The sequence below is a fragment of the Eumetopias jubatus genome, unplaced genomic scaffold (genome assembly GCF_037043125.1).
Source record: "Eumetopias jubatus isolate StellerSeaLion01/CBP00866 unplaced genomic scaffold, mEumJub1_p1.0 scaffold_1, whole genome shotgun sequence".
NCBI lineage: Eukaryota > Metazoa > Chordata > Mammalia > Carnivora > Otariidae > Eumetopias > Eumetopias jubatus.
In genome coordinates, this window is record NW_028274807.1 from 50,254,454 (window position 1) to 50,326,542 (window position 72,089).

Here is a 72,089-nt window from a genome sequence, read left to right on the forward strand (position 1 = left end):
TTTGGTAACGTCTCCAGAACTCTTTGGTAGAATTAAACATTTTTAAATTAATATGTAATGTTTCATGTATAATTTTGAAAAAATCAGTCCAAGAAATTTAAATTTAAGTGTTAAAATTAGGGTACTCTCCATATTTAAGCTAAATCTTGAATCAATTTGACATTCAAGCCATTTCCAGTGGATTTGATAAGCCATCTCTCTCTCTCTCTCTCTCTCTCTATATATATATAATGTAAATTAATTATGACTATATATGTAAATTAATTATAACAGTCTCTCTATATATGTAAATTAATGATAACAATATCCATTCATAAATATCTGCAAATTGCTTGATATGAAAGTAAATATACTGACAATCAAAAAAAAGGTCATTTTTTTTGCCAAATAAATTGTACCATGGGTCTGACTTTTATGTAAAATAATATTTTGCACATGTCTACTTCTTCATTATGTAATTCAATGCCTGAATTATTTTTTTATTTTTTTCTCTTTAAATTTTTTATTGTTATGTTAATCACCATACATTACATCATTAATTTTTGATGTAGTGTTCCATGATTCATTGTTTGTGCATAACACCCAGTGCTCCACGCAGAACGTGCCCTCTTTAATACCCATCACCAGGCTGACCCAGCCCCCCACCCCCCTCAATGCCTGAATTATTTTTAGTCACATGAAAAACATGCAAGTACTTTTATCATCTCTGAAAACAGATGGGAAGAACTAATGTAAACTTGAATATCAATACATAAGTAGAGGTTAGATGATACAAGGAGATGACCAAACACCTTTGATATTAATAGAGGAATATTCATACAAAGATTTCTGGAAGCCATTACTGTTCTGAAAGGAACCATGAAACTGAAGGATGGAACTGTCCAATATAGAATCACAATTTAATTGTCCTTGAATGATGTTGCTTAGTACTTAATCTCTGACCCATAGTCTCCTCATTTATGAGATTAAATGAATCAGTAAATGTGAACAAGTTTCATAAAATGGATTATACTATGCAAATCTCAGAAGTATATTCAATAAAATTCACACTGCCAGCATACAAGAGAACATGCATGTTATGATCAAAAGGAGGAATAGGTCCCCCAAACAAAACTCTAAAAGACAATGTGCATATAGAAAAGCAATAAAGAGTTACCAAAAGGAGAAAAAACAACTACTAAATGATTACAATCTTAAAGATTTGTTTTAAAAAGCACTTGATTTTATTATTTTTTAAGAATATATTCTTATATACAAAATGAATGTTTCTTTGCTAATAGTTAATCTGAATTTAAAGGCAAACAAAAAGTTCACCAGATTATACTCTCTTTCTACTACCTTTTTATAGGTTTTGTACCTTGGTAGGCTACAAATTTCCATTGTCATCTATCAGTGAACTAGAGATATCAGAATAAAGTGATAGTTTTAAATCTAAACTCTTGACAGATTGACCAGACACCAAAACTTTCACATCTGGTTGGTGGGATAATATAGAGAGAACTGCTAGGGTAGTATCACAGAAATGGTATTTTGGCAATTTGGGAAAAGCTGCATAGTGAGTTTAAAACCTAATATATCTCTGAAACATTGTCACTTATTTGCCTACACGTTACTAATTGAATAGTATTTACTAAACATCCACTTTCTGAAAAATATTGTTAGACATTAGAAATAGAGGTAAATATGAACAAAGCCTCTGCCTGATAGAATTTCTAACCTAGTACTAAGCATAGAAAAATAGACCCATGATCATAATATTAGGTGATAAGTGCCATAAGAGATTTATCATATAGGGTCATTTACAATAAATAAATAAATAAATAGGATCTAAATAAATAAGATCTAAATAAATAAAGAGTACACTGTATTCATTATGCTTAAACTTTTCAGAACAGTCTTAACTATGTATATAAATAGTGTCCATAAGAGTATTTGATATTAAGATTATCTCTTGATTATCCTGCTACTTAGTTACCTGGTGAAGTCTGGTAAGTAATTGTACAGATATATATAATAATGTTAAAAATATTTGGGAAGAGTGAGGTAGGTTCAAGGAAAATAAACTAATGAGGTATAAAGATTAATTGTTCTCATTCCCATTTCTCTTCTACCCTACCACCCCATAACCAAGATGGATATTGGTGTGTATATGTGTGTGTTTGTGTTCGTACTACATAATATGTGGGTAAGTAAGGACTATTTCACCACCACTAAATTCATACATCTCTCTCAGCCCACTCTTTCCTCCTTGCTATTCTAAGTGATGATGGGCTCTGTCTGGTCATATCACTCCAGGATGTGTTTTGCAGCCACCTTTTCTCATATTTTATGGGATTTGCTTTTTGTGTATCTCCTCTGTCTCTTCAAAAAAGTGTGGGAAATTTTGTTTAGAGGGTCAAATAGTAAATATTTTAGGCTTTGTGGGCCATAGGACACGTTGCAATAGCTTGCTGCAGTTATTCAACTCTGTCAAGGTGGCATCAAAACAACCATAGACTATGTGTAAATGAAGTAGTTTAGCTGAATTACAATAAAATTTTATTTACAAAAACAGATGGTGGTCTGGATTTGGACCTTGGGTAGTAGTGGTCTGACTCTACCTTAAATGATACATTTCTCCTTCTATTGGGTTATTTTTAACTGCACTCAAATGTATTCTAATACTACCCATCATAAAGGCCAGTTTTTGATTAAAATGTCCACATAGCATTTGTCTAATATTTAAAATCTATAAATCAAGCTTAAAAAAAGGATAAGCCTGTTAAAGAAATAACTTCCCTCTAATTTTGACAAATCTACTTCATAAACACCTCGAAGGCCAAATCTGAATTTAGAATTTTTGGCCTTCTTAAAGTTTCACTTCTGATATGATCATAGAGAGGACAAATGTCATTTCCACCTTCTTTCAATTCTTACTCCTTCCCTTTCTCCCTGAAGGACATACTTTATCTACTTCTCCTACTTATGACTGTGAGGTTTGCTCTCAGGACGATCAAACTTGTAGATGAATCTCCTGAAGGTTCTGGTAGATCTGGGGCCATATAACTATAGAAATCCAGAGTCCCAGGTACCCAGATTGTGATTAAGGAAATATGACCTGATGCTTGGATGCCCACATCCTGTTGGCTACCTGGTCTCCTTACACTGTAGGGAAAGGTGAGGCCAGAGAAGAGCCAAGGTCAGGCCTGCTAAAGCACGGGGTAGAGAACAGAGACCTTCTTGCTAAGGTTTAGATACACATATAATTAGTTAAGATGAGGTCATACTGTAGAAGCATGAGCCCCTAATCCAATAAAACTGGTATCTTTAAAAAGAGGGGAAATTAGGCACAGACATGCACACAAGGAGAAAGCCATGCAAAGATGAAGGAAGAGTTTGGGGTGATGATTCTAAAGTACAAAGCATGCCAAAGATTGACAGAAAACTAACAGAAACTAGGTGAGAGTCATGGAACAAATTCTCTCTCATAGCCCTCAGAAGGAACTAACACTGCTGATATCTTGATCTTTGACTATTACCTTCCAGAACTGTGAAGTAATAATGTGTGTTATTTCAGCTACTCATTTTTTGGTACTTTGTCATGGTGGCCATATTTCCTTAAAGAGATTTCCTTGCCAAGTGTTTCTAAATGGTTAACTTCAATTTAGTTTTAATCATTGTACTCTACTGTTTTCCTTGGGAATGCCACAAATTGTAATTATGTCTTATATACGCATTTGTTAATATATGATCTATTACTGTACTGTATTTGTACAGGATACACAGTTACACATTGTAATTGCATTTGAGCAGGGTCTGTCTGTTTAATCACCACTGCCTTAACAGCACATAACACAATGATGGACATAGCACAAAACGTGTTCAATAAGTATTTTATGAAGAAAAGGAAGGGAGGGAGAAATGAACAAACAAAAGAGAATAGGAAAAATATAAAAAAAATCTAGTAATTCTTTTTGCCTTGGCAATATTTATATATCATCATCCATTACTCCTTAGCATTTAATATACTATCCTATACCCCTGAAAGCAACTGGAAATATCAGTGGGTGTTAATACTTCGTTAAGTGAAGTACTGCATAAAAACCTATCTCAGAGACCTAGATAGAATTGGATTAAATAATTTATCAAGTGGCCAGTTTGGGACCTTGAATATATCTACATTAACCAAATTGCCAAAATTTTACATAATTTTGAATTATATAAATATTAGTTAAGTCATTAGAACTACACTCATTCATTTATTCATTCATTAATTTGTTTATTTATTCAAAAATATTTTTGAGGGCTTGGAATTATTTTAGATCTTGAGATATTCCAGTGGGAAAATAAAACAAAGGACCCTGGAATTTACATTCTAAGCAGGCTGGGGTAAGGAGACAGGCAGTTAAAAAGGTAGACATAATGTATAGTAAATTATATAGTAATTTCAGTGTTGATAAGGCCTATGGAAAATAGAAAAAAAATGTAGAACAGGATAGAGAGGATAAACAGTGTTGCTTGGGTTACAATTTGAAATGATGTGGTTTAGCATAGCCATCTTTATAAGGAGCTAATACCTGACTTAGTTATCATTTTTTTCTGAGAGAAAAGCATTCCAGAAAGATAGAACAACCAAATGGAAGACCCTAAAGTGGGAATATTTAGGCATATTTAAAAAGAAGCAAGGGAGTCAGTGTGGTTGAACAGAATGAATGAGCAGAATACTAAGAGGTGTGTTCGGAGAGGTAATAGGATTGGTGGAGAGAAGGCTGGTCATACAGGGTCTTATAGCTTGCCAAGTACCTATATTTGACAACATAAAAAATATTTACTCAGAACACATTTGTGTTGGGGGAATCTTAAGGATAATTTAATCCAACTTTTCTACTTTATAAAGAAAATTGAGGTCAGAGATGTTAAGATACTCAAAGTGACATGTATAATTTTACCCATCACTGGAACCTATCTGATAGAACCATGCATCTTCCCCTATTCAGTCAGTGTGGTGCTTCTAGAACCATGGTTCTCAAATGTGGTGCACATCAGAATCACCCATGGGGCTTGTTAAAGTAGAATATTCAGCTCCACTCCCAGCATTTCTGATTCATTAAGTCTTCTTGATTTAGGTCTTGAGAATTTATATCTAACAAGTTCCCAGGTGATACTGATACTGATGGTCTGGAGACTATATGTTGCAAATCACTGTTCCAGACTCATGCTTTAGACATACTATGTCAGCAGTATAACAAGAATTATATATTTTGCTATCTTACCAAACTGCATTTAGTCATTTAGATCAATAATAATTTCATGGAAATGCTAAGAACTTCCTTGCATGCTTATTGTCAATATGATATATCTTCATTTTAGGATTGTTTTCCTAGAACTTGCAGCATCTCTTCATATTTTTCTACCTATATGGTCTCTTCACTATCCTTTCATTTTCCTAAATGCCTTCTCCAATTTCCTTTTAGAAGATTTTTTTAGGGGGGAGGGAATCAGACATTGGAACCAAAAATTAGGGAGAGAATGAAAAAGAATATATGATTTGTGGAATATGTGGTGTTGGGCCCCAGATGAGTTTCTTTTCTCCAGTCAGTTATTTTTTTTCTGTTTTATGATTTTAAATTCTCTTGAAAATACATCAGGATGGAAATGTCTAACATTTTTTTTCTTCTACAGTAGAGTACATAACACACCTTGCCCTCTAGATTGGAGAATATTCAACTGTATATGGATTTTTATACCATTATGTAAAACTGTAGGAACTGAATATTAATAGATAAGATAGAAAGAAAAAAAAACAGTCCTGAGAATTATAACAGTGTCAAGTTAGAAAACAATTTCAAACCAATCTGGTAAAGTTATTTTCTCAGGCTCTTAGCTGGTTTCCAATTTTTTTGGCCACACATGGAGTACTCTTCCTTATTCCACATTGAAATTTAGGAAGCCAGAGGAATAAAATAATCCTAATGAATTAATTTTAGGAATTGTCTAATGGATAGGCAATGAATTATTAAGTCTTATTATTTATACTTCCTATCCAGTTTTAGAATCTGTATCACTCTTTTCCTACACACCTCTGCTGTCTTTATTATCTCTTCCTTGGACATTTGCCATGTCTTCCCTATGACTTCCCTAAGTATTCCTTTCAGAAGTCCAACAATGTATATTGCTCTCAATTTATTTTTCAAAACTGAATATGCTGTCAATTTATTATTTAATTAAAATCCTTAAGCAGCTCCCTAAAACATATCAGATAAAGTCCAAAATCATCAGGCAATGTGCTTGAAATCTGTCTACTTCTGTTTCAGCCTTGCCTCTCTCTCTTTCAAACAAAAGTATTCAGTCTATCTGAACTAGTTCTGTATTCCTGAATATACCATACATTGTTTTAATATGTCAGGCCCTGTGTCCAGTAGTTACTCTTCCTCGGGTACCCTTCCTCTTTCTGTCTTCATGGTAAACTCTTATCCATTCTTAAGATGATACTGGCACATGTGGAAATGCTCCTTGTGCCACATTCTGTAGTTCAAAGCTAGTCACAATGTTGCCTAAGACTTCAGAGGGCTACAGAAATAGATCTCAAAACTCTGGATGTAAGAAGCATCCTGATTATGAAAGGAACTGTGATTCTGTATTCTAAAGAGAATACATTTTAATATTCTAAGTGGTCACTAACTTTAATACAATTTCTTTGACACAAATACATGAATAATGGGGGTGAGGTTGGCAGAGAAACCACTGATGTTCAAAAGGTCATTTCAAAAGAAAGGTTATATATCTTCTTCCATATTCAATCCGTTTTCATAACAAGTAAAATTCTGAATATAAATTGTCTCCTTTTAAACTATTCTATTTGTGGACTACTCAACGACTATTTTTGATGCAAAAAAAACATCTTTTGTATAAAACCTGCTTTTCACTTCAACTTCTTCAAGAATATATATTGTGATTTTATAGGTTGAATTGCTCCTGATGAACTGCATTAGGATACTGAATCCTGAGTGTAGAAGATATTTTAGCTTCTTAGGCAATATTCATTTCATAGAAAGAGAAAGAGGTGCTATTAATAAAATCGATTCATAACATTTTCTTCCTAATATTCAAAAAGTTCAATATCACCATAACCCCCATCTTTGAGATCTAGTCTGAAGATTTCCATTTTGTTTGTAATAATTGAGATGAGCTGTCTCAATCTTTTAATTTGGTATGTGAATTATTCATTTTAAAAAATGCACAGACGTTCTTTTCTCCAGATATTCATATCACTAGTACAAGAGCTTCCCATGAGAGTATGTTTTGATCCAAACTAAATCAAGTAAGCTAAATGCCAGAGTGTTTCTGTAGGCTGTATACCCAATTTGCTTAGATAGATTTTGATTCTACTCCCAAAATCAAAGTCATAAATAGTTCCTAATGGAAAAATTCAGGTGATTAAGTCTTGTCAAATATTTAGCCAATAGGATGCTGATGAACTGCATGCTTCTAAAGAGTTGTTTAAACCAAAGATTAAAATTTGATTTTGCTGTGATAAGTAGAAATCTTACAAAATTCAATATTGAGACTACATCATCAATTTGAGCAATATTTAGTAGAAGTGATTTTGCATATCATTTTGAAAATAGATTAGAACAGAAATACACAGTCTGTCTTTGCATTTGCTGCTACTCAGCATTTCCTAAGCACCCACTATGGGCTAAGAGATGTATCAAAATGTATAATAAAATGAGCATCCACAGTTTTAGCCATATATGAATGGAGAATTCAGTAAGGTATATAACATTTAAGACATATTATTTATGTTAGTTTTTAAATATAATACCATTGCACTGATTTAACATGAAAGGGTAATGTACAGTAAGAGAAAGAAGCTAAAAAATGTCTCTGGTGAACACCAACACATAAGAGACCATGAGAGAGATAGGACCAGACAAAGAAGACTAAGATGGAGAATAGCCAGAAAAAGAGAACAGAAATCAAGTAGAGATTGTGTCAGCAAAGGAAGGACAAGAGACAGCTTCAAAGTGGATGAAAAAGTCAACAATGGATCACACTAGGTCAAATGGAAAATTGGTTTGATATGGTTTCCATGGAATCTTTGCCTATGGCATATTGTTAACACATAGTGTGAGAAAATGAATAATGGTATGTGAGTAGGTTTGGACTGAGAAAACAGACTCTTCATTCAAGAGCTGTGAGGTAAGGTGGTAAGCTAAAGCCTAGTGTAGGGAAAGGTACACTTTAACGGCTTCGCTTGTTTTGTCTTTTGTCTTTTTTCTTTCAAAATGGAAGAAAATGAGCTTGTTTAAAATCTGAAGGAAAGATTCAGTGGTGAAGAATACTTGAAGAGAGTGAGAAACTGAAAAATCAAAGACCTTCAACTGTGCATTGAAGTGGAAACATTGATGGGGAAGCAAGAGGAATGATGCAAGGAAAGGCATAGATAAAGGAAATTTGTCTGTTGCTTCTGGCGTAAGTATAAATAGTACTACTTGGATGACATATATATATATATATATATATATATATATATATATATATAGAGAGAGAGAGAGAGAGAGAGAGAGAGACAGAGAGAGAGAGAGAGAGAGACAGCAAGAGAGGGAACACAAGCAGGAGGAGTGGGAGAGGGAGAAGCAGGCTTCCTGACAAGCAGGGAGCCCGATGCAGGGTTAGATCCCAGGACCATGGGATCATGACCTGAGCCGAAGGCAGATGCTTAATGACTGAGCCACCCATGCACCCCTATATATATTTTTTTTTTCATAAATTAAGAGCAGGAGGAGAATTGGAGGTATAGGAGCCATTGTCAAGAATGAAAGCTAAGAAAAAACAGATGAAATAGTAATAAAAGCTAAGCAAAGACTGGATACCATGAAATTTTACTGGTGATAATTTACATAGTTATGTGATTTTCTTTTTTGCCAGCCTGATAGTAATCACTCCATTAACTTTCATGCGTGGCTTTTTTTTTTTTTTTTTTTTTTTTTTTTACTATAGGTCTGTGAAGAGTAATACAACATGGACTCCTGTCTTCCAGCTGTCTTCCTATATTCATGTAGTGTCACCAACTGTGTCGTAGGTCCTAAATCCTCTAGGCTCTTTATGCTCTATCACCAAAAACTACCTAAGTCTTTGGGTAGTGAATGGCACTTCCTAAATTTTTCAGGAGCTTATTAACTAGTTATCTATTGATACTATCATCACCAAGGATGATTTTGACTGAAATTCTTCAGGCTTTTACTATAATCCACACCAGCAACATATATATATATAATTTATACTTATAGATGTGTGTATGTGAGATAGAAAAAGAGGTAGATGTTATCTATCAGTTTGAATATACTGATTTAATGTGATGAATAATTTAATGTAATTTAATTTAATTCAAACTTTAATACAGTGAAAAAAAGTTTTAATGATTAATATGTTTAATGTAATTTAATTTAGTTAAACTTTGATACAGTGAAAAAATTTTTTTCATTTTTTGGAGCAAGAATTAAGTGCATTTAGCTTCAGAAATTGATTACATGGTGGTTTTTTAGTGAGTAGGCAGAAATCAAATTAAAATATCAGGCCTCCTGATATACTAACAGTATTCATTCATGCTTGGAATTTTCGAGTAACTCAGTTTTCATTTCATTTCCAAAGATGACAAACCAATTTACTTGTCCACCTGAGTTTTATCCCTGGGTAAAATGTTTTATATATAACCCATCTCAGACTATACATGGTAACAATAAATAGTACCTAACAACTCAGTTTTAATTCTTGGAATAATTTTTTATTCTTTTCCATTTCCCTTGACTCTCATACATAATTTGTCACTGTATAAATTTAAGGCATACAACACAATGGCTCAATTTACATATACTGTGAAATGATTACAATATATTCAGCTAACATCCATCTTCTCATATAGATACAGTAAAAAGAAAAGAGAGGAAAAAAAAGAAAAAGAGAAAAAAAATCTTCCTGTGATGGGAACTCATAGGATTTACTTTCATAAAAACTTTCTCATATATTATAGAGCAATGCTAGTTATAGTCATCATGTTGTACATTCATACCTAGTACTTATTTATCTTATAAGAGAAGGTTTTCCCTTTTTTTTTTAAAGATTTTTTATTTATTTGACAGAGAGAGAAACAGTGAGAGAGGGACACAAGCAGGGGGAGTGGGAGAGGGAGAAGCAGGCTTCCCACTGAGCACAGAGCCTGATGCGGTGCTTGATCCCAGCACCCTGGGATCCTGACCTGAGCCGAAGGCAGATGCCCAATGACTGAGCCACCCAGGTGCCCCAAGGTTTTCCCTTTTGATCACCTTTCTCCAATTTTCCTCATCCTTCTCCATGTCTCGGGTAATCACAAATCTGACCTCTTTTTCTATGAGTTTGCCTGTGTCTTTTTAGATTTGACATATAAGCAAGATCATACAGTGTTGGTCTTCTTTATCTATTCATCCATTCAATGGACACTTGGGTTTTTCCCATGTCTTGGCTATTGTATATAATGATGCTATGAACATGGAGGTACAGGCATCTTTTTGAGTTACTGTTTTCATTTTCATCAGTTATAATCCTGGAAGTAGAACTGCTGGATCTTATAGTAGTTTATTTTTAAGGGTCCTCTATTTTTTGAGGATCCTCCATACTGTTCTCCATAGTGGGTGTACCAATTTACCATCCTATCAACAGTGCACAGGTTTTTCCTTTCTCCATGTCTATGCCAGCATTTGTTACCTCTTGTCTTCTTGATGATAGCCATTCTAACAGACATGATGTAGTATTTCATTGTGCTTTTAATTTGCATTTCCCTAATGACTAGTGATACCAAGCATCTTTTCATGTACTCCTTTCATTTTCATATATCTTCTTTGGAGAAATATCTATTCAGGTCCTTTGCCCATTCTTAAATTGGGTTATTTGTTTCTGCTATTGAGTTGTAGGAGTTCTTTTTAACTATTTCAGACAGTGCTGTCATTCTAATTTGAATATGAATAACCTCATACTTAAACTCCTATAAAAACTTCCTAAGTTATTTCCTTATATGCAGTTCATCTAACTACCCCCATTCTGTCTCTTATATGTAACCAGCAGATTAAATAGTCCAAAATGCTTGTTCAAACATAACATACTCCCATTTAGAAGCCTTCCTTGACTACCCCCAAGAAATCAGAATTTGAAATCTGAAAGTTACCTTAAAAATTAGACTGTCCGATAGGTAGATGGGGAAAATCAGGCCTACAGAGAGGAAATTACATTACTATTATATACCAAGAACTCTTTTAGGTAGTATCAGTAAGTATTTAGTAAAAGAGATGAAGGCCTTAACCTTTCAGAGCTTATGCAAAAGAAAGTGACAAACATTAAAACTATATAATTAGATAATATACCAACAAGTTTTGATTAGTGCTATGAAGAAAATTAAATCTGTGCCAAAAGAGAGGATATGATGTGTGTATTAGGGTGCAGGTTATTTTAGAAATTGTAATCAGGGATGACCTGTCAGGAGAGGTTTGCTTCATTTGAATGAACATGAATGGAGTAAGGGAGTGACCCTGCAAACATCTGTGGATATTTGGGGAAGGAGCTTTTCTGGTTCAAGAAAAAAAAGTACAAGATCCTGAAACAGGGGCAAATTTGCTTGTTTGAAAAATAGCCAAATGGTCAGTATGGCTAGAGTGGATGAAGCTTGGGGGTAAAGAGTTGGAGAGAAATAAATTATGTCAGAAAAAGTACTTGGGGGAGATGATACAGGTAAGCCACAGTGAGAAGTTACTTTTATTGGAATGCTACTGAAAGATTTTAAATGTGTGTGTGTGTGTGGGGGGGTGACATAATCAGACATTTTTTTTTAATAGTATGATAAACTATGGCAGGCAAGAATGGAAATCTAGATAAGAGGATATTGTGGTATTGGTTGTGCTGAGGAGTAGTTAGATTCAGTTACTATTTTACAGGTGGAACAGATTCACTATTAGAATGTATGTAGAATATGATAGAAAGAGACAAATCAAGAGGGAATCCAGTTTAGAGACAGAAAATTGGGTAAAGGACCATGAGGAAACTACAGAAGGAACAGGTCTGTGGGTATAATTTTATTTTATTTTGGACAGGGTTGAGTAAAACACCCATCAGCCAACTGAGCGGTGACTGGCTTATCCGAGTGGAATGAAATTTTGGAGCTCTCAGCATGTAAGATGTTATAGCAAAACTGCTGGTTGCCTATATGATAGCCATTTATAATTCTATCTTACTAATAGAATCCCATTATTACCAGGAGTAATAATAATAATAATAATAATTTCTAACCTTACTTTGCAGATTGGGGTTTTCTGTGAGATGTTCCCATAAGTTTGTTAAGTGAGGCTTCCAGGAAGACCCATCCAGGGGCCTAATTTAGCCAGGACACTTCTGTTTGGTGCTTTTCTTTCCCACATATCTTGTCCTCTTCTGAACACGAGGAGATCCAGCAGCCTAATTGTGACTGTGAGGATGGACAAACACACTGCTATTAGAGGCTGGGTCACAGGTAAGTGTGAAACTCCCATGTCTTCCCTAAACTGGCCCCTTTGGATTTTTGTGGTGAATTTTTGTTTGTAAGAAGTCAAATCTAATTTGAACCAGACACAATGAGTTAAAATCACATGGTTGCATGAGATCTCCAAGGGAGTAAATGCAAGTAAGAGTACAGAAAGCTGAGGATGAGCCTGAGGCAAACTAACATGAGCTGACTTAAAGGCAGGAACGTTCTAGCACTGGACACTGGAATGGAGCAGACAGGGAAGCACAAGGAAAATAAGTTTGAGAGTTGACCACTGGATTTAGAATTAGTGACATTGATCCCTGGGGACTCAGTGGAGTGGCAGAGAAACGGAACTGTTTGAAGATCAGAGGCACTTATTGCCCATTATACTACTCTCTATGCTATCTTTATCGCACTCTATAAATACCTTGTTTACAATTTCTGATCTTAGTCTTGTTTGGTTTTGTCTTTGTCACAGTCTCAAGAAATCTGTGTCAGAGAAGAGATATGACAGTTAAAAAAAACAGAAAAAAGATAAACAGGAAAAGGCAAAGTTGAAATCCTAGCGTATATACCAATATCGTTCTTCTTAAATTTCAAAATTAGAGAGTAGACATTTTCCATGACATTAAATGTTTTTTTTAAAGATTTTATTTATTTATTTGAGAGAGAATGGGAGATAGCACGAGAGGGAAGAGGGTCAGAGGGAGAAGCAGACTCCCTGCTGAGCAGGGAGCCCAATGTGGGACTCGATCCCAGGACTCCAGGATCATGACCTGAGCCAAAGGCAGTCGCTTAACCAACTGAGCCACCCAGGCGCCCCATGACATTAAATGTTTTACTAAAACATACTTTTAATAGGCACATGGATTTTTAAAATGTCATCATATGGATGCACCAGAGATTACAATCACCTTAAAATTAGAATATTTGCAAGAGAAGAAGTGAAGTGAAAGAATGAAGATGAAAGAGATTTGAAATATTGGCCATTCAACGTGTTATATAATTCTCTGTCTAGAATTCCACATGTCTTATAACACAGCTTACTGAGTTTAAGAAAGCTGTGAAACTATAGAGTTTTGCTAAAATTTCAAAAATTAGAGAATTTTCCCTAGGTTCACATGGATTTTTTCCCCCTAGTTTAGTGGAATCTCATATAATGTACATGCTCATAGAAAAGTCAAATTGCCTCTTGTTCTGACAAGGAATTTCAATACAGTAGTTTTAGAATTCTACTCCTCATCTATGATAGAATTATCAGAGAAGTCAGAAAATTCATCATTTAGAAAACAAAAATATCCAGAGAGTCCCATTCAGGTGAGAAAATAATGTTATGTAATCTGTTTGGGAATTATTTCCTATACACATAAGTCATCTCTGAAAATTAATCCTCATGGCTTTATCTTTCCTTAATCCTCTGTTCCATCATAAACCTCAACTCCTTCCTTATACCTTTTTCATTAACAAGTCAATGTTTACCACTCTGTTTTCTAAACTGTTGTCTTAGCACAAAGTGGCACAAATTTTGGTGTATATTTTATTCTTTTATACTTTATTATTTTTTACTCATTCTGTTTTTATTTTATTTCATTTTTTATTATGTCCAATTAGCCAAAATATTGGCTAATACTTTATCTTTAAATTTTTACACTTGTGTAAGTCATTGCTACCACACCAAATTTCTCTTGTTAAAGTACAACAAGCTCTCATCATTATTCATCGATATATGCAACTAATGAATTGTTGAACACTACATCAAAAACTAATGATGTACTATATGTTGGCTAAATGAACATAATAATAAAAAAAAGAAAATGGGATTTTATTCTTCATATAAGTGTTTTTATTTATTTTTTGTTTCTTTTTTAAGTGTTGATAGAAAAAAACTCAGGAAATAATAATTCATTGAGAATCTATAAATCACTCCTTCCAAGTTAAAAAAAAAAGAATTAGCAGGGTACCTGGGTTGCTCAGTTGGTTAAGTGTCCAATTCTTTATTTCAGCTCAGGTCATGATCTCAGGTTTGTGAGATGGAGCCTTAAGTAAGGATGGAGCCCAGCATGGAGACTGCTTAAGATTCTCCTTCTCCCTTTGCCACTCCCCCGACTCTAAAAGAAAATAATTAGAAATTTCTCAAGGATTTTGTTTTTCAAACCTTCAGTCACTATGAGAGAGAGGAACAGAGAAAGCAGAGACAGAGAAGAAAGAGAAAAAAAAATGATGGCAGGGGTTGACTCCATATTTTGCTAAATTTTTCCCATGGAGTCTCTGATCATCATCATTATATAATTTGTTTTTCCCAGCTACCACAACCCATACCTAAATATGCCAGTGTATAATTGGGAATGCTAAACATTAAATCTCTTTGTCACTTTTTGTTAATAGCTTAGTAGCCGATAATATTATTTTGAAGTACAAGAATATCTGGTCTCGATTTCTCTATCATCAATTATATTAGTAGAATAATGTTCATTACTGGTTCTTTTTGACAGTTTACACTATTTTTTTCTAAGTTCCATCTCCTCTCTATTAAGAAATCCTACTAACAAATATTGCTAAAATGTCTATACTACCCAAAGCAATCTACACATTTAATGCAATTACTTTCAAAATACAAAAAGCATTTTTCACAGAACTAGAACAAACAATCCTAAGATTTGTATGGAGCCACAAAAGACCACGGATAGCCAAAGCAACCTTGAAAAAGGAAAGCAAAGCTGGAGGCATCACAATTCTGGACTTCAAGTTACATTACGAAGATGTAGTGATCAAGATGGTATGGTACCGGCACAAAAATAGACACATAAATCAATAGAACAGAATAGAAAACCCAGAAATAAACCCACAATTATATGGTCAATTAATCTTTGACAAAGCAGAAAAGAATATCCAATGGAAAAAAAGATAGTCTCTTCAACAGATGGTGTTGGGAAAACTGGACAGCAGCATGCAAAAAAATGAAACTGGATCACTTTCTTACATAATACACAAGATGAACTCAAAATAGATTAAAGACCTAAATGTGAGACCTGAAAAAATAAAACTCCAAGGAGAGAACACAGGCAGTAACTTCTTTGACTTCAGCTGTAGCAACTTCTTTCTAGATATGTCTCCTGAGGCAAGGGAAGCAAAAGCAAAAATAAACTATTGGAACTATATCAAACTAAATAGCTTCTGCACAGTGAAGGGAACATTCAACAAACTAAAAGGCAACCTACAGAATGGAAGAAGGTATTTGCAAATGATATATCCAATAAAGGGTTAGTATCCAAAATGTATAAAGAACTTATAAAACTCAACACCCAAAAAACAATTAATCCAAATAAAAATGGGCAGCACACATGAACATTTTCCCAAAGAAGATGGCCAATAGAAACCTGAAAAGTTGCTCATCATCACTTATCATCAGAGAAATACAAATTAAAACAATGAGATATCACCTCACATCTGTCAGAATGGCTAAAATCAACAACACAAGATACAACAGGTATTGGTGAGGATGTGGAGAAAAAGGAACACTTGTGCACTGTTTGTAGGAAAGCAAACTGGGGCATCCACTGTGGAAAACAGTATGGAGGTTCCTCAAAAAGTTAAAAATAAAACTACCCTATGATCCAGCAATCACATTAATGGGTATTTACCCAAAATATACAAAAATGCTAATTCAAAGGCTTACATGCACCCCTTTGTTTATAGTAGCATTATTTACAATAGACAAGATATGGAAGCTGCCAGGTGTCCAGTGATTGAGGAGTGGATAAAGAAGATGTGTGTGTATATTTACACACACACACACACACACACACACACACAATGGAATGTTCAGGAGTGAAAATAGAATGAAATCTTGGGGTGCCTGGTTGGCTCAGTCGGTTAAGTATCCGAGTCTTGATTTCAGCTCAGGTCATGATCTCAGGGTTGTGAGATTGAGCCCCATGCTGGGCTCTGCAATGGGCATGGAGTCTGCTTAAGATTCTCTCTCTCCCTCTGCCTCTTCCCATTCATGTATGCTCGGGCTCTCTCTCCTCTCTCTCTGTCTCTAAGAAAAGAACAAAAAGAGAGAAAGAAAGAAGAAAGAAAAAAAAGAAAGAAAGAAAGAAAGCAAGCAGCATGGAAAAGAAGGAAGGAAGGAAGGAAGGAAGGAAGGAAAGAGAAAGAAAGAAGAAAGAAAGAAGAAAGAAAGAGAGAAAGAGAGAAAGAGAGAAAAAGAAAGAAAGAAAGAAAAGAAAGAAAGAAAGAAAGAAAGAAAGAAAGAAAGGAAGGAAGGAAGGAAGGAAGGAAGGAAGGAAGGAAGGAAGGAAGGAAGGAAGGAAGGAAGGAAGGAAGGAAGAAAGAAAGAAAAAGAAAAAGAAAAAGAAAAAGAAAGAAATCTTGCCATTTTCAATGACATGGAGAGAGTATAATACTAAGCGAAATAAATCAGTCAGAGAAATCATTCAGAGAAAGACAAATACCATGATTTGATTCATTTGTGTAATTTAAGAAACAAAACAGAAGCGCCTGAGTGGATCAGACAGTTAAGTGTCTGCCTTTGGTTCAGGTCATATTCCGGGGGTCCTGGGATAGAGCCCTACGTCCAGCTCCCTGCTCAGTGGGAACATGCTTCACCCTCTTTACCACTGACCCCCCATTCCTGCTTTCTCTAGCTATCTCTCTTTCTCAAATAAATAAAATTTTTAAAAAGCAACAAAACAATCAAAGGGAAAGAAAATAAGAGAGAGAGAGAGAGAGAAATCAAGAAACAGACTCTTAAATATAGAGAACAGAATGATGGTTACCAGAGGGAAGGCTGGTGGGGGGAAAGGGTTAAATAGGTGATAGGGATTAAGACGGCTCTTGTTTTAATGAGCACAGGGTGTGTATGGAAGTATTGAATTATTCTATTATACACTTGAAACTAACATAACACTGTATGTTAAGTAACTGGAATTAAAATAAAAATTCATGTACATACACCATTTTTTAACCCAATATATTGTTTCTTCTTAGTTGACAAATAAGCAACAATATGCTTAAGTGATATCAGAATTATGGTAGAGACTGCTGTGTGATTTTCAAAATAGCTGAGAATGACATTTAATAATAGTAATAGAAAAAGAAAGAGAATTAAAAAGAGAATAACCTACTAGGATCACAGCTTTATTTTGGGCAAATACTTCCCTTTTTAAATAAGGGAGCCTTATTTCCTATGTTTTGCTTAAGGTAACAGAAGCTAGTTAACATAGGGTTTTGGTAAAATGCTATGTATAACAGATCCATGTGATAAAATTTTGGGAAATTTCTATGTATTGATTAAGAGCAAGTTTTAGTAAACAATTTAGTGTCATGGGAATATATTATCCTTTCATGACAGGATAAAAGGGGATACAAATGGAATATTAATAGGGTTCCAGTTTGTAAATAAAATGTAGATTTAAAAACCTAGAAGGGAGGGGCACCTGGGTGGCTCAGTTGGTTAAGCATCTGATTTCAGCTTAGCCCCAAGTCAGGTTCCCTGCTCAGTGGGGAGTCTGCTTCTCTCTCTGCCCCTCCCCCCTGCTCATGCTCTCTTTCTCTCTCTCTCTCTCTCAAATAAATAAAATCTAAAAAACAAAACAAAACAAAATCTAGAAGGGAAAAAGAAATAAAAATCTAGGAGGGAAAAATGTTCACTTTTTTTCAAAATTTTTAAAGTTTGCACAATGTATAAGCACAATGTTTATATTTCAAAAAAAAATCTTATTAAAAAGACATGTACACTTAAATAAAAATAAAATAATTCAAAGGACTAAACACTTCTGGATCATTTGGTTTTGGAAATAGCAGTCCTTATTATCTCTGAATCTAATCATTTGTGTTTGATTTTTAAGTACAGAGCAGATTGTTGAATTATCAGATATCAAGGTCGGACTGCAGATGGTGTAACCCCTAGAGACATTTGTTCCCTCAGGCACCCCTGTGTCTGCTGCCGAGATAGTGTCAACCCATAGTTTTAGAGTCAATTTTGGAATAAATCCATATATCACTTTCAAATACTGTTGTCACATGTACACTTGGTCTCACTAATACGTACTCTAATTACAGTATGCTTCAGTGAACCATGAGACTGTTATACATGTGTGCACGTAGATGCATACACACACAGATGCGCATTGACTTACCATCAGCAATTAACAAATAAGGCCCCAATCTCAGGGCACCTCATGAAGTTGTGAAATGTTACTTGGGATGTACTGAAGCAAAGCTGCATTAGGCATTCCATGAAGCATGACTGATTCATCCACATAGAGACTAATCTTATTTTGATCCTATATTTTACTTTTCCCTGAGTGTCTGAAAATCAGAGAGTGTAAAAAATGCTCCTGAGAATTGAAATTCAATGTAGAAAATGGTACAATAAATAAAACCCCATGCAACCTATGGACAATTTTGATCATCCAGAGCACTCTTGCTAATGGTTCCAAGATTTAAGACCCAGATCATGAAAAGCATTTTCTAGAAAGGGCCCTTGGCTTTGATATTTCCTTTCCATCCCATGCTGACACAGTCCTAATTTACTGATGGTCAGGGATTCATGATATATAGTTCTACATCATGCATCAGTTTCTAATTGGCAGGGGGGAGGTTTCTAGGATAGAATGTCCTGTAAGCCTGAAGTTTTCTTTCTTTTTTTTTTCTCCCTTCTAGACAGGGAATCTAAGATATATATTTATTGAGAGCTTTATGAAACAAATTAACTTAATAAATATTTTGGAAATCTGTTTTCAAGATGAGTTTATTCTATCACTGTAAGAGATACAATAAAATAATGACTAGCTTTATAAGTCTGTTCATTTTACTTTAAATTTAGTAAGATTTCTATCCTTGGATGAAGTTCTAAAGTGTTTTCTTTATAAAGAACTTTTCCAGAAATAAAATACCTGTACTCAAAAGTTTGTCATGTTTAGCCTGCCAAGCATCTTGAAATAACACAGGCATTTACCTATAACAAGAATACCCAATCAGGGAATAAATAGCCTGTTGTTACTATATTGAACATTTCCCTTCAAAAAGTTTATATCTTTGTATGTACACTCTGGATATTAAGAATATTGACAAATAGATCAGATAGTGCCATCACATGGAAATAATCCATTTTGATTACAATGCTTCATCTACAAATGTAACAAAATGTAGGTATCAGAATATTCCCCTAAACTATGATTTATTGAGCATCTAATAGTCCATATACTGAGCAGGCACTTTATATATATACTATTTCTTCAAAGGGAAGTGGTTTTTTGGTGTTTACATTTTTGTTAGTATTTATTGAGTATTTAAGAGTTTTACAACCATTAATAATTTCACATTACAACAAAGTACTACTTTACATATAAGAAAAGTATGAATCAGAGAACTTAACTAGGTTTTCCAGGCACACAGTTAGTAAGTGATGGAGACATAAGTCAAGCCAAATTCCCTATGACTCTAATTCTTGTTTTTTTTTTTTTTTTTCCTGCAATGATGTCTTCCTTTTATAGATTTCCTTCTTCAATATTACTTAATAGATATCCTAGCAGAGTGTGTGGACATGTAAAAAGACCATTCTCCATTCAGGTCTACGTTGATACAACCTAGAAGAATAACTTATACACAGTAAGCCTTCAGTGGAAGTTAATTAAATATAAATTAGCATTACAAATCAGGAGCTTATTATGATTAGTCATCTCCAAACATCACTTAATAGACACCCATAGTTCATTTCATTGCAAAAGGTCATTTTGTTGGGTCTACACAGTCTCTGTCTTGAGGGCCTGTGCATGAGTCTTCAACCTGGGTAAATTCTAAAGTAATTTCACACAGGTCCATGAAAATACCTTGGACTTCAGGTTTTTCTTTGATAACACTAAGCCCATCTTTCCCCATGGCAAATATCTGCTGAAGATAAGCAGCTGACCTATTTCGGGGGAACACGTACCCTCCAGTTTACCACTGTCCCCACCACCTGCTGTGTTCTGCAGCCAGCTTGCTTCCAACTCTAGAATTTCAGTTACCTTTCTGGTCCTGTAGGTAAAGAGTTAGTGATTCCTGTTGCGTAATGGCATACAACCAGGTATTTCCTTAACTGACACAGTTCAGCAGGGATTTAAAAAACAGGCCCACATTCATGCCACGTCAATAGTATGCTGTGATATTTAATATTTATATCAAAGGGGCACAATTTCACTTTATACTTGACATTATCAAAGAACATTTAAAAATTAATATTAAAACTGATCTTTGTAATAGGATACTGTGTCCAGATTTCCAGAAGAGCTATGAGAAAAAAAAATGCCAGTAAAAGTCACTTAAAAATATTAAAGAAATTTTGACTCAGCTTCTACACATGGTTGTGATGAAACCACAGATGAAGGCTGCTATAGGGGAGGATTTTCTCCATGAGTATGGCACTTGTGATGGCAAAAGGACACCATGAATAGAATGGACACATATGGTCACTAAATGGCAGTAGCCTCTCTATCCCTCCCTAAGCACAGAGCGTACCAGAGGGTTTTGTAATATATTTTGATAGTGAAGGACTCTGCATACTGAGATTCCTGGTTAGCACCATTTCTTTGACTTGAAGATCCCCTTTTGTTATTTGAGTAAAGATAAATTGTCTTCTAGAACAGAAATTTAACATTGGCTAACCTTGTTTCAACTTTCACTTTAAGAGATGACTAAAAACACTGCTTTAGTTTTCAAATGAACTTTACTGTTTAAATATTCTAGACATAGAAGATTATTCAAATGTTAACTTAGATATATATAAAGTTTGAGTGACACATTTTAATAACCGAAATGTTCCAAAATCTCAAATCTTGAACAAAGATTAGAAGGATTAGTAAGGATGTTTTTTTCTCTCTGCACTGTCATCATCCAGATAAAGCACTGAGATATTGTGCATGTAAAAACCCAAGAAAGCTTAATATGAAAGAGAGGGATGTTTTATGTGGCTCTGTAAAGCAGCTATATAAGAAAGTAGTTATTTAGGCTTGTTAAACAACATGCCTTGCAGATGGTAAGTTCAGGTTTTATGTGAAGATATTCTCCAGTGTAGATCTACCTTCACTAGAGGTAGTGGGGTGTTTAATAAATTGGAATTGATAAAGGTAGTGATGATGATATGTGATGTAGGAATAAACTTTCTCTAAAAAAAAACTCACTAAAACAAAACTCTCATGTTTGCTACTCAAGTTTAATCAAGTTTAGTATTGTTCTTAGAACAGTCATGCTTTTAAGTATTGCACACTTTTTTCTTTCCTTTGGAACCACTCTTATGTGGTTGACAAGGCTATATTCATGCACTAGCCAAGATATTCTGCTTTGTAGACTTCATTTGCCTCATAAATAAATGGGAATAAACACACATTCCTGGACTAAGGCAGTGGGATAGATTCATAAAGCTGGCAAGATGCCTTAGAAGTGTAGGTTTATCCAAACTATGTTTTCAGTAATCAATGCATGTAGCCAATTTCAAGAATATGTTTTTATTATGAACCTAGTGATGGCTTCGCCACATATTTAAGATCACAGTATGAGTTGAGCTAAAAATTATAATTTGCTTTTTTCTCAGTAACCACCTTTATCTTTCTCTACTAGTTCCCAGCATAATAGTACCCAGCAAACACAATTATGCAGATATCAAATCTCAGATCTTCCTTACAATGTTTATTCATTCTTTTTGTAGCAATTAGAAACCTCTGGTAAGTGCAGTGGGCAAAAAAAGTTATGTGCAGAAAAAAAGCAATATTCATAACAGAGAACTAAAAGTAATAATAAATCAAACCACTTAAATTTTTAAATTCTAATTGAATAACTTGAGACCATAAGATAGGCTAGACTGAACTATTAGTCCTAAGCCTCCTACACTCCAGCATATTACATCTTTTTTTTTTAAGATTTATTTATTTTGGAGAAAGAGAGAGAGAGGGAAAGGGTGAATAGGAGGAGGGACAGAGGGCGAGGGAAAGGAGAAGCAGACTCCCACTGAGTGAGGTGCCTGACTTGGCGCCTGCCCTCAGAATCCTGAGATCAGGACCTGAGCCTAAACCAAGAGTCCAATGCTTAACCTACTGAGCCATCCAGGCACCCCAGCATATTACATCTTATATCAATTTGCTCTACTTTTAAAATACCTTTAATAGCCACCAAAAGGTATAAAGTTTGATTTGCCCCGTATAAACTGCATACTGTATAGAATGGTCAAAATAATTTGATTAAGGCAGATATTCTCGCAATAGAAAGGTTAAAATTTACAATCAGTCCACTTAACAAGGAGAAACTTAATTTTCAAACCCACATTCATTCTTATAAAACAGAGCAAGAAATGAGTATTTTACCTGAATAATCATTTTGCCAACCTAGTATTCACATGGGTTATCAATTTCATTTATCCAAATACACATTATAATAATGAAAGCATGATATTAAGTGCACAATATGTACCAGACATTTTACCACGTAATTTATGTATCAATCTATTCTATCTCCATCACGAATATGCTTTATTATGATAATTTGGAAGATGAGGAAACTGAAGCTCAAACAAATTTCACTAAATTTGCCAGTTATCCAGCTATAAAATTGTACAAGTGAAATTCAAAGCCAGTCATATCTGATTCCACAGTTTACACTCTCTACATAGATCTCAACAGAGAAAGAATAATCTATTGTGCAAAGGAAGTTATCTCCCAAAATAAAAATTTTAAAATAGTAAAAGAGGTAGAAAAGTGAGATATTGTGTAGGGCAATATATGTGTGCATGTATATGCATATGCATACTTTTATTAACACAAGCAATAGTAGAAGTATAATTTGAACTTTGTTATGCTTTCCAATTTTATCTTAATGGTTGCATTTTAACCATGTAATTATTATGCTGTAGCTAGAATGAATTCGTTTCTTCAATTATGGAAAATATCCTAATGTGATGGCATGTTTTTCCTAAGGTGAATTTGTCATTGATTCAACACTTTAGGTTTTAGAAATAAACGTTTATATTTCAAGAAACAATAAAAATATTGCTTATCTCAAAAGGCTACAAAGCAGTCACACATGATGATTGCTTTTTTTAATTTTATCAAACAATGTTTGTACCTTTTTTTTATTTTTCACAATAAATGTGAGGGACAAACTTAGTTTTATACGGAAAAGTCAACATATTAAAAGGAAAAATCCAACTTTTCTAGAAACCAAATCTCTTTTTTGGTAAGCTGAATATGGACATTAATATGCTCAATATTCACCATAATTCCATGCTCTGATCTTGCAGACCAGCAGCTACTGAATGTATAAGGATGTAGTCCTTGTAAGCCTGGACAATGCGGAGAAAGTAAAAGGGAGAGCTGCCTATTGTCCTGATGAACTGAGGGTGGAATTAGTGCCATTTTAGTGTTTGTATACCCAGTGTCTTGCACCTCCTAATAGGTATTCAGTTCATATTGATAGAATGAGTGAACACATATCGCTTCTCAGCCTTTTGGCTAAGATCAAATATAGAATGAGTGAACCCACAAATAAAAGAAACCACAGTTTTTTATTTCTCCATAGAGAAATGGAACTATAACATAGAGAAGGTTTCTTAGATTTAAAAACAACACACATTGTTAGCATTCTGCTTTGTGTTCTGAGGGAAAAATAATGAATAATGTATCATTCTTGCACTCAACATCTCACACAGGGAGTTATTATGACATAAATATTTGCAAACTTAAGTAGTCTTCCCAAAATGATCTATTTAGAAATTCTGAAAAGTAACTATAGAGATATTACTTGACAGTATGTATTTCTTGACTATGATGGAAACTTGCCTTGATATAAAAGCTCAGAAGTTTGAGTAATCAGTTCAGGATGGATTGGCCATGCAAAGCTTTTAAAGAATTAGTAATGGACTACTAGTTTTAAAGAATGGGTATAGTGAATCTAAAAAGAGAGAACACAGAATGTCATTCTGGTCAATGGAATGGTAACCACAAGTGCAATGTTAAAAAGAAAAAAAAGTACCAGTTCTGGTTTGGAGAGCCTCCAAATAGAGCACTAGTTGAAAGGAGAAAGATAAAAAGATAAGAATATAGGTTATGCAGCCATTAAAAAAATGAAATCTTGCCATTTGCAATGACGTGGATGGAACTAGAGGGTATTATGCTAAGCAAAATAAGTCAATCAGAGAAAGACAATTATCATATGATCTCACTGATATGTGGAATTTAAGAAACAAGGCAGAGGATCATAGGGGAAGAGAGGAAAAATGAAACAAGATGAAACCAGAGAGGGAAACAAACCTTATATAAGACACTCTTAATCTTAGAAAACAAACTGAGGGTTGCTGGAAAGGAGGGGTGTGAAGGGATGGGGTAACTGGGTGATGGGCGTTGGGGAGGGTATATGTTGTAATGAGCACTGGGTATTATGTAAGACTGATGAATCACAGACCTCTACCCCTGAAACAAATAATACATTATACATTAATTAATTGAATTAAATTTTTAAAAAATACAAAAAAAAAGAATATAGAACACTAGTTGAAAGGAGAAAGATAAGAATATAAACAAGTAGGTTGAACCTTATAACAAAAGATTATGAAAACAGGCATTTCTTATATTTTGTTTGGACTTGAAAGCAAGATATATTGAAATGCTATTATAGTGACCAGACTTTATACCCTAATTCATTGTATTGCTCTGTTCCTTCCTCCTTTCCATGCTGTTTTATATAATAGTCTATGCTCAATTTTCTTTCAAAAGTAGACCCCATAACAGAATATTAGCGTTTAGGAAGAATAAGAAGATTCCATTATGGAGCAGTGAGGTCCATAAGAAGTATACGACGTACGTGTGAAAAATGGCACTTGAAAAATATCATTCTATTATAAAATATTATATATAGAGATTATGTTAAACTGAAATTTGAAGAACAAAATGAACCTTTTAGAAATCAAATACCTATAAGTGTATCAGTTTTATATGCATTGCTTTAACTGTCAGTAATAAACCTGAAAGAAAAAAAATGGAAAATTGATGGTAGCATATCAAGAAGGGACTGAATGTCTAGGGTGTTTCATTTGTAAATAACTAGCTAATATAATTCAGTCACCTTGGGCAAATTTATTAATATTCCCAGCTATCTCAAAAGGAAATGTCATGTACACCAATTAGTTCTTATGTCCTTTCCCTTAAACAGCTGTAATAAAAAGAGACCATCAGAATTTTTTCTGATTGCTCCTTCTTTGTGAGCCTCATGTCTAAGACTCACTTTATATTTGAAGAAAGATTTAAAATATTTTCCAACATTTACATTCTTCTATGTCTATTAAAATGAGTCCCAGATAATTCTAGTAGCTTTGAATCTTTGTCATGGATCTTTCAAAAATTTCTAGCAAAAAGCTGATTGTCAGTTAAGGTAAAGAATTTTAGTCTTTGTGTTTATATTGCCATCATAAAAATATAGTACTTTAACTTTTTATATTTTTGTTTAAATGGCTCTCCCATCTCTTAGATAATCTATATGAGGTCAGAGACCATGTTGTCTTTTCACCTTTAAATCTCATAAAGCATACCTTCTCTCTGGTTGATTGAATTCAAATAAACAAATGTGAAAAATCAGAGATAGACTCAAGTTTCTGAGTGAGGAAGATTAATAAATAACCAAATGATTGTAGCAAGTGTCATAATAGAAGTTCCAATGCCCAACACAACATGATTTCTGGCACGCAGTCCCATCCCTAATTTGGAAGGAAGGAAGAAAATAGGTAAAGAAATAAAAGAGAAAAGGAGGAAGGGAGGGAGGGCATCCTTCCTTATCTTGACATTCACCCATCACAGAAATTTAAATTTACCAGTCATTCTTATATATGACATCCCCCCAGAAATATGGCATACCTATATAAACATTAAAGTTTGTACATTTGAGGAATTATGGAATTCCTAGCATGACTACCCCAAATCCACAATCTCCAAGTCAAGTAAACCTTTCTTAGTATCTATGTTATAAGTAATGTTTTCTCTTACTCCACAGATAGTAGCCTTTATTTGAAAATAATTTCAGGGGAATTTTCACCTCAAATGAACTTTAAAAAAATAACCTTTGTTTTCATTTTTTTTCTCTATGAAATCCACAGAACTACGAAAAACTGGGTGAAGACAATGCTTTTACATCAGTAATTCTTCTGTCATTCTACTAATTTAGGTTAGTTTACTAAGAATACATTGTTCACCTACACTGTACCTGGCATTGCCCAAGTCTGCAGAGATTCGAAGAAATGAAGGCAAGAAAGACCCATTCTCAAGGACTTCACAGTCTACTTAGTTTGCTGTTATATGTGTCCTTCCTCCCCTTTTCCTCCATCTTTCCTTCCTTCCCCACCTCCCTCTCCTACTTCTTACCCACCATCTCCTCCTGCTTTCTTCTCTGTGTAGGTTTGCATAAATCTCATAGAAAACTAGATTGCTCTACCAAACGTGACTAGTTTAAGTCTGATCATTTCATCTGCAGTGAAAAATCTATAAAGTTGTAGTGGATTGCAAATTTTTCTACCCAAGAAATTAAAGTTTCACTATCTAAAAGTTTTCAAGTGCTACATGTCCTAAAATATTAATGTATTTAAATTATAAGTGACCCAAGACAGGCCCTGTTTACCATCATTTTAAAATGTGATCTTAGTGAAAGTTCAAGGGTTACCCTTAGTGAAAGTTCTCTTCATTTTCTCTGATGTGCTCGGATTCATGCAAAGTTGTGATTAGCTTTAATGGAAGTTATAGATGTATATAAATGTTTATTCTTTTTTATTTACTCAGGGCCTCCTCCTTACTGTTTTCAAGGCTTTCTATCAACACTAATGTCCAGGAGAGGCTTTTAAGCTCTGTCTCCACAACCAAAGGAATCTGGAAAACTTACTAGCATTCAGATATATTCGTCATATGCTTCAACTATCCAAGTCAGTATATACCATGGTTTTAGTTTTCTCATTTGCTTCACAATTTTGTTTTCTGGGCTAGTTTTCTTCATTTTTCCTTTCAATTTCTATGTCATTTGGTTTGCTATATGAATTTATATGTTAATGGCAGCTCAGCTCGTCATTTGTATATCCATGAAAGAACTATGAGTTTTTCATTTCCTAAATCTTTGAGGTTTCTTTGCTCTTCTTTCTTACCCATTGTAGTTAATACAAGGAAGGGCCTTGTTATGGATAGTCAGAATGTTTGTGTTCACCTAAAATTCATATTTTGAAATCCTAACCCCCAAAGACAGTGGTATTGGGAAGTGGAGATTTAGAAGGTGCTTAATTCATGAGGCTAGAAAACCTCATGAATGGGATTAGTGCCATATAAAAGAGGCTCCTGAAAGTTTTCTAGCTCTTTCCACCATATGAGGATACAATGATACAATGAGCAGTCTACAAGCTGGAAGAGAGCCTTCAGCATAAAACAAACAAGTTGGCATCCTAATCTGTCAGATTCCAGAACTGTGAGAAATAAATTTCTGTTGTTTATAAGCCATTCAACCTGTAGTATTTTATTTTTTTTATAGTGGCCCTAATGGACTAAGACAGGCTCTGTAAGCTATAATCTGTGCTGCCTGAAATGTAGTAGCTGGGGTCTTCTTATGCTAAAAGTCAACACCAGCGTTTCACGTAGGTGGCCACCCCGGCAGCTGCACTGGTAGAGCTGTCAGAAATACTGCCCACGTGCTTCAATTGAGCCAAATGTAAAATAGTAACATAAATGAATAAAAACAGTATTCTCAAGTTGACATAGGATATAAATCTTGTCATTTTTGACCCCATGAAAAAGACATGTTAATATGCTGGGGGAAAATAAAAATATATAGTAAGTAGTTTTAACTAGAATAGATTTTTAATAAAGTCATTTAAATTGTTCCTCAAAGTGTTCTCTGAACTGAATTGAAGCAAATGGATTTACTTTATGTATTTTGAGTTCCCATTTTACCTGCTGCTGCCTTTGCTTTGTGACTCCAGAGGAACTTTTCATTTATCCCTCTCATCAGTGTCACTTAAAGCAGAGAAGGAGCAAGTGCACTTGACTAAGAAGTAGTAGACAAGGTATAATTTTTACAGTGCTCTTTCCAATAGCTTTTCTTACAACTTTATCCATCTCACCCATTATTTGAAGTTTCTGACATACATTAGTAATAAGAAAATCCACAACAAGTTGGAGAAATGAAATTAATACTATAGCAGTCCCTCTTGTTTTCATATACCTGTACACCATGATACTTTTCCATCGTAACCTATCCTTACCCAAAGTCCTACAATATATGAATTCACTTCACTATAGTTTGTCAAATACATGTCCATTCTAAATCCTTATTTGTAGGCAATGAATGTTTGATGTAATATGAAACTAAGAAATAATGTACCTTACAATGTATATTATCAAAAGTAAAGAAAAAAAATAACATCTTTAAACTGCAAGAGATAGTGATCAAGAGATAGTAAATGGAAACAAAATTTTCAGTAACCATTAACCAATCACTAATAGTGTAAAATGACATTTGTAATCTCTTAATTTAGTATGCAATCTATATTTCTAATCTCTTAAAACACACACATATAAAGAACCTCCATAGTTTTATCTTTAGTCTCTCTTTTCCAACAGTTCATCTTACGTGAGAATAGTAACATGTAAGATAGAAGACCTCTAATGTGTTGAGTACTGTTTTAAGTCCATTAAAACATGTTGAATTGTTTAATATTCACAGAAGCTCAATAATGTAAACACTATTTTCATCCTTTGTTTTTTTTCCCCTGTTTTGGAAACTTAAGCACAGAGAGATTGAGGATTTCCCCCTAAATCACACAATTAAGTGGCAGACCTAGAATGAAGACCAGATGTAGTAGCTCTGAAGTTGATGCTTTCAACAGGCCAGCAAAATTGACTATTCATCCATCACAAAGAAGTTTTAGGAAGAGTATTAAAAATAATGTGGTGCTCAACATCACTCATCATCAGGAAAATACAAATCAAAACCACGATGAGATATCACCTCACACCTGTCAGAATGGCTAAAATTAACAACACAAGAAACAACAGATGTTGGTAAGGATGCAGAGAAAAGGGAACTCTTGTACTGTTGGTGGGAATGTGAACTGGTGCAGCCACTCTGGAAAATAGTATGGAGGTTCCTCAAAAAGTTAAAAATAGAACTACTATACCACCCAGCAATTGCACTACTAGGTATTTACCCAGAGGATAAAAAAATGCTGATTCAAAGGGGCACATGCACCCCAATGTTTATAGCAGGATTGTCAACAATAGTCAAATTATGGAAAGAGCCCAAATGTCCATCAACTGATGAATGGATAAAACAGATGTGGTACACACACAGACACACAGATACACACACTGGAATATTACTCAGCCATCAAAAAAGAATGAAATCTTGCCAGTTGCAACAACATGGATAGAACTAGAGTACATCATGTTAAGTGACATAAATCAGACAGAGAAAGACAAATAGCAGGTGATTTCATTCATAGGTGGAATTCAAGAAACAAAACAGATGATCATAGGGGAAGGGAAGGAAAAATAAAATAAGATAAAAACAGAGAAGGAGGCAAACCACAGGGATTCTTAACTATACAGAACAAAGTGAGGGTTGCTGGAGGGGACGTGGGTGGGGGATGGGGTAACTGGATGATGGGCATTAAGGAGAGCAATTGTTGGGATGAGCACTGGGTGTATATGTAAGTGATGAATCACTAAATCCTACTCCTGAAACCAATATTACACTATATGTTAACTAACTTGAAATAAAAAAAAAAAAGAAAGTGGTACAGCAATACTAGGAAATGCTAAATTTAACACAAAAAAGAATAAAAAATAAGAATTTAATAAATGTACACTTATCACTGTGAAAGCTTACTCAAAGATACTTCAACGTATTTCAGAACAAAACCTGTATTTCTTTTGCATATACCTTGTTTTGACCACCAGTATAATTTACAAAATGGCAAACATTTTTGAAACCTCTGATATAAGGAAGGCATTCTAGTAAACAATCTAACTGACATGTTTTGCTTTGTTGAAGCATCACCCAAATCCTCCAAGGTATTTTCTAACAACCACATTTTATGGATAAAGAAATTAAGGTTTGCAGAGTTTATTCAAGAGTTTTTCATGACACACTCAGTTAACTGCGGTATTGGGATTTAAATATAGATCCTTCTAACTCCACAGACACCTAAGAACTACCACAATGTCAAGGGATAGCCTTGGAGGTCTTATAACTCTTCCACTAATCCCACATCTTACCACAGGACAATTTATGACAAAATGAGACTTCTGTCTTTTCCCTAATAAGATTTTATTTCTTTTTATGGAAATTATAACGACTTGATAATATATTTTTATTGTCATTTTTTTCTCTGTTATAATTCAAGCTGTGAAAAAGTGTGGAGTTTATTTTATCCAAGAAATATATACCTGAATAGGAACTCATGAAAATTGCATTTAGGCAAGAAATACATCAGTGATAATTATGTATATAGAGGCGAGTTATGAAGGTTTAACACTTTGTTTTCCATTTCAAAATAACCTTAGTGCTATGGCTGATGTCTGCTTGGGAAACCTCTGCTTTATCTATCAGATAAACAAAAGTTTGCTTAAAAGTAATTTTTTAATGTTTTACATTAAAATGATTGCATTACAATTAATTGTCATGCAATAGAATAAATGAAGACATTCTCATTTAGGAAATACAAATATCAGGATTCCCAGAAATATAATGACATGCTTTGATTTTTCTTTTTTTTTTTTTTTGCATCTCATAGAAAACTATCAAAAGAGCACATAATGGGACAGTAATCTTACAGCATTGCATATGTCATTTAAAAGCAGAGAATCTGGAGATAGATGATGCCAGTTTGGAGGTTTATACAATGATGAGGGAGTTTCCAAGAATACAGAGGGAAAAAATAAGTCATCATAGTTGTATTAATTTTCAGTGAATTCTTTTTTGTCAACACAAGAAATGGAATCTATTTCCCTACTCTGTGAATCTGAGCTAGTCTGTGACTTGCAGCAGAAGTGATGGTATGTGAGTAACAAACTGAGGCCGCAAGAGGCCTTCTGTGCTTTCATTTACTCTTTTATAGTGCTGCTTCCACTGTGTGAACAAGCCTGGACAATCCTGCTGAAGAAGAAAAAGTCCTAAGAGTCAAAGTCAGCCCGGATGGCCCATCATACCCTAGAGATCTAAGTGATCCCAGCCAAAATATTAAAGTCTCAGCAAACTCATAGCTAACCACAAATGATTGAGCAAGCATAATTAAGAACAGTTGAGCCAAGGGCTAAATAGAAAAAAAATGCCCCAGCTGACCTTCAGACTAATAACTAAATAAATATTATTGTTTTAATCCACTGAGGTTTGGAGGATGGTTTGTTACAAAGCATTATTATTGCAATTGATAACTTATTCACAAGTGTAATAACACTGAAAGTTGTTATCTTAATGCTCTAGCTCTGTCATTAAAAGGGTAAATATACATGAAGGAGTCAGCTTCTATTTCTTCATTTTAACAATGTCAAAGAGAAAAGAGAAAATTTACTCAGTTGGCTTCTAAAACCTCTGTTATCATATTCTAGGGCTCTAGAAATTGAGTAAATAGAATTCTATAATAGAATCCATAAACATAGCTTTTTAGATAAAAATATACCTTTATCTCTCAAAAATATTGATTAGAAAGACTTCATTTCTAATTTATCATTTATCATATATCATTTCTAGTGTTTACAAATAACAGCAATGAAAAGATAGAAATTGTCCCTAGAAGATATTTGTCAGCAAAAACATTAAAGACTCTAAAAGCAAATGAGCTATTTGCTCAGCCATGGGAAAAACAAAATAAAACTAAAACATTGGAAGTACATTAATGCTTATGAATGAAAAAAATATATTATCCATACAAAAGATATCAAAGCCCCCAAAGACAGTATGAATATATTTGGATCCCATAAACAGTAAACAAATATATAGAATCACACACACACACACACACACACAATACTAGACTTCTGAAAGAATGATGAAGAGGCTTTATATATATATATATATATATATATATATATATATATAATTATTTTTTTTTAGGAAATAGCACATTAACATAAAGTCTTTCTGGCTCCTGGATGTAGGAAACCCATATCTTCTCTTAAACTAAGTGAATTATGATGCATATTTATCTCAGTCATTTATATTTTCAAAAGTAAATCCAGAATACTCCCTAAACATTGATACTAAATAAAAGGGATAGACTCGGAACAAACTGTGGCAAAGGTAATGTTGATTTCCTCTTGTGGGCTTTCATTTAAGTTAAGTAGCTGAGTAGATGATTTAACTGATAAAATTATTCAAGGCCAGATATTACTGAATTCTATCTCTCTATGATAATGGTTTTACATTTTTACTAGATTTTTGAATATCTCAACCAAAAGAAATAAACACTCATGGAATGAATCAGTGAGAATGAAATTTTCAGATAGTTGTGTTGCTTTCTCATTCTACACCATGATGAATCTCATTATGGAGAAACCTCTATCTGTATCCAGAAAATAACATAAATAAAAACAAACAACATTGTTTGAAGTACTGAATACTGAAGAGCTGAGACCAGGTAATTGGAAATATATAAGTAAAATTCTATCACATGTGTAGGCAGGTGAACATAACTATCATACAAAGAAAAACTTTTGCACTTAACTAAATGATTGTATACTAACTGATCTACATTTTTAAGCCAATTACATTTCCCATGACTTTCTATAAGGATATTTAAGAAAATTACGCTTTACATTTTATTAAAATACTTAGATTAAATTTCTTAGACTTAAAATTAAGATAGAATATCCAGACAAAATAAGTATAAATCTATGTGGAATGATTGTTGCATATATGCCTACATATAGTTAAAATGTCCACTAACATTTGGATCATTATATATGGCCACTCTAAATTATTGTTTGTTTGTTTGTTTTTAAAGTTTTTATTTATTTATTTGACAGAGAGAGACACAGTGAGAGAGAGAGCACAAGCAGGGGCAGCTGGAGAGGGAGAAGCAGGCTTCCCGCTGAGAAAGGACCCCACTGCGGGGCTTGATCCCAGGACCCCGGGACCATGACCTGAGCCAAAGACAGACGTTTAACGATGGAGCCACCCAGGTAACAGCCACCAGGTACCACTCTAAATTACTATCTCTGACTTGAGTTAAACCAGGGGAGAACTTGCTTACACCACAACCAAGTGAAATTTACTCCAGGTATGCAAAACTAGCTCAACATTCAAAAATCGTTTAATGCAATCCATTACACATCAAAAGACTAAAAATGAAAAATCACATGATATTATTCACAGATGCAAAAGAATCCAACCCATTCATGACAAAAACTTGCAGTAAACTAGGAGTGCAGGAGAACTTCCTCAACTTGATAAAGAATACATACCAAAAAAGCCATAGCTAACATACTTACTGGTGAGAAACTTGAAGTTTTTCTACTAATATGAAGAACAAAGATAAGAATGTCTCATCTGCACATTGCTTTCCAATACTGTACTGGAAGACCCAGCTAATACAATAAGACAAGAAAAGCAATGCATACGGATTGGGAAAGATAAATAAAACTGTCTTTGTTCACAGATGACATAGTCTACGTAGGACATCTGAAAGAAGACACCAAAAAAAAAGAAAAATCCTGGCTCTAATAAGTTATTATAGCAAAGTTGCAGGTTAGAAGGTTAGTAAATAAAAGTCCATCACTTTCCTATATACCAGCAAGGAACAAGTGGAATTTGAACTTAAAAACATACCTCATTTACATTAGCACCCAAAAATGAAATACTTAAGTACAAATTTAACAATATATGTACAAGATATATATAAGAAAAACTACAAAACTATGATAAAATAATATATAATATATTATATAATTATAATATATTATATACAATTATATAAGTAATACATATATTTATTTATATATATTTATCTAAATAAATGAAATGATAGTCCATGTCCTTGGAAAGGAAGACTCAGTATTATCATAATGTCAGTTCTTCCCAATTTGATCTATAGATTTAAAACAATTTCAATGAAAATTCCAGCAGATTATTTTGTGGATATCAACAAACTGATTCTCAAATTTATATGGTGAAGCAAAAGACCCCGTATAGCCAACACAATTTTGAAGAGGAACAAAGTTGGAGGACTGATTTGATCTGACTTTAAAACTTACTATAAATTTACAATAATCAAGACAACATAGTTTTGATGAAATAATAGTTCAATGGAATGGAATAGAAAACCTAGAAATAGGTTTACACAAATACAGCCGATTTAGCTTTGACAAAGAAGCAAAGGCAATATAGTGAAGAAAAGACAGTGTTTTAAATAAATGATGCTAGAACAACTGGATATCTACATGCAAAAAGAAAATGAATTTATACAGATTTTACAGCCTTCACAAAAAATAACAAAATGGATGACAGACCTAAATGCAAAACTTAAAAGTATAAAACTCCTAGAAGATAACATAGGAGAAAACCTAGATGACTTTGGGTGTGGCAATAACTTTTTAGGTATAACTCCAATGGCACAATTCACAAAAGAAAGAATCAATAAGCTGGATCTTATTAAAATTAAAAACTTTGTGAAAGAGCACATCAAGAGAATAGAAGAGAAACCACAGACTGGGAGAAAATATTTGCATAAGATCCATCAGAGAAAAGTCTGCTACACAAAATATACAAAGACAATTTTTTAAAACTCAGCAAGAAGACAAACAATCCAGTGAAAAACTGGGCCAAAGACTTTAACAGACACCTCAGGTAAGAAGATACACAGATGGTAAGTAAGCATGTGAAAAGATGTTCCACATCATATGTCATCAGGGAAATACAAACTAAAACAACACTGGCCAAAATTAGAATGGCCCAAATCCAGAACACTGATGACACCCAATTCTGGTGAGGATACAGGGCAAGAGTAATCTCCTTCATTTCTGGTGGCGATGCAATGTGGTGCGACCACTTTAAAGATTTAATTAATTAATTAATCAATATATTTATTTATTTATCTATCTATTTATTTATTTATGAAAGCTAGAGAGCACAAGCAGGGGGAGCAGCAGAGGGAGAGGGAGAAGCAGGCTCCCTGCTGAGCAGGGAGCCCGATGCAGAGCTCGACCCCAGGACCCTGGAATCATGACCTGAGCCAAATGCAGACGCTTAACTGACTGAGTCACTCAGGTGCCCCAAGGTGCAGCCACTTTAAAGACAGTTTTTCATTTTCTTACAAAACTAAATATACTCCTAACCTTATGATTCAGCAGTCATATTCCTTGGCATTTATGAAAAGTATCTGAAAACTTATGTCTATACCAAAACCTGAACATAATGTTTATAAGAGCTTTATTAATAATTGCTAAAATTTAGAAGCAACCAAGATGTCCTTCAGTAGGTAAACAGATAAATAATCAGTGGTATGTCCAGACAACGGAATATTACTCAGCACTAAAAAGAAATGAGCTATCAAGCTATGAAAACACATGAAGAAACCTTAACTGTAAACTACTAAGTGAAAAGAAAAATCTGAAAAGTCTACATATCATACTATATGGTTTCAACTATATGACATTCTGTAAATGCAAAACTATGGAAACAGCAAAAAGATAAGTAGTTGCCAGAGAATGGGGAAGAAGGGGGAAATAGGTGAAGTGCAGAAGATTTTTAGGATTTTATAGTGAAAATTCTCTGTACGATACCATAATGATAAATACATGTCATTGGATATTTGACCAAATCCACAGAATGTACAATACCAAGAGAAATCCCTAATGTAAACTATGGGCTTGGAATTATTATGAGTGTCAATGTACATTTATCAGTTTTAACAAATATACCATTCTGGTGGACAGTATTGATCACGGGTGAGTATGCACATGTTAAAAGACAGAAAATATATGGGAAGTCTCTGTATCTTCCTGTTAATTTTCCTGTGAACCTAAAACTGCTATTAAAAAAAAAAGTTGTTTGTTTTTTTAAAGAAAGAAAACTTGCTAGGCTTCCATATTCTTCTTTTTAAAGACACATATATTTTCTTACTGGCTCACTGTATGTATATATGTAAGTATGTATGTATGTGTGTATTATGTATGTATGTATTTTAGACAAAACAGATCTTTAATGCATTTTCCCCCAAAGGCATGCCCTCACAAGTTACTTATTTTTCTTTCTCAAGTTTTTAATTTAAATTTCAGTTATTTAACATACAAGAAACAGATAACCTGAAATCGATAAAATCATAAAATTAAGTTAGAAAAAACTTTACATATCTATGAGTTAATCCATATAATAAACTATTATGTGTGGAAAGTGAAGATCCTATTTAATCCACTCTATAAACTTCCCAGGTCCTAGAAATTTAAGCTATTATTGCAGGGACACTGGAATAAAAGCAGGCCTAATGAGAGATTTGCATATAGATGCTCAGCTAAAAATAAAAAACAAAAACTATGTATTATATATGTTGTGGGTTTAAAGCTGGAGTGGTTGGGGGTGGGAGGGATGGGGTGGCTGGGTGATAGATATTGGGGAGGGCATGTGCTACGGTGAGCGCTGTAAATTGTGCAAGACTGTTGAATCACAGATCTGTACTTCTGAAACAAATAATGCAACATATTTTGAGAAAAAAGAAAAAGAAGAAGATAACAGGAGAGGAAGAAAAGGGGAGTATGTCAGAGGGGGAGACGAACCATGAGAGATGATGGACTCTGAAAAACAAACTGAGGGTTCTAGAGGGGAGGGGGGTAGGGGGATGGGTTAGCCTGGTGATGGGCATTGAGGAGGGCACGTTCTGCATGGAGCACTGGGTGTTATGAACAAACAATGAATCATGGAACACTGCACCAAAAACTAATGATGTAATATATGGTGATTAACATAACAATAAAAAAATTAAAAAAAAAATGAAGCTCAGTGCAAATGACTAAGACAAATGAAATGCTATCTTAACTATACACCAAGTGGCAAGGGACTGATACTAAACATTACCTTGGGAGGAAGTTTTGTTGGGAAAGTAAAAGCTAAGAACAGTAGCAGTCTTAGTACTAGAATGTACACAGAGAGGGTGTGGTTATGAAGTCAGTTTATTGTCAATCATGCATACCCTTATCACAGGTCCTGTCAAATGCTGGTGGCTTATTCCTTGTATGTATGAATCTGTAAAAATAAACTAATAATTGACCAAAAAAATTCTTCAAAAGTGGAGGGTCAGAGGATGTGGCAAAGCATCTAAAATTTTATCTGGGTGACTGGAGCTGTAGTGCAATTAGAGCATTTTGTTTATATCAGAAAAGAGAATTTGGCTAAAGTTTCCAGTTTCTTAACCTGCTCCCATAAATGTCAGAAAACAAAGCCATTCAGTGTAAGAATCTTGATGGATTCTTAATCTGGACAATATGTTGTCGCTTCTTGTAACCATTACCCACAGATTTATGAACTGTGGCAAAATAATAATAACAACATCAACAACAATGATAAATCTCCTTTAGAGAAACAAAGGATGCTTGAGTGAAGTGAGACCATAGTTCAGTGGTCCAGGAAATCATGGGATCCTCTTCTTAGGGAACTTAGTGATTCTTATGCATATATATTACAAAGAAAAGAAAATCTGAATTAATATTACTAAACTTTGATGAAAATAGTTGCATAGTAAAACTGTTATCATGATATAATCCAAATATGAACTTGAAAGGTTCATATTTAACTTTAGGAAAAAGACAAAATACCAATTAAATATCTAATTTATATTAGTAAATTAAGTTATATGGCCCTGACTTTTAAGATACTTATGTTGTTATATATCTAATTTATAATAAGAATATTATGGCAAGTACCATATGTTGGCTTTTAAAATTAACTTCGATGTGACCATTCTACTACTAAACACTATATGATAATAATTTTTCACCCAGACTATTAAGTCTTCTAACTGGCTCCATTATTTATTTCTTCTCTTTCTCTCATATACCTAATTCTCTAGAACAGCAGCAAAGTGAAACTTTTAAAATGTAACTCATATTATGTCATTCCAATGGGGGGGGACATTCAATGGCTTCTTGCTTTATTTAGAATAAAATCCAGAATATTTGCCATGACCAATAAGGTCTCACATTTTCTCTATGTTTTGTTATACAAATTTTATAATATGTGTTACTACTTTTAGCAAACTGAGATATATTTTTCTGTATGGTGTAGGATGGAGATCCATTGCTTTATAAAGTAAATATATTTGTCTCATACCACTTAAAAATATTCCTTCCCACAATTAATCTACAAGGCTCTTGTCATAAATCAAATCTCCATATATGCCCCATTGTGTTCTTAGACTTTCTTTCTTATTCCATTAATCGATCTATCTTTGCACAAATAGCACTCTGTATTCCTCTCTAAATCTCTAAAATCTTTCTTTTTCGATTTTATTTACTTATTTGACACAGAGAGAGAAAGAGAGCACACAAGCAGGGGAAGCTGCAGGCAGAGGGAGAGGGAGAAGCAGGCTCCCTCATGAGGGACTATATCTCTAAAATAATCCTGATCTCTGATAGAGAAATTCTCCCAAACTTGTTTTTCCTCAAAATTATCCTGATTTTCTTGGTTATGTTTATATCTAAATTAATTTAAAATTTAAAATCAGTTGGAAATTTTAAAAATCTTGATGGGATTTTTATTAGATTACCTTAAATAGATACATAATCTTGGGAGAATAGTTTTTCTAAAATTGAATTTCCTTTTTATAAACATAATTTTGGATCCTTTTTAATATTTTTCATTAAAATTCATTTTTTCTTCATAATTTATACAGATTTTTGTTAAAGGTATCTGTTGCTATGGCATGTCATTATTATTTAGTATTTATTGCTGTTATACAATAAGAAATTGAATTTTATATACATAGTTACATATAACAACAGTACTAAAATTTATTAATTTTTAAAAATTTTATTTGTATTGTGTATTTTTCAATATAAACATTTAGATTTTTGTTTAAAAATGGAATTCTTTGTTTGAAAATGCCATTATCACCCTTAATAAAATTAACAATTATTATTTGGTATTACTGGGATCCCATCTCATGTTCAAAGTTCCTCAACTGTGTCAAAAATATATTTTTAAAGATAGTTTCTTACAATAAGGATCCAAACAAACTCCCCAAACCCTCTCCCCTTTTTAATGTTATTGTTAAGTTGAAGAAACCAGGAATGTAGTTGTCCTGAATTCTAGATGTATCCACTTGTTCTTTCATGGTGTCATGAAACTTGTTCCTCTATAACCCATGTTTCCTGTAAACTGGTAGGTAGTTCTTACATCTAGGTTCTATTTCTTTGGGCAAAATCTTACACAAGTGGTGATAAGTACTCATATTACATCACATTAGGAGGCGCATAATGTCTGAGTGTTCCAAACTTCCTGATGTGAAGAATGGTCAGTGAGTTAAAGATGGTAATGGGATTTGCAAAATGGTTATTGTTTAGTACCATGTATTTGGTTACTCTGAAATACAATTTCAATAGGAAAGAAAATAAAAAAGCTTAATTATTTCTTCCATTGACAATTTTCAGAGTAAGAATCAGGTTTCCCACTTAGCCTCCAATTGTGACCAGTGAAAGTGATAATTTTTTTTTTTGAGAAGCAGTGATTTTTTGAGTAATATTAATCCTAAATGTATATGTTTTATATACAATGTTTAAAATAGCTGATTTGATTATTATTCTTCTTGCTCAAATTATTCCATTCTTGGTCAATGAGATCTCATTATTTTTTTAATTGAAGCATGAACTCTACATACACTGTATACTTAATATACAGTAAAACATTCATAGTAAGCATCCTATTTAATCATTTTGACAAATGTATATCCTCATAGTATATATGTACGTAACTCATAGTCCTATCAAGACACTGAACAATTTTTATCATCCAGTAATGTCTATTCTTCCAATTTCTAGTCAATCTCCTACCAGAAGCAAAGGTGGATCTAATTTCTAATTAGGTTAGTTTGGTTATTCTAAAATATCATTTAAATGGAATCATACAATAGGTACTTTTTGTTTGTTTGACTACTTTCATTCAGCATAAATTTTGAGATTGGAGTGAGGTCAGAGGTGAGTTTTTCTTTCCCCCCAATAGAGATATTCAGTTGTTCTATCATGGTTTTCTGGAAGAATTAAAAATTACTGCATGTATGTGGCATATTTCTGTACTCCTGATATTGTTATATTGATAAATCTATCCTTTTGACAATACAGTGCTGTCTTGATATTTTTGTCCTTATAGTAAATCTTGACATCAAGGTTAATTTCCAATTTTTTTTTCTTTTCAGAATTGTTTGAATTATTCTTGGTCCTTTGCCTATCCAGATTATTTTAAATCATCTTACCCATTTCTAGGAAAAAAAAAGAACTACAAGAATTTTTAGTGAACTTTTATTAAATCTACAGAACTGTGGAGGAAATTGGCATATTAATTATATTGGGTCTTTTAAACCATAAACATTGTATATTTCTCCATGTAGATCTTCTGTGATTTTACTCAGCAATATTTGTAATTTTTTTATACATTAACTTTATCTAACTTTAAAAAAATCCCATTTATTTCTAGTTTTATAAGATTTTTCTTTTGTATTTTAATAGTTGGAGACTCCAAATAGGAGTATGTATGTTGTGTATGAATTTAGTTTGTGGATATTTTGTTTAGAATTATTGTGTATATATTCACAAGTGAGATTAGCTGGTATATCTTGTCATCAATCAAATACTGACATAGTAAAATTAGGTGGCAGGAAAGGCTGTTCTTTAATCAGTAATTTCATTTTGACCTAAATGGGCACTCCAGTGCTTCTTAGAACTTGCTCACATAAGTATATATAGATATGTTTGTTTGTTTCTTTGAAGAATCTCAATTGTGGCTTTAATGACTTAATGGTTATAATCTAGTCAGGATTTTTACTTCTCTGTAACTTGTGGCAAGTTATATTTTAATAAATAATTTTGCATGTTGTCTATGATTTTAAATTTAATGGAGTGAAACTAAGCATTCACACATTTTTTTCATTTTGAATATTTCTGTAATTATTGCCACATTTGATTATTAATTTTTCTACCTCTGATCTTTTTTTTTATTATTAACATATAATGTATTACTTGTTTCAGGGGTACAGGTATGCGATTCATCAGTCTTACATAATACACAGTGCCCACCACAGCACATACCCTCCTCAATGTCCATCACCCAGCCACCCCATGTCCCCACCCTCTCCCCTCCAGCAACCCGCAGTTTGTTTCCTGAGATTAAGAGTCTCTTATGATTTATCTTCTCTGGTTTCTTTCATCTTGTTTCATTTTTTTCCTCTCTTCCCCTATGATACTCTGCCTTGTTTCTTAAATTCCACATATCAGTGAGGATCTTTTTAAAGGTAATCTTATCAGATTTTACTATTTCATTAGACTTTTCAAAATGATATTTGGAGAATGTTACTTTAAAGCCATTTTGATATATGTTTTCGATACACATTTTTAAGTACCTACTTCATGCCAGGCACTGTGCTTAGGTGTTGTCCTAAAATAAACATACACAGATATTATGTGAGAAAAAAAAAACAAAAACGACATTTGGTTTTGCAAATCTTTCCTATTTTTCTTTTGAAATCTTTTCTCATCTTTATTGTTACTTTCATTTTGCCTACTCACACTCTAAGTGGGATTTTTAGTTCATTAATGTTCAACCTTTCTTGTTGCCAAACATGGACATTTAAGGCTACAAATTCCAACCTGTTCACTGTTTCAGGTGCATTTTATAAATGCGATAAATTGCATCATCATTATTTCTTATTCTGCAGTACTGCAGAGCTTAGTTATGATTCTTTTCAACTTTGTGTTGTTTAGAATTATGTTTTTAACATGAAAACATTAAGTAATGCATATTTTTGATATTTGATTTTAACAACTAAAATGTGGTTAATTAAACTGATCTTGATTTACTGAAATTTGTGAAAAAAAATTATTGCCTACTACATAATTCCTTTTTAATAAATAATTCTAAAAACTTGAGATGAACAGGTGATATCCATATTTTTTAGTGCAGTGCTCTATTCTTATCAATTAAAAGATAGGTGTTTTTATACTTGTGACTATGATTATGAATTTGTCAATTTTTCTCATAATTCTGTCAAAATTTTCTACATAGATATAAGGCTAAACATATTTAGAATTATTGTCTTCCTAGTTAATTGTAAACTTATCATTATAACATGACATGACACTTTATGTCTAATAATGCTATTTTTGCATTCTTTCATAATATTTTCATAATATAATATACACAAATTATTTTCCTTTTGTTTGGTTTTCTCAGTTTATCTTTGTTATTTTATCTCCAATCTTTAGGAATCTTTACGTTGTATTTGATACACCAGATAGTTCACTCTTTTTTTTATTTGTATTTTTTAATTTATTCTTTTAATTCTTAGGAATTTAATATTTATTTGGGTGGGTAACTCATGTGCCTACAAAGAAGCTTAAGATTCAATTAAAATAAATATAAATATGTAGAGGGGTGCCTGGGTGGCTCAGTCATTAAGCAAGTGCCTTCAGCTCAGGTCATGATCCCAGGGTCCTGGGATCCAGCTCTGCATCGGGCTCCCTGCTCTGCGGGGGGTCTGCTTCTCCCTCTCCCACTCCCCCTGCTTGTGTTCCTGCTCTCACTGTCTCTCTCTCTCTGTCAAAAAAATAAATAAAATCTTTAAAAAAAAATGTAGAAATTAGTTTCTTCCTATCTAGTGAAGAACAAATATATAAATGATCTAAGATTTATATACTACCTATGAGCCTCACTTTTCTCACTGTCTTGTTAAATTCAATTTGACACTGTCTTTTTAAATTCACTTTTATTGGAAAAATTAATATATCTATATTTATTATTATTACTTAAATACTTAGATTTATCTCCACCAGCTTGCTTTGGTATTTTAATGTTGATTGCTTCTGTATGGTTTTTTTTCTTTCCTATTTTGTGAAATTAAGGTTTAATTACATTATTCTTAAAATAGAATCAGTTATATATCTAAGTTTTCAACTGATTTACTAAAAATTTTGTTTTAACATTAAAATTTATCAATATGACTATTATCTTTCTGTACCAACATAAAAAATCTGTTATTATTTAGCTCTGATCAGTCCCATTTTATAGAATCGTTATCCAGTATTTTAGTACCACCTAAAATTTTTATTTCATAAATTAGTAATGTTAATTGCTATACTTATTCATTAAATATTATTTAGCTTTACACACAGGCTTATCAGGGTTCTTATTTGCTTGTTGTTTATTTTGTTTTGTTTTATTTTTGCCACTGTCCTTTTTTCAATCTGGGTTCAATTTCTGTCTTAAAGTACATTTTTAGGGAGTCTTTAGCCAGGAACTGATACCTGAAATCTCAGTATGTCTCTCCCTCTCTCATCTCTTCTCATTTTGAAAATATCTAATAGTGCTTTAAGAATCCTTATTTTGGCACACAATTCTAAACTGACATGAAATACATTTTATAATTTGGAAAGCATTATTCTACAATTCTTGATTTTATTGTTGCTGTTGACAAATCTTTTATCTTGATTGTGCTCTTGTGTGCTTATTTAACTGTATTGCTTTCTCCAGTTGCTTTCAGGTGAGGTCTGTTTAGAACTTGTGTCCAATTTTTAATTGGGTCATTTTCTAAATATCAGGTTTTAAGAGTCCTTCTTATATTTTAGTTGACAGTGTTATACGAGATGCATCTTTTACTAACATTTTCTCCAAGCTGTGGCTTGTCTTTTCATTCTCCCAGCAGTGTTTTTCACAGAGCAGCCATTTTTAGTTTTAATGAATTCAAACTTACAAAGTTTTCTTTCAAAAATTGTTCTTCAGGTGTTGTTTCTAAAACATCATTGCCAAATCCAAGGTCACCTAGATTCTCCTACGTTCTCCTCTAGGAGTTGTATAGTTTTGCATTTTGCCTTCCGGTCTATGATTAACTTTGAATTATTTTGTGTGTGTGAAAGATGTAAAATCTGTATTTAAATTTGTTTTTTTCAGACTTTTTTTTTTTATTATGTTCTGTTAGTCTACATACAGTACATCATTCAGTACGTGCCCTCCATAATACCCGTCACTGGGCTAACCAATCCTCCCAATCCCCTCCCCTTTAAAACCCTCGGTTTGTTTCTCAGAGTGCAGACATGTTTTTAAAAAATTAAAATATCATCATCATCATTTGTTACTCCTTTACCTTTCTCAGAAACACACACACACACACACACACACACACACACACACACACACACACACACACACCCCTCATTGCTGGATTACATATTATCTCATTGTAAGTGCCTCAAGCAAACCTCTATCTTGGCATGCTATCTACATTGGTCTTTATTTAGTTCTTACAAACATACATATTCTTGCCCACTTTATGTCCCTTTCCCCATACTTAAATATTTTCCCGAACTGTACTTCCTTGACTATTTAAATCTTCTTCCTTCAGGTAGCAGAAAATTATTTCTTCTGGAAACTTTTCATCAGTTTTTTGTTTGTGCCTCCCTAACTCATTCATCTGCACACTAAAATACTCAAGTACTTCTCATAGATAGAATGTAGAGAATGACACATGTATTTATGCAGTTTATTATTTTCTGTCCCCTCCACTATAGAAATTGTATAGAAATCTTGTTTTTGTTTTAGTATTTTGATTGCTTTGTCATTGTATCTTAAGGACTACTACAGTATATGACATAGGCTATTTTCTTAAAAATTTTTGTTTTTATAAAAAAAATAGTAGCTGAGTAGGCCCCTTTGTTCTCTCTTGCAGTTAGGGTAAATGTCTTTCAGTCATGGAGATTTTCTGTGATCCTTCAAACTAGAGGTAATTTCTCATGTAAACTCCCTAAATGCCACTAGCTTCCTTAAAGATATATATCACATTAAGACACACACACACACACACACACACACAGAGTTGTTTGTGTTATTCTTTAAAATCTATATGTCTCCCTAAATTCCTTCATGGAACATAATAATCTAAATTCCATTAGAGCAGGGACCAAATAAATACATGAGGTTTTCCAAAAGAAACCCAATTACCCAGCACAGTGCCTGCTGCATAAAGGGAAGTAAACAAATATACATGTTAGGCTGGAAATATGGAGGAAAAATAAAAAAGAATGAAGAAAGAAAGAAGGGTCAGGGAAAGATGAGAAATTTGAAGTAAATCATCAGAAAGAAATTTAATTTTCTTTTTATGAAATACTAGCTATACATCCTTGGGCAATTTGCTTAATGTCTTTGATCCTGTCTTAAAAAGATGGAATATTATGCAGCCATCATAAAACAACAACAACAACATGAAATCTTGCCATTTGCAACGACGTGGATGGAACTAGAGGGTATTCTGCTAAGCAAAATAAGTCAATCAGAGAAAGACATGTATCATATGATCTCACTTATATGAGGAATTCTTAATCTCAGGAAACAAACTGAGGGTTGCTGGAGTGGTGGGGGGTGGGAGGGATGGGGTGGCTGGGTGATAAGACATTGGGGAGGGTATGTGCTATGGTGAGCGCTGTGAATTGTGTAAGACTGTTGAATCACACACAGTCCTGTACCTCTGAAACAAATAATACATTATATTAAAAACAAAAAGACAGTAGGAAGGGAAAAATGAAGGGGGGAATCAGAAGGAGAGATGAACCATGAGAAACTATGGACTCTGAGAAACAAACTGAGGGTTCTAGAGGGGAGGGGGTGGAGGGATGGGTTAGCCTGGTGATGGGTATTAAAGAGGGCACGTATTGAATGGAGCACTGGGTGTTATATGCAAACAATGAATCATGGAACACTACATCAAAAACTAATGATGTGGGGCGGAGCAAGATGGTGGAGGAGTAGGAGACCTGGATTTTGTCTGGTCTCAGGAATTCAGCTGAATAGGGATCAAACCATTCTGAACACCTACGAACTCAACAGGAGAGCGAAGAAGAGAGTAGCAACAACTCTCTGAACAGAGAAGAGACCACTTACTGGAAGGTAGGACGTGAGGAAAAGTGAATCCGAGGCGATATTCAGGAGGATAGACGGCGGGGGAGGGGGCCTCCTTCAGCCGCTTCTGGCAAGTGATAGAGCCGCGGAGCACAAAATCAGAAATTTTAGAAGTCGGCTCCGCTAAGGGACGTTACTCCAGTGGCTAAGCGGGAGGTGGAAGCCTCGCGGGACAGTGTGCTCTCAGGACCCTCGGGGTCACAGAAAGACCGGGGGTGCCTGAGTGCGGCAGAGCTCCCAGGTATCAGAGCGGGGAAGCCAGCTGCAGAGACGGAGCCAAGGCGCGGGCTCTCAGCTCAGGGTTGCCATAAACTGTGATCCGCGGCCCAGTCGGGCCACGGCTCCTCCAGCAGGGACCCAACAAGCAGCAGAGCCAGGGAGACTCCCCTTCCTCCCCCGGGGAGGAGCGCCGTGGGAGCGCACCGCAGGGATCTGCTGGGTTTGGAGACTCCACACGGGGTCGGGTGCCGAGATAGAAACACTCGGTCACAGGCCGGGTGAGCACGGAGTGCAGCTGGAGACTGGGGAGACAGGAGTGATTGACCACTTTTCTCTGGGGGCGCACTGAGGAGCGGGGCCCCGAGTTCTCAGCTCCTCCAGGTGGAGAGTGGGAGGCCCCCATTTTCACCCTGGTCCTCCAAAGCTGTACCGAGGGCTTGCAGGGAACAAAAGCTACTGAGAGCAAACCCGAGCAGCTTGCTTAGCCTGGACCGACAAGGGAGGGGCAATTCCGCCTCTGCTAAAGACATTTGGGAACCACGGCAACAGGCCCCACCCCCAGAAGATCAGCACAAACAGCCAGCAAGCCAAGACCAAGTTTACCTATCAAGGACAATGGGAGAACTCCAGCGCTAGGGGAATACTGCACATAGAATTCATGGCTTTTTTACCATGATTCATTAGTTTTTCAAAGTTAATTTTTTAAAATTTTTTTGGATTTTTCTTTTTCCCTTTTTAAACCAACATTTTATCAATCCCTTTTAAAAAAAAAAAACATTTTTTTCATTTTTAAGAGTCATATTTTATCCCTTCATAGTAGTTACCCTTATTTTTGGCATATATATATAAGTTGTTCTCTAAAATTTTGAGATAGTTTCTTCTAACAGATCAAAATATACCCTAAATCACTAGTGTATGGCTTTGTTCTAGTCTTCTGACTGATCACATTCTCTCCCTTTTTTTTTCTTTTCTTTTTTTTAAATCTTCTTTCTGTTTTCAAACAACTTCTTATCTTTTTTTTTTAAATTTTATTTATTTATTTGACAGAGAGAGGCACAGCGAGAGAGGGAACAAAAGCAGCGGGAGTGGGAGAGGGAGAAGCAGGCTCCCTGCTGAGCACGGAGCCCGATGCGGGGCTCGATCCCAGGATCCTGAGATCATGACCTGAGCCAGGCAGACGCTTAATGACTGAGCCACCCAGGCGCCCCAAACAACTTCTTATCTTATCAATTCCTTTTATAAAATCTTTTATAATTTTCATCTTTACAGTCATTTTCCATCACTTCATTGTATCAACCCTTATTTTGTACATATAGGAGTCTTTCTTCCTTTAAAATTTTAGGAGGCACTTTCTTCTAACAGACCAAAATATGCCCAAAATCTAGTGTGTGGCACTGATCTATGCACTAGCCTGATCATATTTGATCATATTGTTTTTTTTTTTTTGGTTTTGTTCTGTTTTTGGTTTTTTTATCTTTTTCTTTTTCTTTTTTTTTCTCTTTCTTTGCCTTTCTTTTCCCCTGGTTTCAGGTCTTTTCTGATTTCTACAGAGTATATTTGGTGGGGACGTTGTTAACCTGTTAGCATTTTGTTCTCTCATTCATCTATTCTCCTCTGGACAAAATGACAAGATGAAAAAAAATCACCTCAGCGAAAAGAACAAGAGGTAGTACCATCTGCCAGGGACCTACTCAATACGGACATTAGTACGATGTCGGACCTAGAGTTCAGAATCATGACTTTAAAGGTACTAGCTGGGCTTGAAAACAGTGTCGAAGTTATTAGAGAAACCCTTTCTGGAGAAATAAAATAACTAAAATCTAACCAAGTCGAAATCCAAAAGGCTATTAATGAGGTGCAATCAAAAAGGGGGGCAAACTGCTAGGATAAATGAGGCAGAAGAGAGAATCAGCGATATAGAAGACCAAATGATGGAAAATAAAGAGGCTGAGAAAAAGAGAGATAAACAACTACAGGACCACGAGGGCAGAAATCGAGAGATAAGCGATACCATAAGATGAAACAACATTAGAATAATTGGGATTCCAGAAGAAGAAGAAAGAGAGAGAGGGGCAGAAGGTATATTGGAGGAAATTATAACAGAGGACTTCCCTAATGTGGGGAAGGAAACAGGCATCAAAATCCAGGAGGCACAGAGAACCCTTCTCAAAATCAATAGATATAGGTCAACAGCCCAACATCTAATAGTAAAACTTATGAGTCTCAGGGACAAAGAGAAAATCCTGAAAGCAGCTCAGGAGAAGAGATACGTAACCTACAATTGTAGAAACATTAGACTGGCAACAGACCTATCCACAGAGACCTGGCAGGCCAGAAAGGACTGGCAAGATATCTTCAGAGCACTAAACGAGAAAAATATGCAGCCAAGAATACTATATCCAGCTAGGCTGTCATTGAAAATAGAAGGGGAGATAAAAAGTTTCCAGGACAAACAAAAACTAAAGGAATTTGCAAACATGAAACCAGTCCTCCAAGAAATATTGAAAGGGGTCCTCTAAGCAAAGAGAGAGCCTAAAAGCAGCATAGATCAGAAAGGAACACAGACAATATACAGTAACAGTCACCTTACAGGCAATACAATGGCACTAAATTCATACCTTTCAATAGTTACCCTGAATGTAAATGGGCTAAATGCCCCAATCAAAAGACACAGGCTATCAGATTGGATTAAAAAACAAGACCCATCCATATGCTGTCTGCAAGAGACTCATTTTAGACCCAAAGACACCCCCAGATTGAAAGTGAGGGGGTGAAAAAACATTTACCATGCTAATGGACACCAAAAGAAAGCTGGGGTGGCATTCCTTATGTCAGACAAATTAGATTTCAAAACAAAGACTGTAATAAAAGATGAAGGACACTATATCCTACTTAAAGGGTCTATCCAACAAGAAGATCTAACAGTTGTAAATATCTATGCCCCTAACATGGGAGCAGCCAATTATATAAGGCAATTAATAACAAAAGCAAAGAAACACATTGACAACAATACAATAATAGTGGAGGACTTTAACACCCCCCTCACTGAAATGGACAGATCATCTAAGCAAAAGATTAACAAGGAAATAAAGACTTTAAATGAAACACTGGACCAAATGGACTTCACAGACATATTCAGAACATTCCATCCCAAAGCAACGGAATACACATTCTTCTCTAGTGCCCATGGAACATTCTCCAGAATAGATCACATCCTAGGTCACAAATCAGGTCTAAACTGGTACCAAAAGATTGGGATCATTCCCTGCATATTTTCAGACCACAATACTTTGAAACTAGAACTCAATCACAAGAGGAAAGTCGGAAAGAACTCAAATACATGGAGGCTAAAGAGCATCCTACTAAAGAATGAACGGGTCAACAAGGAAATTAAAGAAGAATTAAAAAATTTCATGGAAACCAATGAAAATGAAAACACAATGGTTCAAAATCTTTGGGATACAGCAAAGGCAGTCCTAAGAGGAAAGTATATAGCAATACAAGCCTTTCTCAAGAAACAAGAAAGGTCTCAAATACACAACCTAACCCTACACCTAAAGGAGCTAGAGAAAAAACAGCAAATAAAGCCTAAACCCAGCAGGAGAAGAGAAATAATAAAGATCAGAGCAGAAATCAATGAAATTTGAACCAAAAGAACAGTAGAACAGATCAATGAAACTAGGAGCTGGTTTTTTGAAAGAATTAACAAGATTGATAACCCCCTGGCCAGACTTATCAAAAAGAAAAGAGAAAAGACCCAAATCAACAAAATCTTAAATGAAAGAGGAGAGATCACAACCAACACCAAAGAAATACCAACAATTATAAGAACATATTATGAGCAACTCTATGCCAGCAAATTAGATAACCTGGAAGAAATGGGTGCATTCCTAGAGATGTATCAACTACCAAAATCGAACCAGGAAGAATAAGAAAACCAGAACAGACCTAGAATCACTAAGGAAATTGAAGCAGTCATCAAAAATCTCCCAACAAAAAAAGCCCAGGGCCAGATGGCTTCCCAGGGGAATTCTATCAAACATTTAAAGAAGAATTAATACCTATTCTCCTGAAAATGTTCCAAAAAATAGAAATGGAAGGAGAACTTCCAAACTCATTTTATGAGGCCACCGTTACCTTGATCCCCAAACCAGACAAAGACCCCTTCAAAAAGGAGAATTACAGACCAATATCCTTGATGAACATGGATGCAAAAATTCTCACCAAAATACTAGCCAATAGGATCCAACAGTACATTAAAAGGATTATTCACCATTACTGGGATTTCTCGATCAAATCCTACTTTAAGATATTTTCATTGCGTTCTCTTGTTTCTGAATATATATTTAATCTTACCTTTAATTCTGGTACATTTTTGTTTCCTGAACATCCTCCCACCCATCTCTCTCTTTCTGTGTGTGTCTGTCTCTCTTTCTCTCTCTCTCTTTCACACACACACACACACACACACACACACACACACACACACACACACACACACTCCCTGGACCATTTTGACCTTGATCATACAGATTATCCCAACACTAAGTAAATTTACTTATCAAATGAATGCACCTGGTCTGTTACATGTCTTGGAATTATTATATTTTTCTCTCTTTGTTCTTCTTTGGTAGTGAAGTCCATTATAAGCCATTATAACAATTTAGTGGTTGTGTGCCTATTGGTCTCTACTACTAGATCTAATCTCCTTAACAAAATAGACTGTGGTGTTTTCCTTACTATAACAATCTCGATAACATATATCTTACACATAGAAAATGCTTAATACTTGGGATATAATTAAATTGATTTATATTTTATTTTTTTGATAAGTGGCTCACTTAGTTTCTATAAAAATGTTTATTCCCTAATATTTGAGGTATTTTTGAATTTACAGAAAAATTGAAAGAAGGGTATAACTTAGGTTCAAGAAAAGTTAAGATTTTGCAGCTCTATTAGGTTTTGACTGATAGAAAGATACACAAGATTTTGCTGAAGGACTATTGGGCTCTGTGAGACAAACACAGAGCTCTTGCTATCAGTCCAAAATTAGATTCCAACTGAATTAGCTAACAAATTCTAGACTTATAAACCCTGGACTTGTTTGCATGTCTGTGGAATCATGACTAATATTTAGCAAGTATTTAGATTCACTTAACACTACTTTGCCAAGAAATCCATACCTGAAAGCTCTATTTCACACAAAAATATCCATTTTCCAATAGCATGAATCCATTTTAGGTAAACCCAATTAAGAAAGGTTAAAGAGTGTAGCTTAGAGAATTAAGAAAGGGTTAAGGTTATCAAAATGAATCAGTAAGTATGAAGAATAGGCAAGAACCAGAACAAACAAGGAGTTAGAATAGGAAGAAGTGTCAGACAGCTCTGTACCTGTCTATCTTAAAACTGAGTTCTACTGGTGAGTTGTAGTGATATTTAGGTGAAGCTATTAATTTCAAGCACCATTGCCCTTTTTCTGAGTTGCTACATACAAACCACTTTTCATCTACAAATAAGCTCATCCTTTTGATTTTTCAAATAAGTGAAAATCCACCCTCCCCAACAATACTGTTTTATTATATGATTGTCTCCTATTCTGTGATTGTGTGCATATCCAGAATACCTGCACACATTCCAGTATATGCACATTACTTTAATAGAAACATTAAGTATGGGTAAATCAGAGGCAGAGAGAGATACAGGAAATTAAAGTTATATTAGAAATATGGGTCATCACCTGTCACAACAAGATGACATATTTCACTATTGAGTTCTGTGTGACAAGGAACATTACAACTTAGAATTGGCTTGACTCTTATGGAAAGAGGGTTTTGTAAGTAAAACATGATGTTTGGATGATCCCTGTAGTTGAGTAAAGAAAGAGAAAAAAGAGTCACCATCACAATAAACAAGATAATGAAAAAAGAATGAATTATCTTAATTTTAGTCGAGTTATTTTAGGTTACTATGACACCACATTATAAGTAAATAACTCAGGGCTTAGTTTCTTTAGAAGAACAAAGTTGAAAACTGAGAGAGTTATTACCTACTCTAAACTAAACTATTTCAGTAGTTGCCAACGAATTTGTTTCAAGAAGACTTACTTTTTAATTTTTTTAATTGTGGTTGCACATTCTTCAATATATTTAAACACAGTTTTGAAAGTTCTTTTTGAAAGTTTAATTATTTTTTCCCATCTAGCAATAAAAATGTTCACGTGGAAGGTCAGGACACTTCTAAATCCTTCTAGATTATTCATTCAAATATCTTTTATACTCAAAATTAGCAGATGTTGGCACATATAGAAGTAGAGTTATATTCAACTAATGAATCATTGAACATTATATCAAAAACCAATGAAGGGGGCTCCTGGGTGGCTCAGTCATTAAGCGTCTGCCTTCAGCTCAGGTCATGATCCCAGTGTCCTGGGATCAAGCCCCGAACTGGGCTCCCTGCTCAGCAGGAAGCCTGCTTCTCCCTCTCCCACTCCCCCTGCTTGTGTTCCTGCTCTCGCTATCTCTCTCTCTGTCAAAAAAATAAATCAAATCTTAAAAAAAAAAAAAAGATGTACTACGCCTTGGCTAATGGAATTTAAAAAAAAGTAGAGGTTTCTATAGCACAGTTATCTCATGTTTCTAATAAGACATTTGTATTCTTTTAGCAATTATTTTAAGAGTTGTGCAGGTGCCATACTCCTCAAACTGCAGCTTAGGTTTGAGATTATATAAATGAACAAAGCTAAAAGATGTTCTAAAATGTGTGCAAAAAGAAGAGGAAAAAAGAAACTTTTCTCCATTTTAAAACATAAGATTTCCTTTCAAAGGTTTATGTCACTTTTTAAGGTAAAAAAGTAAAAACAAACAAAAACATAATTAACTGTGTTGTAGCATTTCCAATCACAATGAGGGAATCAAAGATGAGTCAAGTGATAGTGAAAGGCAATGTCCTTGCAAAATCTGGCACTTATACCTTAGAGGAATAATTAGTACAAGATTTCTATGAGTAAACAGCAATAACTAAGAGACTAGAGGTATATTAAGCACAATGATTTTCAAGAGATTAATCTCTACCTCAACTTTGGAAGAAACTTAAATTTATGAATTAAATCTAAACTTTAAGAGTTTAAGTTTTACTTATTCTGTCAAAATATGTTTCATTTAATTTAAAGTACTACTAGGAGACTCTGTAAAGAGTCCATGAAGTTGAATTTCTTAACTGTCCATTATGGTTCGAGTGTCAACTAGGATTGAATAGAACTTGTTAGATCAGCTTGTACATTATTTTTATTTAGAGTCTAACATGGAACAACTCCCACGTTTTCTCCTGAGTCATAATGTATAATTTCAAACAGAGATCATGGTGTACACCCTGCAAGAAGTCAACTTAAAGTTCTAGCTCTGAAATATAATCAAAAAGAGACAGGGGCACCTGGGTGGCTCAGTCGTTAAGCATCTGCCTTCGGCTCAGGTCACGATCCCAGGGTCCTGGGATCCAGCCCCACATTGAGCCTTGCATCGGGCTACCTGCTTGGTGGGAAGCCTGCTTCTCCCTCTCCCACTACCCCTGCTTGTGTTCCCTCTCTCTGTGTCAAAAAAATAAAGTCTTTAAGGAAAAAAAAAAAAAAGAAGAGACAGATTAACACAATTAGGACCTTCAATTTTTTTCTTGCCTTTATATTTACCCTAAATTTATAAAAATACAATTGAGGCAAAATGAAAAACAAACAAAAACAACAAATAGACATCGTCATAATAACTACTAACTCTAACTGTATGATCATCATGTACCAGTCACGGTGCTAAATTATTTACATGCATTATTTAATTTAATACTCAAACATGTCTCTGTGTTGTGTTGTACTTTGAGCTATCTACTTTTATTATCACAATTCTTCATACGAGGAATCTGCGACTTAGAAAATTTGAGTAAATTACCTGAGGTCCAAAAGATTTGAACCTAAATTGTCTGATCCATATCTTTTTATTAATTTATTAAGTGGCACATACTATTTATATAAAAACTATAAAGAGTACAGACATGTTTACTAGAGGATCTTCCAGCTTCAAATTCTATTTTTCAGAAATGATTGAAATTAACTGTTTATTTTAACACTCCAGTAATTTAATATACCTATCTATCTACCCCCCCACAATTGGCATCCTATTTTATGTGTCAATGCATCAAAATTTCCTATTCTAATCTATTATATTACTATCTTTGTAGAATATAAGTTTTGGGGATTAAAGAAAAACTTAATATTTTGAAATATGAAGTTCCAGAGATATTAGTAAAATGCATTTAGTTTTCAATATTTGTTTTTATTCTGTTGGCTTTCCATTTTCTTTGTTCTAAATTTTTAATTTATAGTTATAGTTATTTATAGGCATTATATATATATATATACACACACACACATATATATATATATATATATATATACATATATATAGTGATTTTGTGCCTGTTTAGTTGAGTTTTGTCATTTGGTAATTTTTTTTAAATCTCCCCTTTCCTCAGAGAACAAGCTCCTGTGTAATTGAAAAAGTCTTTGTTCTACTTATGTCTGTGTATATAAAATTTCATAAAAACTCAACTCAAACTTTTTCCTTCCCCCTATTCAATTCAGTATTTGATCTATTAAGTATTCTGGAAATAAGTATTAGTATGGAAAAGGCTGAGTTCAGAATGAACTTATACCTGGCAGGCGCCTTGCATGTCTTATCTGGGTATTTCTTAGTTGAACTCGTTCAGTAACTTTGTTAAGATAGATCTCAGTAGAATTCCTTCTTTATTATTTTTTTTCTGGTGTGTAATGTACCTATTCAGAAGTAATTTATTTGATAACTTTATTTAATGTCTTTTTATTGTTTTTTCTTTTTATTTTCTATTTCGGATCACCTATTATGTGTGTGTTGAATTTCTTTGGCCATCTCTATGCTGCCTCATGAGATGTAGTTAGCATAAGGGTTAAGAACATGTGCTCTGATGAAAGCCTGATTAGGTTTCAATGGCAGTTCTGTAATTTAGTTGATGTGTGAACACAGAATAATTTAATCTCTCTGAGTCTCAGTTAATCCACTGAGTTTATCCACTGCAATATGGAAATGATAATATAATTTTCATCAGAAGATTTTTGTGGTGGTTAAGTCAATATATGTAAGATGCCTAGAACAGGGCCAGAAAATTCAGGTTTTAGCTATTATTATCTCTGCTCTCTACTTTGTCATTTATTTTCTCTGTAATGATTTTATTCTCTCCTCTTTGTTTCTGTATTCTATTTATTTCTCCAAATACCTTTTTTAAAAAATATTTTATTTATGTATTTGACAGAGAGAGACACAGCAAGAGAGGGAACACAAGCAGGGGCAGTGGGAGAGGGAGAAGCAGGCTTCCTGCCAAACAGGGATCCAATGTGGGGCTTGATCCCAGGACCCTGAGCTGAAGGCAGACACTTAACGACTGAGCCACCCAGGTGCCCCAATTTCTCCAAATATCTTAACACCAATCATTGATTTTAGTAGTCTGTATTCGAATTTCAACACTTCTAAATTTATGTAATGATTTTATTACTATTTGTTGATAACTACCAGGGCAATGTGCATTTTTTCTATCTTCTAACTTTTTAACCTCTTGTTGCCTCTTCTGTTTAAGTTATTTGTAAAAAGAGTTCTTTCTTCACTAAATTTTAGATTGTTAAAAAATGTTTGACTAAAATATTCTTATAAATCTGGAGCCTGAAATTCATAAATCATCTATAATTTTATTTTTAGTTTTTTTAAAGACTTACTTTATTTGAGAGAGAGAGAGAGTGCACCTGGTGGGGGAGGGACAGGAGAGGGAGAGAGAGTCTCAAACAGACTACGTGCTGAGTGTGGAGCCTGATGTGGGACTTGATCTCACGACCCTGAGATCACTACCTGAGCAGAAACCAAGAGTCAGAGGCTTAACCAACTGCGCCACCCAGGGGCCCCAAATCATCTATAATTTTAAAGATTTATTTATTTATTTTGAGAGAGTGAGAATGAGAGAGAGAGAGCACATGAAAGCAGGGAGGGTTAGAGGGAGAAGCAAGCTCCCCGCTGAGCAGGGAGCCCGATGTGGGACTCAATCCTGGGACTCCAGGATCATGACCTGACCCAAGGCAGTCGCTTAACTGACTGAGCCACCCAGGCACCCAAGTCATCTGTAATTTTAAATGATTCTCTCCTTTAATGCTTCTAATGTGTGTGAGTGTCTATTCAAAGCTACCAACTTATTCAGATTTGATTTGAGTCATTTCAATTTGTTTTTTTATTTTAATTGTATTTGTTTCTTTGCATGTTTGTCCAATAATTGACTAGAAATGAACATAGGTCAGGGTGCCTGGGTGGCTCAGTTGTTGTGTGTCTGCCTTCAGCTCAGGTCATGGTCCCAGGGTCCTGGGATCGAGCCCCACATCCAGCTCCCTGCTCTGTGGGAAGCCTGCTTCTCCCTCTCCCACCCGCCCCCTGCTTGTGTTCCCTGTTTCACTGTGTCTTTCTCTGTCAAATAAATAAATAAAATCTTTAAAAAAAAAAAAGAAATGTACATAGGTCACTGATCCATTACCTGAAGGTGGAAAAGTGAGCACCTAGTGTTGTAACTCTTCTGATTGAGATTTGTCTCCTGTTGAAAGTAAAAAAGATAACCAGGACAAAAGTTAAGGGGGGCTCATTTTTATGCCTCTCCACTCACAGGGTTTTGTTTTTGTTTTTGTAATTAGGAAGTTTTAAAATCAAATCCAGGTGACCCTGGGTAGTGCCTTCAAATAAAGGCATCTTTCATCTTCTGTATTCTCCTTAATGCCTCATTTCCAGCAAAGCTTTCTTTTAGGAGTCTTAGGTCTTGGGATGAATAGAGCTCTTAGGTTATGTCTACAATATCACTCCATGGTGAGGAACAATGACACTACAGAAAAAAGAGTAAAGAAAGAAAAGAAAGAAAGGAAAGGAAAGGAAAGAAAAGTAAAGAAAGGAGAAAGAAGAAAGAAAGAAAGAAAAAGAAGAAAGAAAGAAAGAAAGAAAGAAAGAAAGAAAGAAAGAAAGAAAGAAAGAAAGAAAGAAAGAAAAAGAAAGAAAGAAAGGAAGGAAGGAAGGAAGGAAGGAAGAAAGAAAAGAAAGAGAAAGAAAGGAAAGAAAAAAGAAATAAAGAAAAAGTCACAACCCCACAAACTTTAGTCATACTGTTTTTAAAATAATTCTCTTGAATTACTATTTAAAAAATTAAGTCTCTTAAGTTACTATTTAAAAAAATAAGACTTTACTCAAGAGAATGCCTCCATCCAATAAATACAAATGGAATGTTTTTCTTTGTTGCATCATTTTGAAAGTTTTCAAGTATAGGAATTGAGTAAGCATGCCTTGAATCTATCATATTTTATTGGAAGTTGCTTAAGACATTTTATTGTCTTTTCAAAATAAAAATGCCAGAAATCAACATTCTCAAATATGCAAGCAGTGTGTGTAATACAAACTTTGATTATTCTTTTGGATATTATACCTTAATGATCTATTATTTTAGAAGGACATAAATGATTGACTCTAGAACAACGTCATTGCCCTGAATTAAGAAATTACTCTAAAATTATTTATATAAAAATTAGATTGGAGCTTATTCTATGATGAATCAGAGTGAATAAATCTATATTACTATATTATAATGTGTATGTATGTGTGTGTGTGTTTGTGTGTCTGTGTGTGTATGGCAATTTACTTGTATCCCTGGCCTTGTGAGCAAGACATGAAAAGTTTCTCTTAGCATAATGGTCTTGAGTATATACAATTTTTATAGTAATTTTATTATCCCAGCATAATGGTCTTGAGTATATGTTATTTTTATAATAATTTTATTATCCAGGATTCTTCAGAGAAATAAAATCAATAGGATGTGTATGTATGTGTATGTCTGTGTACAGAAAGGAAAGAAGGAAGGAAGGAAGGAAGGAAGGAAGGAAGGAAGGAAGGAAGGAAGGAAGGAAATTATTATTGTAAGGAATTGGCTCATGATTCTGGAGGGTGGCGAGGCCAAAATCTGCAGAGTAGATACCCAGAAAGGCTGATGCTGTAGTTTTAGTCCAAAGGCCAGCAGACTGGAGACCCAGGACAGCCAGTGCTCCAGTTTGAATCTGAAGGGCAGCTGCTGTAGTACCAGGGAGAATCAATGTTGCAGATGAAGTTCAAAGGCAGTGTGCTAGAGAAATTCTTTCTTGCTTGGGGAAGGCCAGTCTTTTTGTTCTATTCAAGGATTCAGCTGATTGGCTGAGCCCTGGCCACATTATGGAAGGCAATCTGCTTTACATAAATCCATCAATTTAAATGTAATCTCATCTAAAATTACTCTCACAAAAACACCCAAAACAATGTTTGACTAAATATCTGGACACCCCATGGCCCAGGCAAATGGACACATAAAATTAACCATCATAATTATCTTAGAGATTGGAATGAACTGTCCATAGATGAGAACCCTAAAAATCAGTATTTACTGGTTGCGCTCAATCATAAATCAGTAAGAGAACATAAGAAATAATTAAATTCCTTTCTTTCCAAAACATTGTTTTTTTTAAAAAAATAAAAACCTAAATGGGTAAGTAGAAAAAGTCAAGTCTATATATAGACATCAGCCAATTTACAAATGGTCCTACTAAAAATTGACAATTGAAGTCTGCCCATATGGGAGTAAAATCTATTCTATAAAGAGATAACAATTTATACATAAATATCTTCAAATAGACATCCCTTTAAAAAATTAAACAACTGCATTTATTGTTCAAGATCAATGTCTTCTTTATTAAATTCATTGTGTTTGAACTTACTAGTCAATTTTAAAACGTGTTTAAAAAATAAAATTATGTTTTTTAAAGCCCTGGAGGAAGTTTTTCCTTTATCTCAGAAAATCCCAGATGCTGGGGTGCCTGGGTAGCTCAGTTGGTTAAGCATCTGACACTTGATTTTAGCTCAGGTAATGATCTTAGGTTATGAGATGGAGCCCTGTATGGGCTCCATGCTCACCAGGGAGTCTACTTGAGATTCTCTCCCTCCTCTCCTGCTGTCCCTCGCCCCACTAGTGCATGCTTTCTCTCTTTCTCTCTCTCAAATAAATAAATAAATCTTTTTAAAAAACGGAAAAAAAAAGAAAATCTCAGCTGCTAACTTTTGGGCAATCTATTCAATTTACAAATGAATTAGTTTCTAAATCTGGTTTTTAACATCATGAGATACTGGTAAGGAACAGAGAGCAATATTAACACACCATGATTTTCATTTCTTTTTACCAATTAATGGCTGATTAATATATAGTTGATTGTATAAATTGAGTTGATGTCAAATTGGCACCTAAGCCATCTGAAAAAGTGACAATCTATTTCTAGGCTTTGGCAACTGAAGTTTTGGAGGTCACCCAAAATATCTTTTATTTAGCTCTTCTGAGGTTTATTTTTTTTTAATTATTTCATTGGGATATTCAGAGAATGAGATGTTAATAAAATACTGTGTTTCTTGTCAACTTTTATATAGTGCTTACTATATAAAATAGTGCTTACTATATAGTGCTGAGCATTTGTCTCAGTACTTTTTTTATTAAGCATGTTTGTCTCAGTACTTTTAATATAATAACACTTTTAATCTTCACAGTAAATTTATGATTTTTATATTCACATGTCCACTTTAAATACTAGGTAAATGAGTCACAGAAAGTGAATTCCTTCCCCAAGTTCATTGTGGTAGCGAGCAATAGAGGCATGATTCTGTAATTTGACTGCTGAGCCTGGTTTTTAACCCCCCTACTTTACTACTTCTGCATCACAACATACCCATGCAGCATTATTGCTAACAGTTCATAGTATATATGAGTTTGTTTAGTATGGCATTAGATAAAAAGATACAAAAATAAAGATGTCTAGATGTCAAAAAAGATAAATGCTTATGCATATATAGCAGGGAAACATAAAATAGTACTCCAGAAAGAAACTGTCATATCCATCATGAGATTGGTAAATTTTAAAAAGTATAACATCAAGTGATAGCAAGGATGGGATAAAATCACATTTATACATGTTTAATGGGGATTTAAAATACTGCAAATCCTATAAAAAACAATTTGGTCTTTCTGTTAAAATTAGATATGCATATAACCTCTGTGCATTCTTTGGCTGGAATTATTTTCAATTTTCTCCATCAAATTTCCAACGTAATACATTTCAGGGAGAATAGTTTTTGTCTTCTGGGAGGCTGCCAGAAACAGTCCTTTACAAAGTGGTAATTTCTGGAAGACAGGTCATGGTTTGCCTCCCTAGCAGGTACAGGAAAACTGCTAGCAGTTTTGTCATTTCCTGATGTTACGTTTGGACATTTGAGTTACACGGTGGCAGAGAAGCTTCTGGACCCTAATATCAGGAGATTTTCTCTAACTCTAGCACGTTCTACTTAACACTGAAAAAATGCTGGCTTTCTGAACTCTGCTCATGTTCTTTTGAAAATGTCTTCCTTTAACTTTACACATGAGACAGCCTGTGCAATGCATCAAAAAACAGCATGTTCTAAGGGAAAGGAGTGATTTAAAAAAAAATGCTTGACAGAGAATACCTGATGATTCCAAACAATGTGCTCATTAATGAAACCACTTTATAGAATACTTAAAAAGTAAATTTTGCATGGAAAGTTTCAAGCATTTTCCAGTAACCCTACAGATGTTTATGGTATTAATGTGAACAAAGTGACAAAATTTCAATAAAGAATGAAAGGGATGGGCTTTTACACATGACAAAGTGGGAAATAAATATTTCACTTACTGAATTTTGTTTTTAATCTACAACAGAAAAACTGTGGTGACTCTGGAGTAGAATGACAGAGCACAGAACTTGGAATCAGAAGATAAACTTTCAGTTTCTGCTTTTATGGCTTGGGCACTTCTGAGCTGAAACCACAAAAAGGTGGCAAATTCTCGGTGCAGTCACTTATTGTACTGTACTGAGTATCTTTATATTTTCTTACCTCCTCCCCCCCCCCACAAATTTCCCCTCAAAATATTTTTCAAAAACTGATTTTTGTGTATCAGGTAAAATGTACATATTCTATAGTGATGGGTTAAGGGACTTGGCTCTTAGGTGATTCTTCTCTATCTCAGGTCGTTCTTAAACATTGACTTATGACACGATCTCTTTTTGTTAATTTGCATACTGGCTTTTGAAGTATCCATGACTGTTGTTTCTGTTCTCTTGGCACACGCAGGGCTTAGTCCATCCCCTGCCTTCTAACCCACCTCTGTTAAGGTTGACTAAGCCCACCTTCTTTATAACAGTGCAGATTCTCTGAAACCCATGAGGCATGTGCCTCATCCCTTCCCTGGCTTCAGCAGTTGACCTTATAGTTACTGTCTATACACCAAAGCAACGCTATGGCAGGTGCATACATTTTCAATTCTCAATCGCCTTTTACGTATGTCTATGGTATCATTCCATGTCAGGAAGATATCTAATTGCCCATAAAATGCACTCCATTCTGCATGAAACACTGTGACGTTGGTTCTTCCAGAATCCAAAAGGAGAAGACCACATGCCCATTTGCTTTTAGCTCTCCTCTCTACCTGAGGTTTCCATCTTCTCAGTAATTTCCACATTTTATTTTTGAACCAATGCTCAGAAATGGAAGGTGATGGAAATCTGGTTTTCTAATACATATAGTTTACTTTGTTTTGTTTTTAATCATCCAAAGCCCTCTCTACACCTTTCACCAGCGTGAGTCTTTTTTCTTTTTCCTTTTGTTTCTAAGCAGAATCCACATACCTTCTCCATGGAGTAATGGAGTATCAAGGTCTTATTTTAAGGGTGGGAAGACTGCAAAGAATGAAAAATCAATGAAGGAAATATATCCAGCAATTTCATAAAAAATATTAACACTACTATTAAATTATTTATCTTATATGTCATGATTTATAAAATTAAAAACAATTGATAGAGGACAAAACTATTATTACCAATTTTATCTATTTTCTTCATATTTATATCGAGTGTAGAATACAAAGCATAAGTCAATTCAGATTATCAATAAATACATTCAAAAATCAAAAGTAGTAATTCAAAATTCAAGAACTCAATATATATTATTTCTATGGTGCTGAAAAACTCCAAGGTCAAATCTATGAATTCTAGTATATGATTCTGGTCATTGCTTTCTTATCAATGAACATGCTGTACTTACCATTAAAAAAATCAATTTACTAAAGTTGCTTATGTACCTGCTCTCAGATTCAACAATTCCATTCCTAGAGATAGACCCATGGAAAATGGGTACATGGGTTGATCAAAAGATAATACAATATGATTTCACTCATATGTGGAATTTAAGAAACAAACAACAAGTAAAAGAGAGAGAGAGAGAGAAACAAAGAAACAGACTCTGAACTATAGAGAACAAACTGATGATTACCAGAGAGGAGGTGAGTGAGGGGATGGGTGAAATAGGGGTTGGGGATTAAAGAGCACACTTAGGGCGCCTGGGTGACTCAGTTGGTTAAGCGACTGCCTTCGGCTCAGGTCATGATCCTGGAGTCCCGGGATCGAGTCCCACATCGGGCTTCCTGCTCAGCAGGGAGTCTGCTTCTCCCTCTGACCCTCTTCCCTCTCGTGCTTTCTATCTCTCATTCTCTCTCTCTCTCAAATAAATAAATAAAATCTTAAAAAAAAAAGAGCACACTTATCATGATGAGCTGAGTTGCTGAATCGCTATATTGTATACCTGAAACTAATATAACACTGTATGTTAACTATACTGGAATTAAAATTTAAAAAAACTAATAAAATATAAAAAAATGTACAAAAATTTTCTTATTAGCCTCATTCCCGATGGCCAAAAACTGGAAGTAAACCAAATGCAAATGAGTTATAAAAACGTGGCACATGCCATTGATTAATCCCACTGATATTATGTTTAGAGAAATGAAAAATGCACATGCTGTGTAATTCCATGTGTAGGAAGTTCAAAAAACATAAAGTTAATTAATATGTGGTCATAGGAGACAGAAAATGTGTTATTTCTGATATGCCAAGGAAGGTCATTAACAAACCTTTCAGGTGTGGTAGGTGTGTTCCATATCTTGATAGATAGTAGTTACATGAGCATCTACATATGTAAAATACTTCAAAGTAAATACTTATGGATTAATTTTGTATTTTACACACTTCACCATTTTAATGTTACATCCCTCCCCTCTGAAAAAGAAAAAAATATATAAGTAATAGGCTTTAAACTGATGTGTTTTTTTCTGGAGGAAATGTAAGTTACAAGATTTCATAAAATATTAACCTTTTTTCCCTAAAATGTTATTCATAGCATAATCATATGAGTATCTGGATTTGTTACTATCCTCCTCTTTCTCTTTAGATGTTATCAATGCCAAGAAGACTGTCATGTGAAACTAACTAACTCAGAGTGTTTAGAAAAATTCTTAACCTCATAGTACTTAATAGGAGAGCATAGGGAAATTTCAGAGTCTTTGGGGTTAATGGACGTGCATCCAAGCCACCCAGTCTGGTTATCTTTTGTTATAGCAGCCCAAACGAATTAAAACAACTGCTCTTTTCATGTTCTAGTTGTATGAACTTGAGCACTTCTTTTAACCTTGCTAGAGTATCCTTTAGTTTTCTTCTCTGTAAAACTAAATACTTTTAATACCTATTGCACAGGGTTGTTTGAATTAAAAGGAATAAAAGATTAAGTGATTAAATAATAGATTAAATGCGTAAGAGAGCAAATGATAAAATGCATCACCTGCCATGTAGTCAGTCCTGTATCTGTTAAATATCACCCCTGCATATTTTCAGACAGAAGTGGAATGGTGAGAATAAAGGTGTAAGTGGAAAGATAAATAAGACTCAGCCTCTGCTCTTTGTCCATTTACAATCAGCCATAGTGAAACTAGGACACACATACCTATAATTACAGATATAGTAAAATAGTTATAAAAGGAGTGATACAAAGCAGTAGGGAGATTAAGCCCAGAAGAGCTTCTTTCCTTTGGGGTTCAGGAAAGAGTATCTGAGGGACAAATATATTTGAGGCAGTCTTTCAAAGATAATTGATTGTTTACACAGGTAAATTATGTAAATGCTATATATGTAGGAATACATAACACCTCTAGGAACCATAGATTTAGTTCAAATTTAGCATAAATATTTAACATGTATAGTAAATAGCAGATACAGCAATAGAAAGTAAGGTGGAATACACAAGGTCACAGGCATGTTGTAAAATAACAGAAGTTCCATATTATGTCAACTGAAAAAATATGTATTTTGTATATGAAATAACACAAATATTATCATTTCCCCTCCTTCACTACAGAATTTTTATTGAGGATGTTATTTATAAATACAGTAAAATACTAATAGCAGTAATGAGGATGCATGTAGGAAGATGCAAAACTATTATTATTTTATTAATGCTTAAGAATATAAGCAATTGGCCCTTTTGGAGATGCAAGATAACACCTGCCTTTCTAAGACAGATTTCTTCATTTCTTTATCCAGATCAATAAGTAGTCTCCAGATAGAATCTAGTGAGAATAAGAGTTAACTTCTCTGCTATAGCCTGAATATTTGTATCCTCCCAAAATTCATTATGTTGAAACTTAATCTCTAGTGAGATGATATCTGGAGGGGGGACTTGGGAAAATCATTTGGTCATGAGGGTAGACCCCGCACAAATGGGATTAGTGCCTTTATGAAAGAGGCCACAGAGAACTCCCTTATCCCTTCTGCCAACATGCCATGAGGACAGCAGAAGATAGGTTCTATCAATCAGGAAGTGGACCCTCACCAAAGACCAAATCTGCTGGAGCCTTGATCTTGGACTTTCCAGCCTCCAGAACTGTAAGAAATAAATGTTTGATATTTAAGCCACCCAGTCTGGTATTTTTGTTATAGCAGCCCAAAGGAACTAAAACAATTGCTAAAATGGGGAGAGACTTACTGCCTGGACATTCCTTTAGACCCAGGTGAATATGATTCTCAAATTTCTAGGGAGATCCTATTTAGCAAGGAGACTGTGGAGCCAAAGACCTCAAGGCTCATTTATTGGTACAGATAGGACTATGATTTTCTCTGAAGTCTCTAAGCTAATAATAACACCAGCTTAGCCCTGTAGCTTTACTCTCTGTGATCTGCCTTTTTCCCTCTTGCCTTGGTCTCTACCCTCCTATCATTCTTCCTTCTCTTCCACCCTCCTCTTCCCACCCTTTCTCTGCACATAAACACACAAACACATAAACACATGCACACATATTTTGGCATTCTGGTGGTAAAACTGTCATTTGCTATTTCCTCAACATATCTAAAAATATAGTTTAGCATCAAAAGTTAAATTTAACTTACTTCTTTAAAGTCAACATTCTGCCTATTGAAAAATTATCATTGCTTTCCTCCAAGTTAGAAATATTCTCTTAAAATAATGGCTTATTGCAGAAATACTATAGATACTCAACATTAGAAATACAAATAGTGCTGCAATTCACCTGCTTGTGAAAATCCTGATGAGCATTTGTCAGGCTGATCTAAAAGCAATTATAGCAATTCATTCTCTTTCTTACAGAAATACTGAAAAGATATTGCAGAACACCTTGAAAATGAGTGATCTGAAATGCCTTACTAACATGGAAACATGTTAATACTAAGAAAAAGTAGCCTGGTGATGGGTATTAAAGAGGGCATGTACTGAATGGAGCACTGGGTGTTATACGCAAACAATGAATCATGGAACACTACATCAAAAACTAATGATGTAATGTATGGTGATTAACATAACATAATAAAAAAATAAAAATAAAATTCTTAACTCTTAAAAAAACTAATGATGTAATGTATGGTGATTAACATAACATAATTTAAAAAAGCAGAAAAAAAAGAGGCATGAATATTTGACAATAATGATAACAGTGTTTTTGTTATTTCTGCATGTTTTCTTTATCTAGGCTGTACCTCCGTAGGTGATCTAAGTTTTGTGAGCCTTGAAGCCTATTAAAATCATGGAACCCTCTACAAGAAAATAAAGTTATAAACACAAAATTAGGTACAGGGCCAGTACAAGTGAAAGATCTTGAAGCTTAAATTTTGTTAGGTTCAGGGTAAATTCATCCCAGCACATCATCTAAAGTGTGTGCAACTTATTGAGTACACACAAAACTATGCTTAGGTTATCTTAGATTTCCTCTGATAAAACATTTTTGAGGAAGGCTGTAAAATAATAATATATTCCATGTTTTTGATAGAGGTCACATGATCACTAGGAATTTGAATCTAATATTTTTAAGGTGAAATGATGGTTTATTCAATGTGTATCCTAAACTTACACACATCCGTGTTCTTACCTTTAATTTCTTTTTAAGAAATGCCTATTCTACATATTACAATAAGTAATATATTTTCTTTTCATTTATTATTCTTAGTTGTATATGACCTCTACTCATTATCATTTTTTGTTGAAAACTGTCTTATATTTTGTTTCTCTCTTTTAACACATAGCACATTCTATTTATTTGCCCAATTTGTTGACATATGAATTCTTGACCTTCTATAACAACAAGATTCTTAGGATGATTTTCTGGCTTCACTACATGAGTCTGGGAGTAAAACAAAAACAAAAACAAAAAACAACTTACTTCTAGTTGGTTTTAGAATTTTGTGTTTGCTTGTCCATCTCTTCTACACTCAAGAATGTCTTCAGTCTTTGCCTGAACATTATATCAAATCAACCCCAGGCAAAAGCTTTTTCTGAATTGAAAATGAATTGAGTTCTTCTGTTTGTATTTCAGTGCTTCATTCAAAAATGCTCTGAAGAAAGGATTTAGCCAGCTTCCTTAGCCTTTTATCCTCTTATTGACAGGTTTTATTTGTTTTGTTTTCCTCTCAGTTATCCCAAACATTATTCAAAAGATATGCAAAAAGTTCTCACAGTTGGAAACACAGGTAGTTCCTCACTTACAAGCTACCAAGGAACCCTGACGAGCTCATTATCATGACTACTTTTAAATTCCGACTGAAATAAAAATAACTATTTCAACAAAAATAATCAACAGCGTTCATAAAAATATCTGTCTTGAGACTGAATTGATGGTCTCCACATTATTTGTGTTATTGTAAATTTACATATTTACAAATACATAAAAGTAGAGGCATGAAAATCTTGGTAAGAACTGAGACCTTAGTATATATCAGTCAAATCTGGTAGTATAAAATATTTGGCAAAATTGGGTCTATTTACTTTTAATAATGAAAAATGACATTTAAAAACTTATTTTAAGATAGATGTGGTACTTTGTATTTAAAAAATCCTGAACAATATCACTACCCGTGCAAAAACAGCAACATTTAATAAAGGTTAAACAGCTTTCTTTGGCAAATGGCAAATTGCATTGATCTCATTTCAATTTAATTTAATGTAATTCAATGAGTATAATTAAGCATTATTTAGTTCACTGAATTGCATGATGGAAAATCCCTATAACACAGATTCTCTATCATCAAGAAGACTGTATAAGTTAAGGACATAACTTATATAAATCAAAAATAAAATAGGTTTTTGAAGAATACAGAAGATTGAAAAGTATACATTTTTTAATCATTTGCTATATATGTGTAAGAACAATGCAAGCCAAAAACTAGAATGGTTGCTCAAAAACACCAACGTGACAAGACTTCTAAATATATGTGTTAAATACTAAAGTCATATCTAGAACTAAAAGAGATTTTGGATTCATGCACATAGCTCACTAACTTTATTATTTTCTTTTATTATAATTGGGACATACTGACATATAACTGCATAAGTTTAAAGTATACAACATGTTGACTTGATAATCTTACATACTGCAATATGATTACCATGGTAGCTTTAGCTAAAACCTCCATCATGTCATTTAATTATTTCTTTTCTTGTGGTGAGGATATTTAAGATCTAGTCTCAGTAACTTGGAAGTATAAAATACAGTATTGTTAACTATAATCACAATGCTGTGCATTAGATTCCCAGAACTTATTCATCTTCTGAGAATTTGTGCCCATTGATCAACTTCTTAATTCTCCCATTCCCAAGCCCCCATTCCACCGTTTCTATAAGTGCATTTTAGATTACACATATAAATAATATACACTATTTGCCTTTTTCTGAAAGAATTGCCTCATTTAGCATAATGCCCTTAAAATCCATCCATATTTCTACAAATGGCAAGATTTCCTTCTTTCTCATGGCTGACTAATATTTCATTATGTCTATATATATTACATCTTCTTTATCTATTCATCTCATATAGACAGCATAGAGTTGGGTCTTTTTTTTTTAATCCATCCACTTATTTTATACTTTTTGATTAGAGAAATCAAGCCATTTATATTTAAAGTAATTATACTAATGCAATCTTATTCATTGCTTTATGACTGTTTTGTACTTCCAGTGTTCTTTTCTCTTTTGTTGCCTCACTCTGTGGGTTAGTAATTTTCCTTGCTAGTATTTTATGATTCCTTTCTCTTAATTATTTGTGAATCTACTACAGGTTGGTGCTTTGTGGTTATCATAAGGTTTATATAAAACATGTTGTAGATATAACAGTCTATTTTATGCTGATAGCAATTTAACTTCAATCTTACACAAAAACTACCCCTTTCTCTTTCCCTATATGTTTTTAATGTCACAATTTACCTCTTTTTTATATTGTGTTTTCATTGACAAACTACAGCAGGTATAGTTATTTTTAATACTCTTTCCTTTTGGGGTGCCTGGGTGGCTCAGTCAGTTAAGTGGACAACTCTTGCGTTCTACTCAGGTCATGATCTCAGGGTTGTGATTTTGAGCCTCCAGTCTCCAGTCCAGCACAGAGCTCAGTGGGGAGAACGCTTGAGATTCTTTCTCTCTGCTACCACCCCCTCTCCCACCACCTCTGCCACTCATGTGTGCATGCTCTGTCTCTCAAATAAATAAATCTTTTTAAAAACATATTCTTTTCTTTGTCTTTTGCTCTGTAGTATAGTGAAGAGATTAACCCATTATCACATTAGAGAATAGTTTCCTAAATAAAAATATACCTTTAACTTGACCAGTATGTTTTATAGTTTCACATATTTTCAGGTTACTAATTAATGCCTTTTCATTTCAGCTTAAAGAACTCCTTTCTGCATTTCTTCTAAGACAGGTCTAGTGGTGACAGACTCCCTCAGTTTTTGTTTGTCTGGGAAAGTCTTTATTTTTCCTTTATATCTGAAGGATAACTTGCCACAGAGAGTATTCTTGGCTGGCAATTTTTTCATTCAGGACTTTGAATATATCATCATCCCACTCTTTCCTGGCCTCAGAGGTTTCTCCTGAGAAATCTGCTGATAGCCCTCTAAGGGCTCTTCTTTCTTTCCCCTTTCTGCTTTTAGAATTCTCTGTATTTGATATTTGACAGTTGCATTATAATTTGTCTTAGAGAAGATCATTTTGGATTTAAATAATAAGAAGATCATTTTGGATTTAAATAATAAGATAATAATAGCTTCATGAACTTGGATGTCCAAGCCTGTCCCCAGGTTTAGAAATTTATGTCATTTGAGGACACAGCAAGAAGGCGACCACACGTAAGCCAGGAACAGAGCCCTCACCAGAAGCCAAACCCTACTAGTCCTTCTTTATAGATTTCCAGCCTCAAGAACTATGAGAAAAATAAGTATCTCCTAAGTCACCTGTTCATGATATTTTGTTATGGTGGCCGAAGCTGAGTAACACAGAGCACCACAAATAATAATTTCACTTCTACATGCATTATGTTCAAATTGTAAAGAAACCCATGTTGATCACATTGTATAAAACCTATTAATGTGATAGAAAAATCCTTCACTGGTAATATTTAACAATGACTTCCAAAAAAGATATCATTATGCCATAACTGCATTATATGATGTTATATATTTTATATTCAGTATAAGATAAAATAAATTCATTTAGTTTTATTTTTCTTTTACTATTTAAGTTTATTTTTACTCTAAACTCTTGATTATTTTTCTTTCTTTTTTTGAAATAGGTAATTTCTCAAACCAAAGAGAATATATGAGATATTGAGGAGAGTACAAATGGGTCATGTTGTTACACAAGATTAAGTTACAGAACAGCCCAGTTTAATGTCAGACTCCTACAATTTCATTCACTGAAGATATGGGACTGATTATTAGTTTGTGTATAGAAAAAACTAGATTTAATTTTAGATTTTGGGCTGTGATAGAGTTATAATAGATTATCTAAGGACTAAAGATAAGAAAATTGCCTCAAGAAACAATAAAAACCTATACCGAAATTTGCTCAAATCAGAATCATACTCATATGTCCTTCAGAAATTCTGAAATAATATTAACTCAAACCACTGTTCTCATGCTTTCTTCTCTATCTCAACTTGAAATTTTGTACCAACATTTTTAGAATTAATAAAATAAAAAAAAGAAAAGCTATCAGATTTAACCATGCATCTTGAAAACTAGCTACTGTATTATTTAGGGTATTTTGTATCTCTGAAGATTGATGTTTTTTTGGAATAAGTTGAGAAATGTGCATGTAAAACATGAGTTTTGATCAATTTAAACTATTACTGATTTATTCTTGTCCCTAGTAACATGTGTGCAAGGATAAGCAGAAGTCTGACTCAAGAGAGAAATGTCTTTTGCAGCCAAGACAAATTCACAGAGCAACACTTCTTCCCAACTCATATTTTACCTGTCCAGGGAAGCTGAGCCAATACCAGTCATATTCTATCATCCAGTACAGAGATTGCAATAAAGCTAGAAGTCTCACCCATGATTAGATAAGTCTGGGAGAAACTTTATTATCCACTACACTGCATGAAATTGCATAGAAGGCAGAGCAAGAATCCTGGCAAGTTATACCATGTTTTCTGAAAACAATCTGCTAGCTCAGAGAAAAATATATGCCTCTGGGTTGAGCCCTCTGCTTTTTTGCTCTTCTCTCCATAGCTACAATTTCACAAATTTAGGTCAACTTCCAGTACAAGGCATATAAGCAGGTTTGAGACTATTGTGTTTATTTTTTAAATCCTACAGACAGTGTCAAATTAATAATTAAATTTACTTTGCCTTTTTTAAAGAAAACTATATATTTTTTTCTTTCACAAATATTATACAACCAAAGATATCCAAATGTGCAAAGCAAAATATAAAATCTAGTTTTGTTCCAACAAGGTA